Below are 62,029 nucleotides of genomic sequence, written 5' to 3' on the forward strand. Positions count from 1 at the left end.
TCCAAGTAGAATTCTGCAAAATATTACATCCAGAGGCTTCTGGGGGATGATTTGCTCCCTGCTGGGGAAGACCATGCTGTTGCCCAAAGTTTCTGTCCCACCAGGTCCCACATCCATTTAGTCCCAAATAAACACACAGAGGCATATATTAATTATAAACTGATTGGCCTATTAGCTCAGGCTTCTTATTAACTCATAACTTTTATTAGCCCATAATTCTTGTCTGTGTTAGCCACGTGGCTTGGTACCTTTTTCAGTGAGGCAGTCACATCTTGCTTGCTCTGTGTCTGGCTTCCTCCCTGTCTGGGTGAGAGCTGCAGACTGAAACTTCCCTCTTCCCAGAATTCTCATTGTCCCGCCTCTACTTCCTGCCTGTCTACTGGCCAATCAGCGTTTATTTAAAATACAAGTGGCCGGGTAAGGACCATTGTCCCACAGCACTGTGCCCCTGGCGTTATGGGTCCACCAGTAAAGGGAAGGGGCTCCAATCTACCCTGTACCATACCTGCCTACCCGACAGCCTCCAGAGCTGCAAGAAGCTAGGCAAAAACCATTGCATTCAGTGTGGTTACCAACAGAGTCCTCCTGGAGGGCACACCAATGCCTTCATAGTACCTGTGTGGTCGCAGCAATGAAATCCCATGACCATACAGGTTAGGGCCTGGTAGGAAGCCAAAATCATCTCTGGAGAATTGGTAGAACCTGGGGAGTCAAATTATACTTAAGTAGTCCAGATCCACCCCAAAATTGTCCAGGTCCAGGCAGCAATTTCCCCACCCAAAACAAACGTGCACTTAAAGAGATCCAGCCCATGGCCCAAACTGACCCCTTGGTACCCCTGTAATATGAGTGAGCGCTCTAAGAAGGCAACCCCCAAAACTCCAATTTCCCCAGGAATTCCTTTGGTAACCTCAAAGATAAAGGTCCAGGAGGCAGCGGAAGCCAGCCCCTCAGGGTTCAGGATGCTAGAGGGGTGTATATCCATTCTTTAACTGTTCTCTACCGACATAGGTCAGAACTACTGACTACGCCTGGACCCCAAGTCCGCATATTTTGTCAGAACTGGAAAGTTTCAGTCAAACAATAAGCTGAACTTCCAACCCTAACAGCTGTAAATGGGCCCAGCCTAAGCTCACCTTGGGGGACCTCCAGGGAAAGGATGCCTGTTTAATGTCACCAAAATACCCTCTAAACAGGTCCCCCTATGCAGGTTCCTATAGCTGTACACAGCAGGCTAATTCTAGGAGTGTTGCTCAAATGTATTTCCAGGCCTCAGAGACTTACCTGAGACTTTTTTTTGCACTAGTGACTTAACCAAGTGTGTGTTTTCTGAATCGTTTACACTGGAAGAGAAGCCATCCCTTTGTGTCCTCATCCACGTTATACCACAGGTGTTCATCTATAATAAAAAAGAGACCAGGGCCCACCTAAACCTAGTTCCAGACTTCCCTGTGAACAATGAGCTGTCCCTGCTCTCCTTCCCCTGTTGGTTGGGGCAGATATAATCGTGGGCTCCACTGCGGTTGGACCCAGTGCTCAAGTAGACATAGACCAGAGCCATCTAGAAAATCCTGCTTCCCATCTGGAAGCCCAGTTAGATTCTTTTTTTGTTTTTGTTTTGTTTTCGAACAGGGTTTCTCTGTAGTTTTGGAGCCTGTCCTGTAACTTGCTCTTGTACACCAGGCTGGCCTTGAACTCACAGAGATCCACCTGCCTCTGTCTCCTGAGTGCTGGGATTAAAGTCTGGGATAAAATTGCTGGGATTAATTGAGTGCGCCATCACCGCCTGGCCCCACTTAGATTTTTTAGCTGTGATGATTCTCTAGAATCGCACAGGGCTAGCCGGACCACTTCTTTATGAGACAAGGAGGTTTCTGTATGACACTAAGAAGCTCTTGCTTCTATGCCAATCAGTCAGGGATAATTGGAAAAACAATTTAGCCATAGTCAAAAATAACCTTCAAAAAATAATTTGAAAAATCTGACAACTAGTGTCAGCTCTCCTAGCTCCCCTTGGTTAACCACACTGCTTGTGCCGGACCATGGCTGGACCATTCATCCTTTTGATCCTAGCTCTCTCTATAGGACCCTGATTTTCTCAACTGCCTACTTATCTTCGGAAAATAGAGAATATATTCTGTTAAACTGTGAATGCTAAAAAGACAATATAACCCTTTGTCCCTAGATGAGTACGTGATTTGAGCCATGTCCACAGAACCAGCGGGGCCCGTAGCTGAGCCCCAGACCTTGGTAGAGTCACAGACCTTAGCACAACTGACTCCATGATGGAAGTACCATTCATGCCATGAAACCCAGCACGTAGACAGCACCACCTGACAAGATGAAAACAGAGACTTAATACATCAAAGTTCATAGTTCTGGAAACGTCTCTAAATGTACTGACCTTGCTTTTTGGCTTCTTTTTCCACTTCTGGTCAACTGTTTTTGCTAACTGAAATATGTCAATGCAGGATATAGTTTTTGTACTTAAAGCTCATGGCGAGAAAGTCTCGGGGCTACTGAGGGATCCCACATGCCCAGTGTAGTCACCAGCTGGATAATAAAGACTTTTCTAATGGCTTAAACCCAGGTCCAAGAAAGTCTTCTCTGGTGGACATCTCACAGCAAGAACTACTTCTAATCTCTCAGCAGCAACAGTAACTGCCAGGAAATGGGCAGTGAGCTATATATCCTGAAAGTAAAAATAGCCACCAACGAAGATCGCTACATCCAGCCAAGCTACCTTTGAAATTTGATGGAGAAGCAGACATTTCAAGACAAGAACAAACTAAGGCAACTCATGAATCAGTCATGCAGGAGATACACAAAGGAAGATGACACACACGGGAGGAGGAAAGATCCTTGTCTTGCCACATCAGGAAAGAAAAATCTCCTGAGAGGATAGAGGGACAAAGGAGAGCTAGCCAGGAACCAAAGTGTTCAACATAGAACACCAACAATCTCCTGCAAAACTACAGACATTAGTAGACTCTCTCAGTGATGACCGTAAATGTGAAATCTCTTAAACTCACCCATAAAGACATGGGGACTGATTGACTGATGTAGAACGGTGGGAGGATGCTGGCCTGGCACTCATGGAGCCCGGGCTTCAGTCTTCAGAACAAGGCATGAGCCGGGCACCTAACCCCGGTGGACCTCTGTGGGTTCACAGCCGGTCTGCTCTACCGAGCTGGTTTTAGGTTAGATGGAGCTGCATAGTAAGACTCTGTCACAAACAACAACGACAGGAACAACAGACAACAAAAGCCTGGATCCCCTGAGACCCTGTCTCAAACAAAGAACAATCACATGGAATTAATCCTGCAGAGTTGGTTACTTGGGAAATTAAACAAAGTTAACAATTCCCTAGCCAAATTAACCCCAGAACAGAGGGAAGACTTATATTAATAAAATTTAGAGGGGCTGGAGAGATGGCTCAGTGGTTAAGAGCACCGTCTACCATTCCAGGGGACTCAGGTTCAATTCCCAGCACCCACATGGCAGCTTATACCTGTCTATAACTCAGTTCCAATGTGCATAAAATAAAATGAAATAAATTATAAAAAATAAAATTAGAGCCTGGCAGTGGTGGCACATGCTTTTAATCCCAGTACTCAGGAGGCAGAGGCAGGCGGATCTCTGTGAGTTTGAGGCCAGCTTGGTCTATAAGAGCTAGTTTCAGGATAGGCCCCAAAGCTACAGAGAAACCCTGTCTCAAAAAAACCACACACACACACACACAAAAAAAAAGGAATAAAAGAGAGATTACTACAGATTCTAATAAAACAAAGAATTTTTAGTACTTTAAAAAACATATTCTAATAACCTGAAAACTTAGATGAAATAAATTTCTAGACACATGAGACATACCAAAATTAAATCGAGACAAGATTAAATAGGTTTCCATCCTTCTGAGGAATGGGGGGCTGCTGGCAGGTAGACCTCACCAGCACTCGGGGTCTCTCTCCTTTGATAAACAGAAAACCCCAGAAACCTCAGGCTACCCTTGTAGAATTGTCCATGAAGTAACTGAGGCAAAGGGATGTGTATTAGCCCAACTGCGCATAGCCACACACTCCAGGTGGCAGGGGCATGCTGACAAAGAGGACTTGGAAAGCTGACTAGGATGTGAATCACTTTGGTGAATTCTTAATCTAAAAGATGATTCTTACTTACTTGTTCCCAGAACAAGGTTCAACCATTGGATTTATGATTTGCTGGCTTCTGCCGTTCCCCCAGGGGCAGAAAGCTCAATAGCATAAGATGTGGTAGTGGGAAACCGTGTTTGACCTCTCACCCTAGAAAAAACAAAGCAGGATGTACTGACCCTGCAGCTCAGAGCTCCCCTCCCCACTGGCCCACACCCACCAGTAGAGCGTAATTCTTTTAACAAGTTGCTTTACTGCAGTACAGTGAAGATTAAGGTCAAGTCATGGACTCTGGCTGCTGCGGGTTAGAGCAAGGCCTGTAGTTACTCCAGAAGTCTAAGGCAGGAAGCATAGCCTTTAGTGAAACACCCTAAGGGAGGCAGGGTCACTAGAGAGTATGGGAGCCCGCCAGAGATGGCCACTCAGACAGTTTGTGGACAGTCAACAGTCTCTGTTCCAGCCAACTGGGACTACACTCGGTGTTCTGGATCCATGTGTAGCACCGAGCATTTAAAAGAAGAGGTTTTTGAAGACAAAACCCCATCCTGGTATCTCAGCGGTTACAGAGGGAGGTTCTGCGCAGCCAGCAGTTCACCAGAAGCTGAGTTAGCAGGAGGATCTTGATCTCAGGTTCCTAGAATAGAGTTGCTTAATTTTTCCTTGGGGCTTCCTATCAAGGAGAGCAAATTCTCCGGACAAACCTAAAAAGACTCAGCAAGAACAGAGGCTGGATGGGCCTCCACAGTGTCTTGTCCTGCACCAGGTACCTCAGCACTCAGCAGAACACGTGCCTAGCATGGGGCTGAATAGAGAATCAGCTGAAAAGGCTTTAATTGCTTGTGCAAAATCCACTCAAGCAAATGGCCTAAATCAGCATCTGAACAACTGAGACCCCCACTTTGCCAAGCAGGCGCACCAATCTTTTATTTCAAAATTATACAGATGAAGCCGGGCGATGGTGGCGCACGCCTTTAATCCCAGCACTCGGGAGGCAGAGGCAGGCGGATCTCTGTGAGTTCGAGACCAGCCTGGTCTACAGAGCTAGTTCCAGGACAGGCTCCAAAGCCACAGAGAAACCCTGTCTCGAAAAACCAAAAAAAAAAAAAAAAAAAAAAAAATTATACAGATGGTAGAAGATTCATGTCAGATTGTCTTCCCTGGCTAATAATTAGTTTATCATCATAAAAATTAGTAAAATTTCTATAAGAAATAGGATGGAGAATTAGAAAAGGGGGGATTATCTGTGGGAGAGGGGAACGGAAGGACAGTCAGAGGGGACAGAATGAACGAGGACAAAGTATAAGGACAGAAATGTATGAAAATGCCGCAATGCATGGTGGCGCACATCTTTAATCCCAGCACTTGGAGCCAGAGGCTGGCAAATCCCTGAGTCTTAGGTCAGCCTGGTCTACAGAGAGTTCCAGGACAGCCAGGGCTACCCAGAGAAACCGTTTTAAAAAAAGGAGGGGGATGGGCTGGAGAGATGGTTCAGAGGTTAAGAGCATTGCCTGCTCTTCCAAAGGTCCTGAGTTCAATTCCCAGCAACCACATGGTGGCTCACAACCATCTGTAATGAGGTCTGGTGCCGTCTTCTGGCCTTCAGACATACAGACAGAATATTGTATACATAATAAATCAATAAATATTTTTAAAAAAAAAGGAGGGGGAGGAGAGAAAGAAAATGACACAAACTAGTTGTTTTGTGTGCTCACCCTAAAAAAAGAAAAGCTGAAAAAGAAGAAACAGCAGCAGAGTCTGCATTTGTTGCCTCCATTTTGCTGCAAGCAAGAGTTGAGCATTTATTTCTAGAGGCTGGGCACTGTCTTCAGAATATCTGCCTGCTGTGTTTCTCGGCTGAGTTCTGCTGCTCTCTGGAAAAAGGCAAGCCTTGCTGCCTGGGTGTGTTCTAGTTGTTGGCTAATGTGCAGCTGACCCACACCTGCCCACCCCCTAGGTGACCTCCTCTGCAGTCATCCCCCTGCCTCACCTCTGGAGTGCATCTCCACACCCAGAGAGGAGTGACTGAGAAATAATTTCAAACTTAGTAATTGGAAGAAGAATCCAGAGCAGATTTACTATCTAAAAGGAACAAGTTCCTTGGGCTGGTTGCTCGGTGAGGAAGAGGCTGACGTTTGGAAGGAAAGTTATGACTTGAAAATAGAAATGACCAACTTTATGTCATGCAGATATCTGGCCAGAAGCTATGAACAGAAGGGCCTGCCTGGCAGCACCTCTGTTCTGTGGCATTTTTCTCTCAGCGCCGTAACAAGCTCAAGTCCGGTTGGTGACAGCAACGTCTTCCTGAATCCCGTTGGCCAACCTTTGCTCAATTTCTCTGTTTTGTAATCCCCTGCTTCTATCTAGCTTCACTAGCTTTCGCCAGCTTTCACATTTGTCTTATCGGTTTCTCTATAACTTTGTGTAATTTATAGTATGATATAACAATCACCTAGTTATCAATACAATATAAAATGTTATAGTTGACACGCAGATACTCACCATGTCACACACATAACAGTTTTTCTGATTTATTTATCTATTATGTATTCAGTGTTCTGTCTGCATGTATCCCTGCAGGCCAGAAGAGGGCGCCAGACCTCATTACAGATGGTTGTGACCCACCATGTGGGTGCTGGGAATTGAACTCAGGACCTCTGAAAGAGCAGCCAGTGCTCTTAACCACTGACAGTTGGACACATCTCTCAATGGTGAACCCCCTGAGCCATAAAACATACTTAACAATAGCAAAGACAATAAAATATACATTTTAAATTTTACTGTAAACATGCTCTTAGCTGAGTATAGCGTTTGTATTCCTAGCTACTCAAGAGGGTAAGGCAGGAAGATCACTTGAGTCTGAGAGTTTAGAAACTGCCTGGCCAACTAGAAGTTTAAAATACTCTTGAGAGTGCTGGAAAGATGGCCCAATGGTTAGGATCACTGGCTGGTCTCCTAGAGGACCCAAGTTCGATTCCCAGTACCCTCATTGCCATTCATAACTGTCTACAACTCCAGTCCCAGGAAATCCAGTGCCCTTATCTGTCCTCAGATACCAAGCTGCATATGGTGCACAGCCACACATGTAGACAAATCATTTACACACATCAAATAAAATGAATACTTTTTTTCCTCCGTGTGTATTCCTGACTGTCCTGTAACTCATTCTGTAGATCAGGCTGACCTCGTGAACCACCAACCCTGGCAGAATTATTTTTTAAAAAAAATGAGGAGATTGTCGGGCAGTGGTGACACACGTCTTTAATCCCAGCACTTGGGAGGCAGAGGCAGGCAGAACTCTGAATTCAAGGTCAGCCTGGTCTACAAGAGCTAGTTCCAGGACAGCTAGGACTATTACACAGAGAAACTCTGTCTCAAAAAAAGCAGGCAAGCAAGCAAACAAACAAAAACAAAACAAAAAACCAAGGTGATTTATATTAGAGAAGATACAAAGTTTTTATCAAGTAAGATAAAGCAAGAGGAAGATCTGTAGTGTTCATTATTCCTGGAATGATTTTACTTTTAGGGTTCTATGATATTTAAGAATATTGCTGCACTTGGCAGTGCTGATGCACGCCTTTAACCCCAGCACTCGGGAGGCAGAGGCAGGCGGATCTCTGTGAGTTTGAGGACAGCCTGGTCTACAGAGAGAGTTCCAGGACAGGCTCCAAAGCTACAGAGAAACCCTGTCTCGACAAAAAAATGTTGCTGATTGTACTGGTAAAGTCAGTGATATGCACACCCTTCCTTTCTAAAGAACTGAATTGAGCAATAGTCTCTGGAGTTGAAGATTTAGTCACAGAGATGAGGGATTATTTGAACTAAGAAATGTAAACACAGGCTGGACACGAGATTATGAAGACTGGCACTTTTTTTTTATAACTATTAGACTTCCTTCTGTAGGTGATAAATTCTCATAAACAAGCTTTCTAAAGGGAACTTAATTGTTTCTACACTAGTGAGTGCTTTCATGTGTGCACACCGGTGAGGGTGCCACACACCAGTGTGGAGGTCAGAGGACAAGCTGAGAATGTCTGCCCTTCCGAGGTCCCTGGATGGAACTCAGGCTTGGATGGAAGTATCTTTATTTACCATGCCGTCTCACTAGCCTGAGAGGTTTTGTTTTACTTGACTTTGTGTAGGAATGTTTTGCCTGTGTGTATGTTTGCTCACCATTTGTTTGCCTGGTGCCCGTGGAGACCAGAAGAGGTGTCAGCACCCCTAGAACTGGCATTATGGACAGTTGTGTGCCTTAGACACATTGTGCAGCCCAAGCTAACCTCAAACTTCTGATCCTCTTGCTTCAGCCTCCCAAGAAGCTCACATCATCCCAGGGCATCTTTTATTAGTTGAATCCTAATTTTTGTTACAGTAAACGTAAGACTATATTAGGTTGTGTATGATCCTGCCAAAAAGCAAGGAAGCGTGTCATTTGATATTGCTAAAGTGTTTTCCAATATATATTTAATTACTAAATATAAATATATAATACTTACTGAGTACAAGGTAAGTTTTAAAGAAAAGATTTTGGTCACTAGTGATCATGGAAGATTAGAAATTGTCACTCCGATCAAGAAGTTTATTTTTATCATGAGCGTGTGTGTGTTGACAAGGAGATCTAACGCGTGTGATCAAACCTGAGTAGCAAGCACCTTTACTGGCTGTATTTGTGCTTGTGGTTTCTGGGAAATATAAGTCCATTGTGGTGGGAGGCACGGCAACAGGAGCGGGAAAATGAGGGATCACACCTCAGCTGACAAGAATGAAGCAGAGAGCGTGAGCTGCAGGTGTGGCGAGACTAGGAACTCTCAAAAGCCCTCGCCCAATGAGAGCGTCCTCCTGCGAGGCTGCACCACCTCCCCAAACAGGGTCATCAACTGGAGACCAAGAGTTCAATACCTGAGCTGATGGAAGGCATTCCTTGTCCAAACCACCACATCCTAACAAATTGTTTTGACACTTGTGCATGTATATTATGAAGAATGTGTGTGTGTGTGTGTGTTTTATATGAGATTTTCACATGTAGGGAGAGCAATATATGAAAAATCTCAGAACAAGTATCCTATTGCTGAACTTAATCCTCAGCCTTTGTATCTCTGTGAGTGTGTATCTCTGCGAGCATGTATCTCCGTGAGCGTATGCCACATGTGTCTGTGTGCCTGAGACCACTAGAACAGGGCACCCAATCCCCTGGTGTTGGAGCTCACAGAAAATTGTGAGCCACCCAACATGAGTGCTGGGAATCAAACTTGTGTCCTCCAGATGGGGAAAAAAGGCTCTTAACCACTGCGTCATTTCCCCAGCCCCCACTGAGAGAAATCTCACTAAAGTAACCCAGACCAAAAAAAAAAAAAAAAACCCCAGTCCTCCAGCCTCTGCCTCCACAGTGTTAGGATTGTGGGCATGTGCCACCAAATCTGTGTTAGTCCCACTGGTAAGAATAAGCCCACCACCACAATTTTTGAACCACATTTAAAGCTAGCTTTAATTAAATACTGGCCAGGATGATGGATCAGGCTAGGTCCATTCCAGGGCTCCCAGAAAATGGCCAAGTTCTGAGAGACTTTCCGGTGAGGAACTTAGGGGGACTGACCAAGCAGAGTGTCCAACAGTCAATAAAACAGTGCCCACAGTCTGGGCAGGGCCTTGGCGGCAGGTGGGGCATGGGACAGCTTTTCTCAGTGGTTAGCATCACCCAGTCCAGGTGAAGTCATCATGTGCCATCCTGTCTTTGGGGACCCTGGGGTCACTGCTAGAAGCTGTGGTCTCGTCCGCCATAGCAATCTTTTTCCATTAAATATTTCCAGTGCCATATTCAGCAGATCTCAGGAGGCCTCCGGCGTAGACACTTGCTTTTCTCAGCACACGGTTCACTGATATCCCAGAAAACTGAAGGCAGCCTTGGAATCTCGAAAAGCCTGAAGGTATTTTGTCTCCCGAGTGCCCTCCCCACAGGCTGGGAGTTCTGGAGCGAAGGTCTGGCTTTAGAATTTGGGTGGGGGGGGGGGCTCCAGAAAATGCTAATCCCACTGGTTGAGAATAAGACCGCTACCACAATTTTCAAACCAAATTTAAAGCAAGATTTAATTAAATACTGACCAGGATGATGGACCCGGCCTTGGTCCATTCCAGGGCTCCCAGAAAATGGCCTACATTGGTCAGATGGCCAAGGCACAAGGCTCCAAATTTCCCATCTTTGACTAATGAGGGGCAAGCTTACCTCCTGATGTACTTCCTGCCTATGTACCGCCCACCTAAGTGTAGCTCAAGCACTTCCAGTGCAATTGAGTGTGAACCAAGCTTCTTTAGGGAAGTGAAAACAGGTAACTTGTTATCTTACACGAACAACAGCCTCCAGCATCTTGGGAAGTTATCTGTCAAGCAAGGGGCTTACAGGTTAGGGGCATTTTTGTTTTATGGATCTCTTATTCAAACCTAATTTTGGTTCTCACCCCTGCCGACTCTCAAGTATTTACCGCTTGCTGTTGGTCTTCCAACTGTTAACAAAAAAGTGCTTGATATATTTTAAAGGTTTCGTAGTTTTATTTTTAGTATTTGGTCTGAAAATTTTGGTTTCAGGATGGGATTCCCCTTTTTTCCCCAGCAGACGCACACAGTTCGTCCCGTGGTCCCAATCCTCTCCTCCATACTCACTTCCCATGGTGTTCTACCTGTTTTTCTGTTAAATTTGGATCCTTCTGAGAAGCATAGGACTTTAATTCTGGTCAGTGTCGTGAGTCAAGCCACCTATGGCCTATGTTTGAAAGAACATAGCAAGTGCCGCTTCACCATTTTCTCACGTCTGTACGAGAAGCAGTTAGGGGAAGTAGGCCTTTCTGTAACGGTTCTCACCTCAGTTGATTGCTGGGTGTTCGGGAGAAGGGAGGAGGGAGGTGACCGTCTTTGTTAATTTAGGCAGTGTCTATCTCCTTGGCTGGCTGGTTTCCTTAATTCTCCTTAATCCCATCCTTCCTACTCAAGTTTTCCTTGCCTTGAGGTTAGACCACACACTGTCCGCCCACTGCCTAAGGCACCCAGTCATCTCCCCAAGTCTACACACTGAGCGAGGAGGGAAATGGCGGGGACCGTTAACGGCTTGGGGGCGAAGGGATGCGGGGCAGAGAAAGGGACCTTCCTGAGAGGGCTCCTCGCCGGAGCAATCTCCTCTGCGCCCGCCAGAAGGCGCCGCGGCGCTCGCCTTCCCCGCGCAGAGCCGGAGCCTCTGCCGCATCCGCCCCGGGAGCGGCGCTGCGGTGTGCGAGCCGGGCGGGTGCCTGAGCCCTCCGCTGCCTGCGAGGACGACTCGGTGCCAGGGCTCCCCGGCTTTGTTGCTGGGGCTGGGGCGCGGCGGATCTACGATCCAGTTCTCCCAGGCAGGAAACGTCCCGAACCGCCCCCACGCCGCGGTCTACAAAGCCCCGGAGTCCGCAGGCGGGAGGAGTCGGATCCCCCACACTGTCAGGCTCCCGCCCAGCTCCCGCATCAGGCCTTCCCCGGCCTCATGAGGACCCCCCGGCCGGGGCGGAGAGCCGGGCGCCGCCCGGACCGCGATCTGGCCGCAGCCTTAGAGCGTTAGCCAGGTCAGTGCGCTGGCACGTCCGTCAGCGGGCAAGCTGTGGGCAGGAGCGGCGGCGTCCCCGTGGCGCACCGAGGCCACCCGAGGGTCACCGCGGCCGGGTACCCGCGGGCGCGAGCGCGATGCCGTGCTTCCCCTGACAGGCCAGGTGTAGACCCGTCCCTCCGCAGGACCCCAGCCCGTTTGATGCTCGTGGGGGTGGCGATGGGGTGGGGGGCGGGGGGTGGGCCCCCCCGAGGGCCATGTGCCCAAGGTGTGGCGGGTCCCGATGCCGGGGCCTCGGGTCTATGCGGAAACTCAGATGTGACAGAAAAGCGGGAAGAGAGGAGGCCAGGATACCCCAGCGTGGGGCATGAAGGAAGGGATGTGCTCCGTGCGGACCGGAGATGGGTGGCCTCGGAAACCTGCGTAGCCTTCCAAGGCAGAGAAATCAAGAGTCCCAGCCCTCACCTTCCCCCTGCCGCTGGTCACCACTCATCTTCCCCCACCTTAGGATGCGGCTAAGCCGCCGGGCTCTCTATGCGCTAGTTCTGCTGCTCGCCTGCGCCTCGCTGGGGCTCCTGTACGCCAGCACCAGAGACGCGCCCAGGCTTCCGAACCCTCTGGCGTTGTGGTCGCCCCCACAAGGTCCCCCGAAGCTCGATCTGCTAGACCTTGCCCCTGAGCCCCGCTACGCGCACATCCCGGTCAGGTTCAAGGAGCACATAGTGGGGTGAGTGCTGACCCGGGCGAGGTGGCGACAGAGCACAGCATGCCGGGGTTGGGGGGGGGGGTGCCTGGAGCTTTTGTTTCCTCCAGTGCTGGGCCCAGGGTCCTGCTGCTTTGCTCTGACTGGTGGGTGCAGTAAGCGGGAGGTGGAGAGGGTGACTGAGGCTTAAACTAGGGGGGAGGGGGGCAAGACGGCAAATCTCTCCTGAACCTTGTCACCGCCATTGGGGTGTGGGAGGAGGAGTGCAGGCAGCGGAGCACCCAGCGACAGCCGGCTTCTTGATTTAGACTTGAGATTACGGAAGGGTTCCTGAGTGGCGGCTAGGTAGACATTCCAGGAACTGGCCCTACTCCACACCTCTACAAAGCCCGGATACACGGGATGAGCTGGCTGGTCTGTGGTCCCCTCTTGGGGGCTATTTGAAGAGCAGTGCTTAAGGGGGAAAGATACCAGATGGGAAGAGTTGAGGGACCCAAGTGTGGGGCTGCTATGGGTTTTGTGAGGTCAGTGGAGCTGGGCGGTGGAACTCTGAAGACCCTTTCTCCTCGCTTCAGGCTGCTGACTCCGTATAACTGCAGTTGTGAACCCAGGGGAGGGAGCTTTGCCTTCCCGTTCCAGAGACAGGCTCGAGTCATTGACCTCGCTAAAGCCTTTACCGCTGAGGAGCTGCAGACTGTTTCTGTCGCCAGGGAGCTGGAATACCAGGCCTTCCTTGCAAGGTACCAGTGAGAAGCCTTCCCCAGGGTGGGGGCAGCGGTGGTCGTTAGTGACCCCTTGGGAAGAGATCTCTCTTTGTCTTTTGTCCCTCCCTCTCCACCGCAGAAGCCAGTCCCTGACTGACCAGCTACTCATAGCCCCAGCCAACTCCCCCTTACAGTATCCCCTGCAGGGCGTGGAGGTTCAGCCTCTCAGGAGCATCCTGGTGCCAGGTAAGGAAGGAAGGTCCGGGGGTGAGCCAGGTTAGAAGTCTGGATGAAGGAGAGTGAGGGAGGCAGGGGGTGAAAGGTGAAGATCCCTGAGAAGGGAGCTTAGGCAGGAGGTGTGGACAGAAGGGACTCTAGGGTTGCCGGGAATTTCAGGAAACCTGAGAAGTTTGTTGAGAGGAATCTCCTCTTTGATAGCTGAATAAGGGCTTGTGGGATAGGCAAGACCAGCCATGGAAGAAATGTCTCTTGGATGGGAAGGAGTTAAAAAAAAAAAAACAGTCCCTCTAGGGTATTTTGTACTAGGCCTCGGCAGGAGAGATGGCATGAAGCAGTGCATGGTGGGAAGAGGAGAAAAAATGAGAAAGAACGCAGGCCTGTCTGTGTGATCTTGACTCCTCATCCTCCCCCCAGGGCTAAGTCTGCAGGAAGCTGCTGCCCAGGAGGTGTATCAGGTGAGAGGAAACAGCAAAGAGGCCAGGTGGGCACGGAGGGGGACAGATCCACCCAGAGAGATGCGGGGATCGAAAGAGCAATAGGTGAAGTGGGGGTCTAACCCGGCTCTCTCTCCCGCTCTGCCAGGTGAACCTGATTGCTTCCCTAGGCACCTGGGATGTGGCAGGGGACGTGGAAGGCGTGACTCTCACTGGAGAGGGACAGCCGAATCTCACCCTTGCCAGCCCAGGCCTGGATAGACTCAACCGGCAGCTGCAACTGGTCACTTACAGCAGTCGAAGCCACCAGGCCAATACAGCAGACACAGGTACGAGGCCTGGGTGAGGCAGGGGCGGGCTGAAAGAACAGAAGGAACCCAATCTGAAGAAAGCCAATGATAGAGGGTGTGGGAGGGCCTTGGGCCAGTGGCTACAATGGTCGAGAATGTAGCAAGTGGGCCAGTGGTGCCAGGGATGAGAGAAGGAGCCTTTGTTTATCTGGGGCCAAAACAGGCCAGTGGGAAACCAGAGCCTTGGGCGTGTTCCCGCTTCGGTTCGCCAATCCAGCCCTGAGCCTCCAGGAAGTGACCTCTTCCTGGAGCCGGAGGACTGGGGCATCCCCTCCCGCACCTTTCAGAGAGGTGCACTGCCCACATAGGTTTCTAGCCCAACACTTACCTTGCCAGCCTCCTTTTCTCTTCCTACTTTTCTCCAAAGTTTGGTTTACTGCGTTTCCTCCTACCTTGGGGCCTTTTGCCATCCTCTCTGCCTAGAAGTTCTTCCCCGAGATTTTTACCCCCATTGGCTCCTTCTGGACGTTTGCTCAAATGACTCCACTTTCCTTAAGGCAGTTTTCCTGACCTCGATTTCTACTTAACGCCAGTACCGCCGCATTAGACTTTCTTGTTTACTTAACCTAAACCAGAATGGTTACATCCTCGAAGTCTTGCCCTTGCACAATACAGGCATTTTACTTTCGGTGCCTCTCATTTCCTGTACTAGAAATTTATGTAATGGCATTATCACATTGATTAAATGGCTTCCTCAATTTAGAACACACTTTCAATTATTTTGTTTTGTTTTTGAAGCCATCTCATTTCACATAGCTATGACTGGCCTCAAACTCATTATTCAGCCGACTTTGACTCCCGGTCCTGGAGCTTCTACCTCCCAAGTTCCAGGATTACAGGTGTGTGCCACCACACCAATTGACAGAAAGAATTTAAAGCTGTGTAGCACAGAGTGAAGTATAGTGGTCCATGCCCGTAGTCTTACTGCTTGGGAAGCTACGGTAGGAGGGTAGAGAGTTCAAGGATAGCCTAGGCTTCACACACCCACCTGCCCCCCGCCCCCACAATATATTGCGTGTAGAAAATTTTAGTAAAGATTAACTTTTAAACAGTTAGCTTTTGCTAGACATGGTAATGCTCACCTATAATGCCAGCCCTCTGGGATCTGAGGCAGGTAGGAGAATTGCCTCAGTGTTGAAGGCAGCCTGGGCTGTGCAGCAAGTACCGAGCTAGTCCGGGCTTCATAAGCAGGACCCAGCCCTTTCAAGAAGCCAAACGGGGAAAAAAAGGAAAAAGAAAAAACAGGAGGAAGGAAGGAAGGAAGGAAGGAAGGAAGGAAGGAAGGAAGGAAGGAAAGAAAGAAGAGAAGAGAAGTTCCATTGCCTTTGTTTCATCTCCTAAACTGTCCACTTCCGGCCAGATGTGTAGCTCAGTCTCATTGGGTAGTGTGCTTGTCTGGCATGCACAAGACTGTGGGGTCAGTCCCCAGCATGGTGCAGAACTCTAGGATGTCTCATTAGGAGACACTGTAGGTGATAACACCTGTAATCTTACTCAAGAGACAGAGGTCATCCCGTGGAAGAAAAATAGAGCTGGGGATATGAACTTGGTGGCAGAGTGCTTTGGAGCATGTGTTAGGCTCTAAATTCAATTCCCATCACCACAGAACAACAAAACACAGGTTCCACAGAAGTCAGAACTGTATGTTCGTGCCTACCAAGGTCTGGAAAGGCAGAACACAGAATAGGGATTTAAATATTGGTTTGCTGAAAAGAGAATGTTCTTCTAGCCTTAAGGGCCCAATTCCACGTCCTTTCTTCCCAGTCCGGTTCTCCACCAAGGGACATGAAGCTGCCTTCACCATCCGCATAAGATATCCTCCCCAACCCCGGCTGTACCCACCTTCATTTGTACGCGAGGGAGGTGAGGCTCGCGGGATTAGGGAAGTAAAGAAGGGTTAGCCCTGGGAGGGGCTGCTTTCCCGTTTCTCTCTCCCATTCCCCCCTCCCTTTCTGCACCCAACCCAGCATCTTGCTTTCAGCCCAGTACAACATCAGTGCTCTGGTTACCATCGCCACCAAGACCTTTCTTCGTTATGAGCGTCTACGGACACTCATTGCCAGCATCCGACGCTTTTACCCCACCGTCACCATAATCATTGCTGACGACAGCGACAAACCGGAGCGCATTAGCGACCCCCACGTGGAGCACTATTTCATGCCCTTCGGCAAGGTGCGCTGTCTGCAAAGCTGAACCCGGGCACCAGAGGACTCTGGGAAGGGGGCGTGCCCTCAGTCTGCGGCTTGCAGGGTAGTGATTGAGGACCACCTGCCTCAGACACAAGTGTGTGCCTATTGGAAGAGATCCCGGATCTGGAATTTTGGCTAGCTCATTCGTTCTGCATTCTTGAAATGGTGCTATTACCTATAATAATAGAATAAGTTGGTAGATGCACGCATGAAATTAAATGTATTTCAAGATCCTCCCCCAAAAGATTCAAGATCTTTAAAAAGAGTGGTGGGAACCTGCGGGCTAGTTTTTGTTGTTGTTGTTGTTGTTGTTATTCCTTTGCCGAACTACAGTTCCCAGCATTCTCCAGAATTTTAATATTTAACAACAGTTGTTGTTTTGTTTTGTTAAAAAAAAAACAATTTCCTCCAGTCATGCGTAAGCACTCAAAAGTCTAGAGAAGGGCACGGGCTGTTTCGAGGGTCAGGGGAGAGGAAGAAAGACGGAAGAGTTTCCCTGCTACAGACTCCCCAAGCATAATACAACTCTCCTAGGGCTGGTTCGCAGGTCGGAACCTGGCGGTATCCCAAGTAACCACCAAATACGTGCTGTGGGTGGACGACGACTTTGTCTTCACAGCGCGCACGCGGCTGGAGAAGCTTGTGAACGTGCTGGAGAGAACGCCCCTGGACCTGGTAGGGAGGGGCGCCGAACATGGGGTGGGAGCGCGGTGCGTCCTCGGGTGAAGCCAGTCTGGGGGACAATCCTGGGTCCTGTGGTGCTGACGCCTACAGGGCGAGGGCGGGGCGGGGCGGGGGCGCTGATAGGAAGCACCTTACTCTAGGGGACCTGGCTCTCACTGGAGCATCCTCTCACCCCCGGCAGGTTGGGGGCGCCGTGCGGGAGATCTCGGGTTTCTCTACCACGTACCGGCAGCTGCTGACTGTGGAGCCGGGCCCCCCAGGCCTTGGGGACTGCCTTCGGCATAAACGTGGTTTCCACCACGAGCTCCTTGGCTTCCCAAACTGCGTGGTCACCGACGGCGTGGTCAACTTCTTCCTGGCGCGCACAGACAAAGTGCGCGAGGTGGGCTTTGACCCGCGCTTCAACCGGGTGGCACATCTAGGTGAGTGGCGCCCCCTCCTGGCGAGGCCTGGGAAGGACCCTGTGCAGCTCTGGACCGGGCGCGCCAAGCTGCCACTCCGCAGCACCCACTCCCCTCCCCGCTCCCGGTGAATGCTAGAACAGTTTGGGCGGGGGGGGGGGGGGGCTGTGTTAACGGGGTCTGCACCTGAGCTTAAAAAAAAAACCTCGAAACTTCCTCCTCTGCCTGACATCCCTTGTACACCTTAGACAACACAGCAGCTGATGGGCCTTGAACTTCCTTTCCACTGCCAAGGTCACCCTTGTCGCTGGCTGCTTCCCTAGGTCCAGACCTACTCAGAGGAGTGAATCCAGTATTTATTAAAATGAACCCCACTTTATACATGAGTTAAAGAGACCGAAAGCCGCTAAAGCGTCCTTAGCAACCAAGTTTTCGCCCAGCCACCCTCTGAGCCATTGAATTCGGTTCTCCCTAGGAGCTGGCTTTTTACACCCTCCGGAGACTTAGAAGACTTAACCGTATGCTCTCCCCACCCTCACCCCAGAATTCTTCCTGGACGGACTTGGTTCCCTTCGTGTTGGCTCCTGCTCTGATATTGTCGTGGATCACGCCTCGAAGGTGAAACTGCCGTGGGTGTCAAAGGATACACAGGCAGACACTTATGCCCGCTACCGTTACCCGGGATCGCTGGACCAGAGTCAGGTGGCCAAACATCGTCTGCTCTTCTTCAAGCACAGGCTACAGTGCATGATTGCTGAGTGACAGCTGATTGGGCGTTCCCACTGTCAGGCTGGGCCTGCCTCCTGGTCCCTGCCAGGAATTCCCAACAACCCCTCCAACTCCTGACCCCTGACACCCCTGTCCATCAACCTGATCCCTAACAGGGGCTTGTCCTGGTGACAACCCTTCCTTTCTGTGAGTGACCAGAGGCCTGATGGAGCCATAACCTTTCCCACAGCCAGTGCCAAGTCCTCCCCCAACCCCATTCCAATGGGGCAGGAAATGGGGGGATTCACTTTCCAAGTGCCAAAGAGCCCAGAAGGACTCTGAGACCCTCAAGTGGAAACAACTCTCGCCTCCTGAGGGGGCAGGGAAACTCCCAATGTGCAACCCCAGGGACACGCATCCCCACCCCAGCTCTGGATCCAGCACCGTGTGTCCCAGCTTCAACATACCCCACAGGGAGCACTGTGACCGTTGTGTGGAGCTGGAGAACACATGGTAAACGCCATTTTCCTTGTGTCTGCAGTACTTTGGGTGGGGGGTGGGGGGTGGGAGGGGAACTGGAGAGTTGCACAGGCAGACACTTGATGGGCTGCAGACACTCTCGGCTTCATTTTATTGGTTGTATTGGGGTGGGGGCTCAGGGGCCGTGGCCTTCCTCACACACAGACTGTTGGGACCTCTCTCATACTCCAAGTGACCTTGGTTAGACCCACACTGTACAAATCTTTGGGCCAGTGGGCTTCTGGGGGAAGAAAAGAGACAGTTGAGAAATATTTGTTATAGCCGTCCATCTCTGAGACTTGGTGCGCTGGGAGCATCTCAGCCCTTTGGAGACCTTAGTCTTCACCATTGGTGAAGGGTGCCCACACTCCCTAACTTGCTTGTTTGTTTTTCAAGACAAAGTCTTTCTATGTATCCCTGGCTGTTCTAGAACTCCCTGTGTAGAGCAGGCTAGCCTCAAACTCATAGATATGCTCCTGCCTCGGTGTGCTGGGGGATTAAGGGTATGCCCCCCCTTTCAATGCTAGTCAGATTCTCCCTGCTTCCCTCTTGAGCTTCCTCCATCCCTTCTCCGCATCCCTCCTCCCAGGCTGTCATCATTCAGCCGGTCCTCCCTCCCCAGCCCAGCACCTCCTGGCTGCTGCCTCACCAGTCTCTCCAGCGCATGTGCGGCCGCATCCTGAACACTCACAAAGAGTTGTTCCGGGGTCATTCTCTCCAGGAGTCCTGCCCGGGTCAAGGTCTCCAGCACCAAGGCTGTGTGGGAAAGGTGTCAGGTGCTCAGGCCCCCAGTCCCTTCCACAAGTGTCCAGTCACAGTCCTCCCCCCCCATCCTTCACGTCACACACCATTGCACTGAGCCAAGAGGAGACAGATCCCAGCATCCTGGCATCGCCTGGTGAGCTGCAGGAACCAGACAGAGGGGTTAAACCCCAAATCAAGGGCATGCGTGGTTAAACCCCAAATCAAGGGAGCTTTTCCTTAGCTTCCCTGCTCCCTCACCTGTACCACTTCCCTGGCCCCTGCAGCATCCGCAAAGCTGATGCCGCTGAAGTCCAGGACCACCACTCTAATGGGCTCAACACCTAGGATGGAAGAAGGCAGGAACATCCAGACACCTGTGTGGCTCACGGCCAAAGCTCCCTCTTCTCATCCCATCTCACCTTTGTCAGGTAGACTACCCAGCTTTGGAGACTGCTATAAACAGAGAAAATCAACGTCACCACCTCCAAGTCACAGGCACCATCTTGCAATCTCAAGACATACTAGGCTCCCAACCCTAGAGGGTCCACACTCCCCCTTGACCGAAGTCCTTACCTTGCCTCTTTCTCCAAGCCCCAGACGCCACTCCAAGATGTGGCGGAACTGCCCGCGGGTTGCGAAGTAGAGTGGTGTTGGATAGCTCAGGATGCAGAGACCAGGAACCTGGAGGAGCTGAAGGGTAAGAGAGTCAGGAGCGTCCTGTGAATCAGTCCTGCCTTCTTTGGCTGCTACCTACCCACCTTATGGCTCTCTCTCAGTGGCCTGTAGAGCTCGGTCCCCTCAGCCAATCCAAGTGCCAGGCACTGCACCCTAGGGAAGAAGCTAGCGTCAGAGTCCCAGCCTCGCCTGGCTTGGCGGTAGTCACCCCCAGAGTACCTAGCTTCCTCCCCTCATTTCAACTCTACCCATCTCTACACTCACCTCTGAGTGCGGCAGACTACTGTCATCATAGAGACGACCACGCCCACAGCCAGGCCCAGGTCCACATTCAGGGTCACTACTGCCACCCATGTGACCATCCACACAGCCTGAAGGATATGGGTATGGGTGGACAAACATGAGGAAGGATGACTCAGGAGAACGGAGGCATGGCAGAGGGAGGGGCTTACTTAAGAAGGGCTTACACACCAAATAATGTCAGACCCTGCGTGAGTCAGGAGGTCTGGACTGGGGGCGCAGTACAGTGGTAGGGAGCTCTGCTAATATTCATGAGGTTCTGGGTCTAATCTTCAGAACCATCAAAAAAGTGCCCCAAACACTCGGGTCCTTTTCCTTTTCTCTAACATATGCATGAGGTCTGTGTGTTGGCGGGTGTATGGGCTAATCAGCTTTGGTCCCGGGCAGAAGCCGGGAATGCCGGGGTAATGCCATGTCTCACAAAGTCTACGCGGCTGATGTGCCACAGCTGTGGTAGCTCCTGCATCTGGAAGAACATCTGGCGCATGCTGGAGATATTGATGCAAGCCAGGACAGCCTTGAGACAGAGAAGAAGAGGCCTTTGTCCAAAGGCTCTGGAGCTCAGCCAGCTCCACTCAAGCACACGGTGTCTCTTTTCCTCCCTACCTTGGGCAGATAGTAGAAGAAGGGCCCCAGCCACAACAGCACTGCCAGGACAACTACACAGGAGAAGAGGCCGGCCAGCTGCAGGGAAAGAAAGCCGACAAGGGAGGAAAGGAAACCTCCATCCCCACATGTGTGGGAGCCGGTCTCCCTGCCCAGCCTGTCTCGCGTCCCTCAGAAGTCTCCCTCCTTCCAAACTTCCTCCCACACACAGGTCCTGCAAACCACCCTCTTGATGTTCTGCCAGTCACACTGAGCCCCTCCCCCCAGCTAAATGCCTGTCATTTGCCGATCGCTCCCAGATGTGTGCAGATTGGCCTCACACTATTGAAGTGCATCTCCATCTTAAAAGGTCCTCTTGGTGCTGATGACAAGCAGGCTAGTCATCTGCTTAGGAACCAACAAGTAATCACAGAAAACAAAAAAACTAGGGCCAGAATCACGTGGTGCAATATCTCTTTCTTTTTTAGGGGTCCTTATTGAAAATGTCAGAGTTTTATATCCTACATTTATAGGTGTGTGTGTGTGTGTGTGTGTGTGTGTGTGTGTGTGTGTGTGTAAGGACAACACACCTGTGTCCCGGTTCTTGTAGACAGCGACACTGGTGTCTTCCTCTGTAACTCCTCTGCCACACTGAGGCAGGGTCTCTCAGTTGAACCCAGAGCTCATTGATGCCCAGGGCACCCCACCCCCTGGCTGTCTTCAGGACGGGTCGCCATGCCCATGGAGCTGGGGATTTGAACTCCTGCCCTCATGCTTCTGTGGCGAGCACTTTATCCACTGAGCCATCTCCCCACCCAGCATAGTAGTTTCATTTTGAAAGTCTTGAACCCCAGGTCCTCCTGATTCAGTCAGCCTTCCTAGTTTCTAGAATTCTGGGTATGTAATACAACACACACATATATGTACACACATATACATAGGTTTTTTTAAAGCTGCATTTACTTATGTCTACAGTGTTCTCTCTGCATTGTATGCCACGGGCCAGAAGAGGGCACCAGATCTCATTACAGATGGTTGTGAGCCATCATGTGGTTGCTGAGAATTGAACTCACCCCATATATTGGGTTTTTTGAGACAGGGTTTCTCTGTGTAACAGCTCTGGACCAACCAGGCTGGCCTCGAACTCACAGAGATCCGCCTGCCTCTGCCTCCCGAGTGCTGGGATCAAATGCGTGCCCCTACCTTGAGGCATGTTTATGTTAATTAATCTGAGGAGCCATAGCGTTTGTCAGTGCTTACAGCCTGCAGAGGTCCTCGTGGAACTTCATTATTGTCTAATCCCCCTCCTTATAACCCCTTCTCTCACTCCCACCCTCTAATATATAGATGCTATTGGGGTGTCTGCCTGTTTCCCCACCTTCTGTGATCATCCCTACCTGAAAATCCCATCTTTTCCCCTCACCCAAGGGGTCCCTCTTACCTGTGTGTTCCCACCAGCATCCACTAATAAGCTGGTTGTAGCCAGTGTGGCCGAGTTGGGAAAGCAAGAGAAGAGAGAAGAAATGAGGTTGGAGACACCATGGGCGAAGAGCTCCTAGAAGGACGCCGTGAAGTCAGGAGGAGAAATGCATAGGCATGGAAGAATACGGCTAAGGGGTCGCTCCTGGAAAAGGCTGGCATCCAGAGTCACACCTGGTTGGGGTCAATTGTGTAGCTGTACTTGTCTGCATAGATGGAGGCCAGGGAGGTGGACACGGCAAAAGTAACCAAGGCAATGGGCAGCGAGTCGGCCAGTATCCTGGGCAGCTCGTCCAGGGCGGGGAAGAGCGGCTGGGGGAACCTAGAGAGGGAAGGAGCCATACTAAGGATGGGTTGGTTGTTACGGGGAAACTGAGTAGGAAAAGCAACTGGAATGGGGCAGGACAAGGGAGGGTGTCTGTGGGAGAGGTGGGGGGAGGAAGAGGTGTCTTTTCTCTCTCTTACCCTCCAGGCAATACTCCAACTACCTGGACGTTGTATCTTGTGTCCAGGGAAGAGGCAAAACACAGCACAGAGGCCAGAAGCACCTAAGGAAAACAGCACATTAGAGCCTAGAAAAAGACGGGGCCTTTGGCAGAGTCTAGAAGAACCTCAGCCTGAAAGAGAATCCCAGTGTGGGTCTGAGTGGTCTTAGCTGGTGAGGCCACAGAATGTTCGGAATGGATGCCTAACAACTCTATCTCGCCTACAGCGAAGGAAGGGGTGTAGTGTTTGCCTGGAGAGATAGGGAGACAAAGGAGCTAAGAGGAGGTCCTTTGGGAGAGATGGACACAAAAGATCCACTTGAGCCGTTCTAAGTCTATCTGAGTTACCTGTGGAGAACGATGACATTATTATGGGTGGGCAGTGAAAGGGAGATACAGCGGATCACAGCGAGAGGCCGGTAAGGAGAACAGAGAGAGTGCAATGGGAAGGAAGCAGACGTGCATAGAGGCCCGGAGCGAACTCGACCGGGGGAGAGGAACAGTACAGGCTAGCAGTTCTGGTGGGTCAATTAATTGGTCTAGAAAACTCTTGGAAAGTCTGTCAACAGAACGTCTTGCTTAGCCGGGCGATGGTGGCGCACGCCTTTAATCCCAGCACTCGGGAGGCAGAGGCAGGCGGATCTCTGTGAGTTCGAGACCAGCCTGGTCTACAGAGCTAGTTCCAGGACAGGCTCCAAAGCCACAGAGAAACCCTGTCTCGAAAAAACAAAAAAAAAAAAAAAAAAAGAACGTCTTGCTTGTGTAACTTCTGTGTATTCCACAAGGGGGCGGCAGCCTCTAGATCCTGCTGGCCGGGTAAGTGGGGACACAGCAGGGGGCAGGGACCTAGGATGGCCCTCACCATGACAACTTCTCCTGGGATCGGAGTGGGTAGCCTGTCCCGGAATCTCACGTTCAGTTCCTTGACCGGCACTAGCAACGCCAGACTGAGCGCTGAGATGGTCAGTTCTGCAGGATTGCTCCGGGCCAGGGCGGTGAGCACCGCAGCCAGCGTCTGCAGACAGGGACCACGAGCAGGACTGGGTACTAGTGTTAATCGGCTCTGCCGGATTTAACACCAACCCGCTATACCCGAGCAGCTCTTCTCCCCAGCGCCCTCGCAGCACTGTGGTTCCTGACACTCTTTTCCTGCTGAATGCCATTTTTCCACCCTCCACGCCTCCCCTTTCAAGTTGTCCCTTTCCCGTGACTCTTTCCACTCCCACCTTGAAGAGAGAAAAGCAGCCGATCTGGCGTGGGAGAGACAAACCCAAGAGGCTTGGTAGCTGGGACACCAGCACGTGTAGCGCGGCCCCGCTGGTTAGCGCCTTGACCACAGGCTCGGATAAAAAGGTAGACAGGACCCCAAGCTGTAGAGCGAACATCGCTAGCTGTGGAGAAGGTAGAGTGGGAGGGGAGTGGTGTGCGATCGCCAACAGACCAGCCAGCTTCCCCACTGCACATCCGCCACGCGGGACCTGAACCGGAGGCGTGTTCCTACTCTTTCCCTCATCCCCCACCCTCAGGCCCAATTGTTGTTTCTGGTTCTCTTCGGTGGATCCATCCTCTAGGGTCAGCATTGAGTCCTCCCTTACCATCAGCGCCCCACTCCCGAAGGCCACAGCCGCTGCCGCCCCAACTCTCCGAGCTTCCAATTGCTCCCTTTCAATTTCACTGAGGTTCCCCGCGAGGGGATCGGGCACCAGCCGCTCAACAACAGAGCCGGTCATGAGACTGAGGACTGCGAAGGTTCCTGCAGCCGTGGGGTCAGACGCAGAGGTTAGCAGCGGCGCAGCCTGGGGCAGAGCAGCAGCGCAGAGTCCCGCAGTTCTAGAGCCTAGGGTGCTGCTGTTTGATCCACTCTCTTAGAAGGTGAAGATCTTGGGGTCATGGGCTGGTACAGCAGCCGGGAACCAGTACGCAGGAAGGAAAAGAGTGTGCCCCTCGGCAAAAGTGCCCCCTCTGCAGGCTCTCAGCGGACTGTGCACTTCTTTTTCTTCAAGGCCAAATATAACCAAATTTCACAGGGACGAGGAGATTCGTGTAAACTCCCGCCTCTGTATCCACTCCAGCAAGCTTGGGATGGGGGGGGGAGTGGGAGTCACAGAGTTTGTGCAGAGGCTGGGAATGGGATGGGGATATCCAAAGAGGGATGGTGGCAAGTAGGTGAGGGAAGGTGGCGGGGGGAACAGCGTCCCAAAGCTTTCAAGTGGCAGTCTTGCCAAGGTATGTTTGGCTCACGCCTTTAATACCAACCAGAGGGAGGCAGAGGCAGGCAGATCTCTGAGTTCGAGATCACCTGGTCTCTAGGGAGCCTCAGACCAGCTAAGACTGTACAGTGAGACCCTGCCCTCCCCTCTCCCCCTGCAGCTTCAAACCTCTGACTATTTTCATCTTAAAGAGAAGTCATGTCTGGCCGCTCACCAGTGGACAGGTGTCTCCCAGTGCCCAGCAAACTGTAGATAAGGACCGGAAAGAAAGAAGTGTAGAGTCCAAACACGGGGGGCACAGAGGTCAGGAGGGCAAAAGCCATGCCTAAGGGGAAGAAGAAGAAAAAGTATGTGTAGCCGGCGGTGGGGGGGGGGCGCCTATAGCCTCCAGGTACTGCCCTTTCCCACACTCTTGGACTGGCCATCGGACACTATAAATCAGGACACCCGAGGGAACTGAGAGGTTAATGGCCCTCAGTGGGAGGTCGTGAGGCTAACAAGGTCACAGATCCTTGCCCACGTCCTGGGTGGCAGGCTTTGTGCCTCTCTCCAGTTCTCTGAGGCGGAACAGAGTCCAAGATGTCTCACAGGATTGCACAGATGAGGACGGGTAGGGGTGGGAATATGATGGAGTCCCACAGTTCTACTCTCAAATTCCCCCTCTGACCCGGCAGGGATACTAACCCACCACCTCACTGCTCAATTCTCAGCTCCCCATAGCTTGGAACCCCAATAGGCTGTGGTTGGGGCCTCTCACCCTGGGGCACGTGCACAACGCCCACGGTCACTCCAGCCACTGCATCTCCTAGCAGCCACGCTCGCCAGCGGTAATGGGGCAGCCAGCGCAGCGGAGGCAGCCGTGCCTGCAGCACGCGCCACGCCCCCGGCCCTGAACAGCAGCCAGCTCGCCTCCTCCACAACCCGCACAGCCAGGGTAAGCGGGGCTCGGCTGGTACTTCCGGCTCCTCTGCGCCCCCGTAAAGCTCCTGGAACCGAGCGTGGGTGAGAGGTTCCCTGAACCTAGAGCTCAGCGGAGACTTCAGGTCAGAAACCTCTTCCGGACCTGAGCAGGTCCCAGAGACAAGTGATCCACTCATTTTGTCCTTGGCCCCCTGCAGCATCTCCCGGTCTTAAATACCCTTCTGCGCCCCCACCCCACCCACGCTAGTCCTGAGCCCGCCTCCACAAAGCAGGGTCCAATCCGGACCTGTAGAGGGTACTTTCTGGAGTACCTCCTTGGGTCAGGCTTGGGTGGAAAAAGTCCCTATGTTAGGCGCCTCCTTAGCCGGATCTGACTGCCTGGAAGCCTGGGGGCCTGCCTTGAGGAACGGTAGAGAGATAAGAGACCCACAGCCACTTCCAGTGGTCCTCGCCTCTTCAGCAGGGCCCTTTCTACTCCAGCACTTTGAGCAAGGCTAGCTGGTTCCTTTGGGTCAACGGTCTTTCCTGAGCCCCTGCACACTCGCACGGCTGGAATACAATGTTCATCACCAGCTGGAATTCCACACCCAAATCCCTTTCCTCATATGGCAAACTGACCCTAAGGAACGGGTTTTACAACGAGAAAGCAGGTTTTATAAGCCAATATTCAGTGAGCAAGGACAGAGACGGAACCACCCAGCTCTCTGCTAGGGTGGCTGGACCTGGTTTAGGGGAAATAATGAACCAGTAAGAAATGTTTATGTTGTCTCTTAGGTGCAGCAAAGCCCTGAGATACCGTTCCTTACATCCAGGTTTATTGTCAAAGCAGGCATTCCACAGTACATGTTTAAATTAAGGGCATGGCATTTGCTGCTGGCATGGCTGTCCCCAGCTGCTTTGACTGCGCCATTGCAGCTGCCACTGGTGGGCCTGGCTGTCCCAGGAGCACAAAGGGGCCATGCACCCCTGTGCATGAAGAAACACAAAAGTTCTGAGCCCCAAATTCCTGCTGTTTTCTGTCATCCCTCCCCGATTCAAAGACATTTCAGCGTCCCCCATCAGTCTGACTCCCCCCAGTCCCTGACCCCAAAGCCCAGGGTGGGGTACAGAGAGGGTGGGCCTCTCCTCTTCAATTCCTCCTATTGTTCCCCAGAAATCTTATCTGGGCCTCGCGTCCTGTCCCCCCCTTATAGGTCCCTCCCCTCATTGTCAGCCAAAGGGGCCTGGGACCCATGGGGAGACTCCAGCATCTCCACACCCTCCCACCCCAGCAATCTATTGTCTGCTGAGGAAGCCCCAGCTCACGTGACTGAGCCCAGGGGACCGGTGGACACAGTGGACACAGATACATAGGGACCCAGAAGCCATCTGGGTCTCTGTACCCTTGGCTGTCTCTGTCCCAGAGGCTGTGCCAGGAGTTGGGAGGGGTGAAGACCTCTTCAGCACTCCACTCTTAGTGCTGGGCTTAAAGACTCCATTTCTATTCAGTGTGGACATACCTTTCCCCTTCCCCCAAAGAGGGAGGAGACTCCCAATCCTCTCCACCTTCCCAGTCTTCGCGGCAGGACATGGAAGCCTCAGACAAAGGTACCCTAAACAATTTATCTATCTATCTGTCTATCTATCTATCTATCTATCTATCTATCTATCTATCTATCATCTATTATTTATTTATTTTTACACTGGATATTTTATATACTAGTATTTAGATGTTGGGGGAGGGTAGTAGGAAGTGAGCCTTCTGGTAGAGTTTGAACGAAAGAATAAATCTAGAACCCAGAAGGACCAAATAAAGGAGAGAATAACTTCAGAGTTTTCCCTAAGCCTCAGGTGTGGACTGGGAGATGCTGTAACTAATTGCAGGTGGGAGACAAGGACAGAGGCTCTTGTGACCTCCTATCCTCTTGTTTCATTATTTATGTGTTTGAGACAGGGTCTCACTCTGTAGACCAGGCTGGCCTTGAACTCACAGAGATCTGCCTGCCTCTGCCTCCGAGTGCTGGGACTGAGGGTCCTGGCTCTGCCCTTCTTACAGACCTCCCCTTAGGGTACTTCACCAATCCGTTCCCACTGAGGCCTCTCTGTCACCCCACCACCAAGACCGCAGCCTAGCGATGTAACAAAACTTTTATTCACAGGAAACTGGAAAACAAAATCACAACGAAACCAATCATTTCTATCTGGTCCCAGCCCGAGCCCCCCCCTCCAAGCCCCTACATATCCTCCGTCTGAGGGATGCATGCGTGGAGCGCAGCTGACGGATCCTGCATTCCTTGTGCAGAGCAGAGGCCTCGCAGCTCTAGGCAGGCCCCTCCATGTTGAGCTCTCCCAGCTTTGCCCATGCCTCACACAGCAGGAAGAAAGGTCTCTGGCACATTGCCAGGATTGTCCTCCAGTTCCTCGAGGAACCAGTGGCTGAATCAGCACCATGCCCAAGGCCTTCATCACCTACAGCTCATCTTCATCCAGCTTTGCCAGCCTGGCCTGGCAGGGAGGGGTGCTCAGAGCCGGAAGGGCTGGAGGGTGGCGAGGAGTCTGGGGGGTGTCACTGAGAGCCTGCAGGAAGATTCAAGCCAGAGGATCAACAGAGGCCACCAGTCTACCCTCACCCCTCTTTCCAGGTAAAGCCCTAGCCAGGCCACCCTCCCCCTGCCCCAGAATTAAAGTAAAGAAGTTAAGGGTGGAAAGTAGCAAAGTCACATAAAAGGAAGGTGGCAGAAGGAAGGAGACGGTGGCAGAAGGAAGGAGACGGTGGGGGAACAAAGGCCCTCCCTTGTACCCTAGTAGTAAACTCTTCCTCATACCTGTATATCCAGGGGTAAGGGTGCTCTGGGCACCTCTCCTTTGGGCAAAAGCAGCAGGGAAGGGAGGGAGCCATTGATGGGTGTGTGCATGCTGACCTGGGCCAGGTCTCCAGGCCGTATCCTCCCAGGGCTCCCTACCCCAGGCCCTCCTGACCGCCCTAGGCTGTTGGTCTGGCTCTCCCGTCTCTGGTACTCAATGGGTGACTGCAAGGCTGGGCAAGGCAAAGAACAGAGATGTATTACAGGAGAGAGGGGTTAAGCCCCCTGCTTCTTCTCCCTTCCTCCCATTTGCCTGCCCTCCTAAGTTAGCCAATGTAAGATGCTTGGGACTTTTTAGAGGATGCTGGGTGGAAGAAGGAGGGAGAAGTGCCAGGCACAAAGAACCAAGGGTTGGGATTTGGCCGGGGGGGGGGGGGGGGTTCCGGAGGTCAAAAGGCTTTGTGAGCCTACTGCAAAGGAATGATGGGAGCTTCACCGTTGAGAAAGTCACGCTGGCTTTCCAGGATCTGGGCCACTTGCTTGATCCAGGCCTGACTGACTGCAGGGTCTGAAGCCTGCAGAATATAGCGCTGGATCCCACCTTCTGGCCCCCTAGAGGTCAGCGCAAACCGGCAAGGGTTGCCTTGGAGGTTGCCCTCCAGTCCTAGACAGCTCACCTGAAGTTGTGAACAGACACAGTCCTCAGATTCTGCAGGCCCCTCCACCAACCCATAGAGTCAGACATCGTGAGGCCTCCCTCACCCCGTCCCAGCCTGCTCCCTTCCTGATGGCCCTCCCCACCTTGATGCTGCTCTTGTACACATAGCCAGGCTGTGTGCCACCTCGACCTCCTCCTCCCAGTGCCTCACTGAAGATGACGATTTGCTCAAACAGGAAGACACGTCTCTCTCGACCCCGGGAAGAAAGCAGACCCCCAGACTCAGGCTCTGTCACCAAAAATGTGTCCTGGCCCAAGAGCTTCCCCTGAGCCGTCAGTTTTCCCTGGAACCAAAGGACATAGCCTCTGAGAAGGGTTTGAAAAGAGCATCAGCTTCTCCCTCCCCACCCCCACACTCCCAACTAACCCTGGTGGAGCCGCTCAGAAGGTAATTCCTTATAAGGATCCAGAGTTCTAAGACCTGAGCCCAAGAACTGCGGTTTCCAGCCCGGTTCCCATACCTCGAATCCCCGCAGTCTCCCCAGCGACATCATGTCGTCACAGCGCTTGGGCACGAAGCACATGACCTCCACAGCTTGCTGGGATACAGGGGAAGAGTGGAGTCATTACTGGCAAAGAGGTCTCTCCACACATCACCACCCCAGGGGCCTCTCCCTAAAAACCAGGCATCCCTGAGCCGCCCAGAGACTGAGGTACCCACAAGACTAAGAGGACAAGGTGGGCAGATGTCCTGGGAACCTCACCTCCAGCTCTTCAGTATCCATCCCAGCCCTGCCGTAATACTTCAGAAAATCCTAGGACATAAAGAGGAGGCGCTTAGGGAGGCTGTGAGCACGTCCACGGAAGTGCTTGTTTCGAACACCCAGGGTACGAGGGACAACTCTGTAGAGGATCCAGAACCCCGAAGACGACTGTCCCCAGGGAGAAGGTGGTCCTTCCCAGTGGGCAGTGTCCCTAGGGAGAAGGTGATCCTGCCCAGCCGGCTGTGTCCCCAGGGACTAGGGTGGTCGTGCCCATCCAGCTGTGTCCCCAGGGAGAAGGTGGTCCTGCCCAAACAACAGTGTCCCCAGGGAGAAGGTGGTCCTGCCCAGCCAGCCGGCCGTGTCCCCAGGGAGAAGGTTGTCCTTTCCAGTGGGCAGTGTCCCCGGGGAGAAGGTGGTCCTGCCCAGCCAGCCGGCTGTGTCCCCAGGGAGAAGGTGGTCCTGCCCAGCCAGCAGTGTCCCCAGGGAGAAGGTGGTCCTGCCCAGCCAGCAGTGTCCCCAGGGAGAAGGTGGTCCTTCCCAGTGGGCAGTGTCCCCAGGGAGAAGGTGGTCCTGCCCAGCCGGCCGCGTCCCCAGGGACTAGGGTGATCCTTTCCATCCAGCTGTGTCCCCAGGGAGAAGGTGGTCCTGCCCATCTGGCTGTGTCCCCAGGGAGAAGGTGGTCCTGCCCAGCCAGCAGTGTCCCCAGGGACCAGGGTGGTCATGCCCATCCAGCTGTGTCCCCAGGGAGAAGGGTGATCCTGCCCAGCCAGCAGTGTCCCCAGGGACTAGGTTGGTCGTGCCCATCCAGCTGTGTCCCCAGGGACTAGGGTGGTCCTGCCCAGCTGGCCGTGTCCCCAGGAAGAAGGGTGGTCCTGACCTTGAGCAACAGCTGGTATTTCATAATTCGCTGCACAGGTTTAATGAGGAGGTCATTGAGCTGCAGACGGTGTCCCAGCTGCTGCCTGATCTCCTGGAGACAAGGACAGGTCAGTTATGTAGCCTGAAAAGCCTGTTCGTGCTGATTTTATGCTTTGTGTCTCCCCCCCGCAAGACACCTCACCCACTGACCTCAAAGTAGCTGTCCCCAAATTCTGACACCACATGCTCCGACTTGGGCTTATTCTGACAGTAGACCACATACATATGCAGCCGGCGCTCCTAACAGGGATAACGAAGAAAGCAGAGTAAGTGATAACAAAAGAGGCCACATCTCCACTGAGCCCAGACCCATCACAAGCCCTTTCCCTACTAGGGCCCAGCCTCACATGTTTGATGAACAGCTGAGCCAGCCAATCAGGATCTTTCAGACACTGCTGCAGCTCCTGCAGGAAATAGCTGGAAGAGTTGGGAGACGGGCCACACATCAAACCCTCCTCGAACCCCTCTGCCTCCTTACACATCCCAAATCTCCAGTTACAAGCCCTGGTCACGCCCCCTACAGAATTCCAAAGGCTCCTTGAGTCCCAGTGGACCCATGGTTCTGATACAGAATCTAGGACAGAGAGATTACCAGATGAGGGCCCTTCCCCAGCACCCGGCTCAGGGCTCCAGCACTTACTCTCGGTGCCACTCATAGATCTGCTGAATGTTTCCAAACACAATCCTGTCACGACCTCGGAGACTCTCCGGGACCCCCTGAGTAGCCATGGTAGCCATGTAACCCTGTAGGAAGGATGAGATGGTACTATAAGCACGTGACCTCGGCTCCGGGTGGCCCTAACACAAAGTCCAGAAGTCCAGGGTGCCAGGAAGGTGGTACAGAGGAGTACCATCTCTTGAAAATAGCCCCAGACAGAGGGAAAGAGCAAGTGGGCCGTGGCTGGGAGGGAGAAGAGAGAACTACCTCTACAATCTGTCCCAAGTCATCCACATACATTTTTTCTGTTTCTACCAGCTCGCTCAGGACAAACCTAGGGGGTACAAGGCAATACGAGGATGCCGTCACTTAAGAATGGAGACCTTCTTAGTGTAGCCAGTTCTTCTTAGACTAAATGAGCCTTCATCACCACAGCCACCCTCCGAGGGCTGTAAATGTGAGGGCTCTATGGGCGTTCAGCAACTGGAGCGTGCTGTGGACTTACATACTCCTTTCCAGGGCTACCCTCTTCTGTTCTTCCTCATTCTGGGGGGCTTGAGACAAAGTCTCCTCTTCAGGTGCCTGGAAGGCAAAGGCATCCCAGGGCAAAAAGGAATACTTTCTCAGTGAGGAGAGCCTTCTCAGATCTATATTCATTCGTTGGGTTTTTGTTTGTTTTTTATTCTAAAGATTTGTGTTGGGGGCTGGAGAGATGGCTCAGAGGTTAAGAGCATTGCCTGCTCTTCCAAAGGTCCTGAGTTCAATTCCCAGCAACCACATGGTGGCTCACAACCATCTATAATGAGGTCCGGTGCCCTCTTCTGGCCTTCAGGCATACATACAGACAGAATATTGTATACATAATAAATAAATAAATTTAAAAAAAAGATTTGTGTTTCAAGACAGGGTCTCTCTAAGTAGCTCTGGCTGTCCTGGAACTCACTATATAAACCAGGTTGGCCTTGAACCTACAGAGATCCACCAGCTTCTGCCTCCTGAGAGCTGGGATTAAAGGTATGGGTTACCATACCTGGCTTAAGATATTATTTTTATTATTATTACATAGGTTTTGGGGGTATCACTGTGTGCTGGTACCCACAGAGACCAGAAGAGGGTGCTGTTTCCTTTGGGTTTGGAGATACAGGTCCTTGTGAGTCACGTGGGTGCTAGGCCCTAAACTTGGGTCTTCAGGAAGAGTAGTGTGCTTAACCACTGAGCCATGTCTCCAGCTGTTGTTTGATTGGCTTTGAAACATGATCTCAAGTAGCCCAGGAGGGCCCGGAACTTGAATGTAGCTGAAGTTGGCCCTGAACAGGTGCATGCCCAGTGCCCCATTCTATTTATTTCTTCATACCTGTGTATTGTCCCCAGGACCCTCCAACAACGTAGTCAACAAGGTTAGCTCTGGCAACCCTTCTCCTGTGGCTAGCGTTGGTTCCAGCATCCAGTTCTAAGGCCAGACAGAGTTCCTGAGGTCATGAACAGTAGGTGGGCTCCCCAGTGACCCCAACCTGCTGCCCTCTTTCCCAGGGTCATTCTTGATCACCCTGCTTCCGTGGCACTCCCTGCTCACCTCATATTGTCCCGTTTGACCACTGTCTGCCTCAGTTTCCACACTGAGACAATGTTTGGAATGATCCAACCATTTCCTCAGGCCGCTTACTGGCCCAGGGGGGACCGGAGAACAGGGGTGAGAGCTGAGGCCAGAGCTGGGGCCAGATGGGGCAGCTAGACCTGAGGCAGCGGATGCTGATCTGCTCCCCTCACTACCCGCAATGGAATAGGATTCTAGTGGGAGGAAAAAGACAGCAGCTGATGGACATCGCCCCAGCTCCAGACTTAGGGTGCCAGGGGAACTTCCAGACTGACCTCTGTGGTGTTCAGACCCTGCCTTCCAGGGTCCCCTCTTTTGACAACCCTCATTTGAATTGGCCAGGAGAGAAATCTTTGCAAGGCAGGCTGGGGTGGAAGGACAGTAAACACCTGGCTTCAGGGCCTGTACTCCCCCACTTCCATGTGGAGGTCCCCATACCCTGAGCAGAGCACAGATATGGGGGTGGGGGCAGCCATCTGGGCAGATACTGGAGACTGGGGGGGTAGCCATCTGCTTTCCTACAACACTCCCCCTTCCAATAGGTACAGACCATTCTCCCAGAGAGGGGTGAGGACAAAAGAGCTCAGCTGTCTGCCACCCCCAGGCCCCTCCTCCTCCAACTGAAGTGATTACTATATAATTTTTTTTTGAACAGCCCACCTTTCCAGCACACGCATACACGCAACAGAGGGGGCAGAGAGGATAGCACAGCAGGGTTATCTTTGGCCAACAACTTCGAAGAGCTGCAGCCCGAGTTCTTATAAAGCTTACAGTTACCCACCCACCCCCAGTTCGTCATTCCTCTGCTCTCTTTTCTGCGGACTTTTCAGCTAAGTGATTTGAGGGTAAATACTTGTTTCTGGACCTAAGAAGACCGTGAGAGAATGTTTTCCTCCTAGCCTGCTGATTATAGGAAAGAGATGAGTCCTCGGACCCTTCCTCAACTTGAATGAGTAGAAACCGAGTAGAAAGGGCCTTAGATAGTCTCTGTTAAATCACTTTCCTGGAAAACACACGTACAGGTTCCATTCCTAAATCCCTAGGGCCGGAGCAAGCAGATGCCCCAAACCCCAGCTCAAGTCACCCCCCCAACTCAACGCTGCCCCCCAAGACCTCGCACTCACCACGTCCCCCCCGGGCGAAGCAGCAGCCGCATTTTGCCAGCACTTTTCGAATCACACGGGGACAGGCACAGCGACCCCCTTTGTGACCCCCCCGCATGGCGCCCGGGCCCCCCCGCATCCCCCACCCGGGCCGGCCATGCAGGGGGAATCACGGGGGGCGGGGCGGGGACGGCGCAGGGCGCACACCCCCCTCCCTCCCACCGGGGGCCAGGCTTGGGGAGGGGGGGGAGGAAAGGGATGGGAAGCGGGGGTCCAGGAGTAGACGGAAGTCGGGGCAGGGGAGTCTGGAGGGAGGGCCGTGCGGGGCTGGGCCGCGGAGTTGGGCGGGGAGGGTTTCCGGAACCCGGGCGGTGCGGGGCCCAGGGTCCAGATGTCCAGCCAGAGGGAGGGACAGTGGGGGAGGCCCGGCCGGGATGCGACAGCAGCTCCAGCTCCGTCTCCGGCCCCGGCTTAGAGGTGGCTCTAGGCCCGGGCGGGGTGGTGCGGGGGCCGACTCCCGGAGCCACTGGAGGTGCGCGGGTCCGGGCAGAGCGGCGAGCGGAATAACAGGCCGGGCCGCGGTGCAGCCGCGGGGAGGGGCCTCTGGGCCCAGCTCCGCCTCCCCCGCGCTCCCCCAGCCCCCTCCCCCAGGCACCACCGAGCTCCCACTCCACGTCCCGAGACCTCCACCCCTCCTCCCTGCCTGGGCTCCCCCGCCCGCCCGCGATCCTGCTCCCTCTGGCACCCCAGTTGCGACTGCGGGGCGCTGGGTTAGGCGAGAAGCCTGGAGGTGGGGTCTGCCTCGGTCTCCCTTTGGCCTCTGAGATGAAGGATTCACTAGATGGGGCCTTGGCTTGTGTGAAACGTTCTGGGGTTCTGGCTGTCTCCCCCCGCCCCACGCAGGGCATGCGTGTTTGGGGAACACTTTGTGAGGAACACAAGCCAGGTGCCGCCCTCTCCCCCGACCCTTCTTTTCCTCCAGGCCCCAGAACTCCAAGCTAAAACTAATCACCAATTAAGGCGAAGTCCAGGCGCCTGAGCTGGCCGAGGGCCAGGGGTGGGGCGCGGGGACACTCCACTCCGCCTTCGGGGGCTTGGGACCCGCCGAAGTGAGGACACACATCGGGCTAGAAGGCGAAGAGAAGCGTGGTGTCTGCGATTAAATGGTCCCATGCACATTAGGAACAGACCTTTATGTTAATATGAACAGCATCTATTTGAAGTCACCACTTTGCGCAGGAGGGCAAACTGTGCCCCACCCAAGCCCAGCTTCTTACCCGGCTGCAAAGCCCAGGCGCGGACCTCAGGTTCGCGCTCCCCTCTTTGATCCTCCTCGGTACAATCACTCCCTGTCTTGGTACTCCCAGGCCCTAAGGAATCTCTCTTCGGGGGCTGCGGGGACAGAGTCACTGTAAGGAACCCCCTCCTAGGCTGCCTTGACCTCCCCCTTCCCCTCTCCCTCCTGTCAAACAGCACATTATTCTGAAAGGTTCAACATGAACCTGGCCTATGGCCTTTATAACCGAACTTATGGATCCCTGCGACTGCTCCATACAACTTTTGTATGCGGGTTTTAAACTGAGTCGTTGAGTGCAATTCTCCTAAAGTCCCCTAAAGACCCCCCCACCCCACCCGCGGTCCCTTCTTCTTACCCCCTCCTGCCCGGGTACGGCGCATGCGCGCAGCATGCCCCCCATGACCCCCAGTATCCGGTCAGTGCGGCCAGGGGTGGGGCGGTCCGGGGGCTTCATGCTGGACCCCTACCCTGCTTCAGGTTTCAGGGCCGAGGGGCTACGGAAGCTGGGGGGCTCTGAGGCCTGCGCGCGTCCGGGGAGTTGCTACTGCCGAATCCGCCCCCCTGCCCGGCTCCGCCCCCGCTCCCACCGCAGCCAAACTTCGCAAAAGGGGTAGGGATGTTCCTTTCTCCACAAACGGAGTTGAACAACAAACAAACCCCTCTTAGTCCCGATTCCATCCATCGAAGTGCGGCCTAGGGCTTTGCAGGGTTATTGCAGCGCCCAGCACTAGCTCCATCCTGTTCTCCAGGGTCCCCGGAGGTAAAGGGACTGTGTGGGCTCGCAAGGATTCCCCATTCCCCCATCTCTTCCTCAGTAGGTCCTGCTCCCCACCCCTATCCTGTCCAAGGAGCAGAGAACGGGTGTGGCATAGAGTTGCATATTTTACTTTATTTTTATTAAATTAAAAGCTACAGTCTGGCAGCAATTCCAGAACAGGGTGAGGAGGCTCCTTATAGGGGCAGGGAAGAGCGAGGGAAAGGCAGACTGACAGAGACAGACACAGGAGAGAAAGGATCCGTTAAGGTAGGACTACTGTTATCTTAACACACAGCTGGCTGGGGGAGGCAGCTAATATCAGTCCAATGAAACAGTACAGTACTGAGGGGCTGGAGCTCAAGAGACCTCCATCCTCCCTACCCAGGTCCTTTCTCAGCTTAGTCACTGGAGCACAGTACATACCAGGAGAAGCCTAGGACACTGGAGGAGCAGGGGCATAGAGTATGTATGTACACGGAGTGCAGGGAGGGGAGCCTTGGAAACCAGCCTCTGCCAGAGGGGAGTGGCTCAAAGGGCACAGAAGCACTCGGCCAATGGGGGGCAGGGGAAGGGGCTGTCCCTTTCCCCACTGAACTCCCACCCCAGTCAGACAAATCCCCTCGTGGGTGTGTGGGGGCAGAGAGAGAGGAGAAGAGAGGCTTCCATTGGATCCTAGTGAAGAGGACGGCAGGGGCCTTGGCAAGGGGGATGTCCTTCAGTCATCTGTGATACCCTTGGCTCTCAGTTCCTCTTGCACCCTGGTCAGGTAGGTGGGGTCTGGATACCCAAACCTGGGCAAAGAGAAACGAGGGTCAGAGTTAGCTGTTTGGACTAGCTCATTACTACCCACCCTCATTTCGAGAGACTCAGTAGAGGCCAAATTCAGACAGACCCGTCCCCACTTCTCCAGAACCAAGGTAAGCTAGAGTCTGCGGGGGTTTTGTGTTTTGTTTTGTTTGGTAAACTGAACACATGAGAACCAGGATGAAAACAGAATGAGGAAGTGGTGGGTAGTCTTCTCCAGTTAGGAGACTCCCAGAAGAGAGGATAGAGAACTCCCCAAAGTAGAAATGGAAAGAAGGGGAGGAGGCAGGGGGAGGGAAATGAGGAGGAGTCGCACAGCTGGGGTCCCCCTGTGCAGCTGGTCTTGTGGTGGATGTCGTTCCAAGTGATGACATTGGGTCTCCCTGTAGTCATGGATGTCCCGATAGTGAAGGTGAGACGCTGGTCAAACGCCTTTCGGAACAGGGTCAGCACCTTGTTGCCCTCGGGGCAGTCCGGGAGGTAGGCCACCCGTGTGGTACCAGGATACCGAACTCCTGGGTTCGGGTGTTCAGCCTGAGAAGAAGGGAGGCAGAGTGGGTGAAAAGCAGCTGGCGGGGGGGGGGGGGGGGTCTTAAAGGCATGGGTACCAGGCAAGGATGGCTTTGGGGCCTGGCCAGGAAGCCTGTTTCTGGACATGATTCTTACTATTAATCCCTCAGGTCTCAATTCAGGAGCAAATGGACTCTCAGAAGTGACAGAAATTACTTTCCAGATAACGCAGCAAAAATGTGACAAAAAAATTTATCTTTTGCCATTCCCTCCTCCTCTACCTAAAATACTAATGCTTCTGCCACTGTCTCATGTCTCCACTTCTGTTTCTTCCTTTCAGAGTCTCCGTCCCTCTGTGAACCAGCTGTACACGACTCTGTCCAGCAGGAAGACATTTACCTTCAACTGTCACCAAGCTTTTATTGTCTCATAATTCAGAACACAGTAGCACCCCAGCTGTTAGGATGGCCAGGTCCCCTTCCTATTGTGCCCGCCTGTACCTGGGTCACCAACTCCAGAGACGTTCCCTCGGTCAAGACTATGGGTCATATCCTCACAAGTCAGGTTACAAGTGTTCAAGCCTTTCTGTCATACCTGGTTTTCAGGGTTTTGTTTTATTTCCTTGTTTGATTTGGTTTTGTTAGGGGCAGGGATTGAACTCAGGGCTCCCCATATGCTAGACATGTGCGCTACCACTGAGTTACACTCTAGCCCTCATACTTAAGTTTTACATATGCCTTTGGGTCATGATGATAAAAAAGCTGGCCCTCAAGGAGACACCCCCTCCCCAGCTCCAGAGCACCAATTCCTAAGGCATGCTGGGGGATAGCAAGAGTTCGCCATGTCTAACAACCTACTTCCCACATCACCTATTTCTTCTTACCCCCTGGACACCGGGCGGGAAGACATACTGGATGACAATGGTGCCGTACTTCTCATAGCTGGGTAGCAGGAGGGTGGCATCCTTGGAGACCAGCATCCGCCCATTCTGGGGCTGGTTGCCCACCAGCTGCCCATAGAATCGGCCACACATGGGGCAGGCTTTTTTCACCTGCAGGGCCCGCGTGATGCAGCCCTCACAGAAAGAGTGCCGGCACTTCTCCAATGTCTTGGCATTCTGGATCTCCCCCAGGCAGATGGGGCAGGTGCTTTCCTGTTCTTCAGCCTCCTCCCGAAGACGAGGAGGAAGTGGAGGGGGCAGGGGAGGAGGAGGAGGGGGGAGCCCTCTTGCTCCTGGGGGCAGGAGTGGGGCTGCTCGAAGAGGAGGTGGACCTGGGCGGTGCAGCTCAGGGTGCTCCCCACCACCCCCCAAAGCCAGGCAGCCCATGAGCTCCCCCTGCCTCTGAGCTTTCTTGAGCTCTTTCTCAGCCTCTTTCAGTAGCCCCTTGAGAGCCTTCCGGGCCAGGTAGAGCCCATTGGGAGGGGCTGGGGGAGGACCCTGTGGGGAAAGCTGGAGCACGTAGATGTCAGAAGTCTCGCCATCTATGAGGATGGACACTCGGTGCTCCTCCCGAAGCCGGGCCAGCCGGGCTGGGGTCTCCTTGCTCAGGAAGTCCCACACAGGCTTGGAGACAGTCACTTTGTTCTTGCAGGTGCCTCCACAGGCTGCCATTCTGGACAGGACGAACGACACTGCCCCCAGGGTGAAAGGGACTCAGAGTGGGGAGTCCCCACATGACACATATAAGTGCCTCCTACTTCAGGCTCCTCCCAAACCCCACATTACCTCCTGCTTTCCTCAAAGGCAACCCCCAACACCTCCTGCAAACTGGTTTTCTACCTCCCCTACTCTCCCATAGTCCCAGCACCTGCTGGGGGACAAGCCTTTCCGTTGTCAGCATTATCTAAGCCAAGCACCAACCTTGCTTGCTCCTTTCACTTCTCCCCTGCCCGCAAAAACCTGTCCCTTCCCATTCCCCCTCAGCTCTTCAAACAGGGAGGGAGACTTCCCACCCTCCCTTTCTGCTCACTTTGATCCGGAAGAGCTTAGAATTGGCATGCAGGCACACTCCTTTTCCCTGCTACTTGGAGATTGTGTGGCCTAGAGGATGAGAAAGAAAAGGAAGAAACCATGTCTCTGACCCCCACAGGCCCCCACTCAGGAGCCCTTGAAACAGGCAAGAACCTGGAGTAGGGCTCCAAGGCATGGGATTCCTTGGAACATGGGAGGAACACAAACTGAGGTTCTCTTGGGGTGCAGGTACCTGAAAGGACCATGGAAGATGGTGGCAGAAGTTTCTCCACTTCCACTTTCAGCTGACCAGAGCTGGGGACCAGGAAGGTAAAGACTTAATGATAGTATTTCCTCAGTCAACCCAGAAACAAAACACTTCTGTGTCCTCGCCTCCCTGCAGAAGGCCATGCCGAGCCACTCAGAATCACTCAGGGGACTTCAGCAGGTTAACTCCTTTTTCCCCCAGAGCAGAGAGAGACATAGTCTAGGTGCAGATAATAGCCCTCGGGGTGAAGGTCGTAGTTGCCTCCTCCCTCAGATTACATTGACAGAAATATTTCCTACGCTCCTCGGCTCATTTCTTTACTCTGCATTCTCAAATAATTCAAGTCCCTGTTGTTGACGGGGACCTTTCCTTGAGAGCCGAAGTCTGTTAGCGGTGCCAGCAAAGTGATAGCGGTCCCTGCAATAACAAGTTCTCACTGTCACCTTTAAACCCAGTGCTGTTGTCAGCTCTTGGGTCTGCATTTAGGAGGGGCGGGTCTCAAGCAGGAGCTCAGCTAGAGGGACCCCACGCTTCCCCGAGTCCTGTCACATTCAGCTCCGGGGCTGTTCCCACAACACAAAGTGCAGCTCAATTAGGAAGAGGGGGCCATTAACGTGACCTCAATTCCTTGACTCATCCAAAGAAGAAGCCGCTGTCCGTTTGTGCCTCCATCCTAAGGCCCTTAAGAGGAAACCCCCGAATCCCAGCCCGCATGGTTGTGCACGGTGAAATGCCCCCACCCCAGCAGAGAGGACCCAGGATCTAGGTGTCCTAGCTCCAAAAGCCCTGCTGGCACAGCACAGGGAGGCGGGGCCACAGTTCAGTCTGGTCTAGCATTCCTCTGGGGCAAACCAGGCCGGACACGAGACCCGTCTCTCCTGCCAGACAGCGGCCACCAGCAGGGACGGCGAGGAAGGGCAAGGGTCCCCTGGGGGTGTCCACCGAGGCACCCCCGCCCTTCTCCCCCCAGGCCTACCCCCAGACCCATCCAACCCGAAACCGACTCCCGCATTCCTACTCGAGGAAGCCCCGAGTCCCCGCGCTGGGTGAGGGCGTGTGTCCACCCGACTGCGGCCCTCCGAACCCCCGAATGGAGGCCGGGGCTGGAGGTGCCGGCAGGACGATGGGCCCAGCCCCGGCGCCGCCAGCTCCCGGCGCCGCGCGCGCCCGGGGGGTCGAAGGCGGAGGAGGGGGCGGAGGGAAGCGGGGGGCTTGTGCGGCTGCGGGCCGGGCTTGGGGGGCACGCGGTGGGTGTGGGGGCGCCGGGCTCACCTACCTCCCGTCAGCGCCGCCATTGCGGGTCACATGACTGAGGCTGTTGCTGGGATGACGGTCCGGGCCTTAGCAACAAGGGGCGGGGGAAGACCCCGAGAGGGTGGAAGGGGATGCCGGGGTGCAGGCTGAGCGAGAGGAGGGAGGACAGCACCCTCTCCCCTCGGCGGGTGATAGTTACCGTTTCCTTTGACCCCTCCTGCCAGGGAGCCCCTGCCTCTCTGCCCCAGAACAAAAATGGAGGAGCAGATCCAGTCTTCGGAGGGAGGGGTGGCGTCATGTAACCGAGGGTAGGAGGTTAAATCCCTGAGAAACGCCACTCTTTTGGCGTCCCCCCTCCCGGAGGAGCCCTCTCCCCTTTCCTTTCCCAGTCAGCTGCGTGGCACCTCTGGGAACTGGTAGTGGATGGGTGCGTGAGCGGTGCCGGCGGGTGTATGGATTTGGAGGGGAGGGCGATCTGTAAGAGCTTTAGAGGAAAGATGTTGGATGGGAAGAGTTTTAGTAAAAAGAAAACATTGGTACTACACAATAAACCCTGTGACTAAACTATTTCCATCCCTCCCTCAACTCTGCCTCCTTCTAGAGCGTTACCTCCGGTGACCCCCCACAGCCTGTTGCCAGATGGGGACTGGTGACTAGTTTTCCACAAATAGAGACACAGGTTGGTACAAAATGCGAAGTGAACAGTTTCTTAATTAAAAAAAAAATGGCTTGGGGTGGTGTTGGTGTCAAGTACGTGGCTCAAATAGAGTTAAAAATTCCCAAAGAAAAAAACCTCTGCTCTGCTCCACTTCCCAGCAGAACAGTCTCCGCCTCCTGCAACTCGCTTCCCTGGGGCCACATCAAGCCAGGTTTTTCCACCAGCCAAAAGACCTCAGCCAAGACGTACTGAATCTCCCAGACCAGCAACAACCACGTCATCCACCCCTTTCCATCCCCTCCCCCATGAACTAGAGGACTGGTCACTCCTTCACTTTCCCAGGACCCTGCTGTACTCTCCCTGCCCTCTAAGTACACAGCTTTCCCAGGAAGCCTGGGTGAGCAGAGAATTGCTTCCCAAATAGCTGGTACGAAGTTAGGAGATGGAGTAATCAGAGCCCTGGGGAAGAGAGCCGCATCATCTCCATCCTAGACACCACTACTTCTCAATCACCACGAAGTTGAGTAATGTGTCCCACTCCCGTGTCTCCACTCCTCCACACCTCTAAATCCACAGCCACTTAGAAACCTCCCACAAACCCGGGAGCCCAATAACACCTTGAAGACCAATACTTTATTTTTTGGGTTTGTTTTTGTTTTTCAAGACAAGGTTTCTCTGTAGCTTTGGGGCCTGTCCTCTTGTAGACCAGGTTGGCCTCGAAATCACAGAGATCCACCTGCCTTCTGCCTCCTGAGTGCTGGGATTGGGTGTGTGCCACCAACCCATGGCCATTCCTCAGCGTTTTCAAAGGGAAAAAAATTTTCTGTGAATGATTAGGATTGAATAATTTATTTTATTGTGATATTGGGAGTAAATACAGATATTTTATTAATAAAATAAAAATGATGGAAAACAAGCAATAATTGAAGATGACCACACTGCCCATAATACACAACCTCAAGGTTAGAGAATCCAGTTCTAAAGAACGGCTGCTGGTGTCACAGGGCTTTATTGCATCGACAGGGGAAAGGGTGACTGTGGGCTGGAAGAGGTCCAGCAGGTAGGTCCCTCCCACCCGACTGGGCATTCCTTTTGCTGCCTACTTTGGTGTAAAGGAGAAAGGGGAGCTTCTCCCTGAGGACCTTCATGGCTTATGAGACTGACTGGTCAGGCCAGCTACACAGCACTGTCCACCCCTACCCCCACCCATAGAGTGTGGAGGTCTGTCTTGGTTCCGAAGGCTCTGGGCAGAGACAAAGACAATCTATCTCATCATCTTTTTCCCCAAGACAGTCTCCTGTATCCTTGGCTGGCCTCAGCCAAGCTATGCTGCTGGGGATGACCTTGAATACCTGATCCCCCTTGCCTTCACCTCCCAGGGCTAAGATTATAGGTGTGCACCACCACACCTGGTTTACAAGGCTGGGGATGGAACCCAGAGCTTTGTACATGCTAGGCAAGCACTCTACCAACTGAGTTATAATCTCCAGTGCTCAAACCCATATATATATATATTTTTTTAGTTTTCCTGAGACCATGTCTCACTCTGTAGCCCAGGCTGCCCACGCTAGCCTTGAACTCTCACTAACTCTGCCACAGCCTCCTGAGTGCTGGGTTGTACGGGCATGAGCTGCCATGCCAGAGCTCCTCTCCATTCTGAGGATATCACGCACTAACTCAGCTATCTTTGGAAGGGACTGGGTGATTGAGTTATGGCTCTGACTCCTCTCTGGGGGTGGGAAGTGAAGATGACAAAGAGGCCATCTGTCCCCTGGGAGACACATTAGCAGTGAAAGATGGGGCAGAAGGGAACAGAATAACAAATCCAACTAGAGAGAGTGTTTGAGAAGAGGGGACAAAGTGTGCTAGGTCCCTATGTCCAGGGACTGGGGATGCTCCCATACTCAAGATGTCTAACCTCTTGAAATTATGGAAATTCCTACATGGAGCTAGAAAGGGACCTTGGGAGTAACTGGACAGGAAGAAGGAAAACTTCAATAGGGAATGAACCTTGCACTCGGACCTGTCCGCCCAGCCTCCGATGCCCCCCCCCTCCGAAGGCTCCACCCCCAGAGAAGGTGCAAGGTTCCTGGAGGTGCAGCAGCAGAGGCCCCACACCTGCCCCTAGTTTTGGGCACTGCTGGCCACGTACATGGGTACAGGTCACAGTGGGGTGGGGTGGAGGAAGAAAATGAGCAGCAGTCGGTGATGACAGGGAACCGGCTCCATTCTCTGTATAGTCACAAAAGTCCACTTAGGTCCTGCCTCTGTGAGGTGCCAGCCTGCTGACCACTGCCCACCTCACCTCCAGGCCAGGTTGTCCATGTGTGAATGCCTGCACCCACATCTGAAGTTTCCTGAAAGCCCTCCATTCCGGGGCCTACAGGAAGGAAGCATGCCACAAAGAGCCCTATAAAGGTATCAGCAAAATCCTGACATTCAGTTTCTTCCACCCAGCAAAGTGCGTCCACGTAGTTGCTTGAGTCACGTCCACTGTCCAGTCAGGTCCCGAGGATGGCAAACAACCCCTACCCCCAGCTCCTCCTATTTCATAGAAACAAGATACTTTTCAAAGATCAAGGCACTTAGGAGAGTCACAACAACACTCTAATGAAGCAAGAGGACTTACTGGGAGCAGGGAGAGCGGGCAGGAAAGCAGATAAGGGAGAAAGGAGAGTGTATTTCTCGGGCAGGAAAAGCCTATCCGCCAAGATGGAATGATTTGGATGGAAGGAGCCTGCAGCCTGAATTTAGCAAAGAAGAGAAGGAGTAGTAGCCAAATTCAGCTCCCCCAAGACTCTCAGAACCCGCCACCTTCAACATAAAGCAGCAAATACCACGGAGTCAGGCAGGCTCTTAGGCAAAGATGTTGGCAATAAAATCCAGGAATCGCTTAGCATACTGCTCAGGATGGACAGTCGAGATCTCTGCCCCCGCCTGTGAGAAGAAATAAGAAACAATATGTGAGGTGCCCGCCACCTTCCCCACTTCCATCCTCCTTCAGCTGCTGCTCTGACACCAGAGGCTCTCTTTCCAGAGTCAGGCCAAGAAAGGAAAGGCTTAAGGGAACTCTCACCCCATGCTTGACAGTTTTGGCTGCATGAGCCGCTTTCTTCTTGGCATCATACTGTGTTAGAATGTCAATGAGACCCATGAAATACACCTCCTTCTGGGGGGCCCCTGGGGAGAGAGAAGCAATGAAGACAGGGGTCAATGAGACCCATGAAATACACCTCCTTCTGGGGGGCCCCGGGGAGAGAGAAGCAATGAAGACAGGGGTCAATGAGACCTATGAAATACACCTCCTTCTGGGGGCCCCAGGGAGAGAGAAAGCAATGAGGACAGGGCACAGACAGTCCAATTCCTTTCCCCCTGGAGCCAGTTTTGTTGTGAAAAGCTAATTAGCTTCTCCATCCACCACCCTGGTCTCTGTCCCCCAAGGACTCCCACCATCCCCTTAACATTTCCAGGGTCTCTCTCACCCTCAGCACTCCGGATGGCATAGACATCGATGAAGGACTCAAACTCTCCTGGGCCCAGGGGCCGGTGGGAATGGATGTAGCCTCCAATGCCCTCAGGGGAGGTGCCATAGGAGCCCACCAGAGCAGGAGGTCCAGCCAGGTTACAGTCTCCATCCCACTCTGACTCGTCCTCCCGTGCGGGCCCCTCCTCCTCTGGCTCAGAGCCCCGGATGATGTCGTGGATGCCCAGCAGAAGGCTGTAGTCCATGATCTTCAGCTGCACTAGAAACTGAGACCCACGAACCGATCAGAAACCCCAGATTTCCCACCCAGCTCCAGCTACCACCCACATGTGTCCTTCCTTGGATCTTTGGGCCCCCCTGGGAAAGGAGCGTACAAAGTGAGGTCAGGGAACACCACCACGAATTCGTGCCCCATCCCACTCACTGCCCCACCACTAGGGATTTTTCCTATTTCATCCGCAACCTTCCATTCAGAGAACCCAAAAATAAAGTCAAGAAAAACCTTGTACTATGAATGGAAGACAAAAACAATAGGCATTTCTTCTTCTTCTACTAAGTAAGGCACTTGGAAGCACCCCAATCCTTACCTCCACATCGCGCTTCAGCTTCTCCAGAAATACTTTCTTCTCTTCTTCACCAATATACACTTTCTGGTTCTTGTTGAGGAAGTCCATATCCTTAAGAGTAGGCAGTTCTTTAACCTAGAAGAGAGAATATACCTCTTACCCAAGGTCTCAGAGAACCCTGCCCCACCCAGGCCTCTCTCGCTCAGAGGCTTAGCCTGGACTCCGCCATCACGCCCACCACTATCTGCTCGTGGACTGCAGTCAATACCCTCCAGACTGACTTTTCTTCCTCCTTCTTCAGTAAAGACAGCTACTTGAGCACAAGAGCTCAGAGTGAGAGAGGGAGATTTTGCCCTTCACACCTGGTACCCCCATCCCCGAACCTTCAACACAGAATAGGCAATGTTAGCTGTGAGCCACCCCTGCTGCTCCCCAGATCAGTAGTTCAGTATCTCTTTTCCTTCCAGCAGTTTAAGGTAAGGTAAGAACAAACAGCTGGCGACCTGTATTCATCAGGACAACTGCCTCTTTATCTGACCCACCCCTATCCAGTGTCACCTACACAGAATATTACCTTTTCCTTATCGCTGGCTTCCCTGGACACTAGCGAGCCCTGAGGAGAGAGAGACCACAGACTTAGAAGTCCCTAAGGTGAGCAGTCAAACCTACGTCACTCCTTTAGCAGCAGTCACCAGTGCCCTCCCAACTCTTCCCGCATCCTCAGGCCAAGAGTAGCCTTTCCTTTAGCCCAGGTTATCCTGTTCTTACCTTGAGGTCATACTTCCTGTGCACAGGAAGACGATGACTAAACATATTTCGCATGACAAGCATGTAGCTGTCCTCATTTTCTACACTGACTCGGTACATGCCCAGGAACTGGGGCAGAAGCGTGTTGCCATGACACTTCACTATGTACTAGGGAAGAAAACGAGAGGAAGGAATAAGGACAGATGCTAGGACACACAAACAGCTCAGGGACAGGAATCTAAGCACGGCAACTCCCTAAAAATGGTCCTGGTCACCCAGCCTCTGAAGCCCTGCCTGATTTCTTCTATTTACAATTCTCTCGTAGTTTTAAAGCACATTTCACCTCTGCTGTTGGACATGAGTCTCAGGCTGGGGTGGGTCTGTCTCCAGCTTCTGAGCATTATGATTATAGGAATGAGCCGCTTTGCCTGGTTACATTTATCGTTTTTCAAGAGGAAGGTAGACATTGTTACTCTTTTTTTTTCTCAAGATTTACCACTTTTGGGAGATTCTTTTTTAATAACTCATTTAAATTTATTTTATGTGCCTTGGTGTGAAGGTGTCAGATCTCCTGGAGCTGGAGTTACAGACAGTTGTAAGCTGCCATGTGGGTGCTGGGAATTGAACCACTGTCCTCTAGGAGAACAGCTAAGTGCTCCTGACTGCTGAGCTGTCTCTCCAGCCCCCCAGGTATTGTTATTCTTATTTTATTTATTTTTTTATTTTTTTTATTTTTTTTTTTTTTAGTTTTTTGAGACAGGGTTTCTCAGTGGCTTTGGAGCCTGTCCTGGAACTAGCTCTGTAGACCAGGCTGGTCTCGAACTCACAGAGATCCGCCTGCCTCTGCCTCCCGAGTGCTGGGATTAAAGGCGTGCGCCACCATCACCCGGCTGTTATTCTTATTTTAGACACTGTGTAAGTGTCACAGAACCAGAATTAAACTTAGATTATAGATGAAATGATTTTATTTAAACCAATGCTTCTTGGTGGGCTAGGTTCCTATAACATGTCTACAAGGAGACTTGCAATTAATTCTGATTTTTTTTTTAAAAAATAAACACTTCTTTTTTTTTTTTGGTTTTTTGAAATATGGTTTCAATACTCTGGCTGTTTTGGAACTCGCTGTGTAGATCAAGCTGGCCTCAAACTCACAGATCTGTTTTGAACTCAAAGATGCTGAGATTAGCTGGGCGGTGGTGGCACACTCAGGAGCAGAGGCAGGCGGATCTCTTTGAGTTCGAGGCCAGCCTGGCCTACAAGAACTAGTTCCAGGAAAGGCTCCAAAGCTACAGAGAAACCTTGTCTTGAAAAACCAAAAAGAAAAATAAAAGATGCTGAGATTTAAGGCACGCGCCATCACATGCTTTACTTTTCTATTTCTGTGTCTGCATGAATGCCCCAGGAGGCCAAGAAACCCCTTGGAACTAGAGTTACAGACAGCTGTGAGCCACTTGCCATAACCAGAGTTCAGATGCGCTGGGGGAACAGGAAGTGCTCTTCCCCAGTGAGCCATCTCTCCAGAACATTTTTGTTTTGTTTCCTAAGTCAAGTCAGATGTCACCAGGCTGGCCTCAAGTAAGCTGACCTTAAACACTTGAGGTGAAGAGATGGATCTTCAAGAGGACCAGGGTTCAATTCCCAGCACCCACATGGTGGTTCACAACCACCTGTAAGACCCCTATAAGGTTCCAGGGGATCAAAAGGTCTTTTATGGCCTCTTTAGGCATCAGGTATATATTTGGTACACAAATACACATGGAAGCAAAACACCCATACACATAAGATACAACAATAAATTATTAGTAATTGTTAAATTACTAAACTGAAATAAGCACTTGGTCCTCCCCTCTCTGGTGTGGGAAGTCCTTTTGTGTATGTGTTGCTTTTATTGGTTAATAAAGAAGCTGCTTTCGGCCAATGGCTTAACAGAATATAGCCAGGCTGGAAGAGATACACAGAGAGTAGGCAGAGTCAGAGAGAAGCCATGTAGCTCTGGACAGAACTTTACCTGTACCACAGCCACATGGTGATATACAGATTAATAGAAGTGGATTAATTTATAAGAGCTAGTTAGCAATATGCTTAAGTGACTGACAAGCAGTGATTTAAATAATATAGTTTCTGTGTGATTATTTTGAGTCAGGGAAGTTGGGAAACTAACAAGCAGCCTCTCCATCCTCTAAGGCTGGTATTATAGGAACCAGGTTTGCAATTTGAATTCTTTGATTTTCTTTCTGACACAGGATCTCAGGTAGCCCAGGCTGGTCTCAAACTTACTATATAGTCAAGGATAACCTTGAAATTCTGAACCTCCCGCCTCCACCTCCTGAATGCCAGGATGACAGGCATGCGCCACTCTGCCTGGTTTATATGGTGCTGGTTTTTGTGCACACCAGGCAAATGCTACACCAGATAAACTACATTTAAAGCCCACAGTTTAAATTCGTCATCTGGGTTTGGTGCTACATGCCTGCAATTCCAGAATGTGGGGGGTTGAGGAGAGAGGGGTATAAATTTAAGGCCATCCTGAAAACCCATCTCAATAGAAGAGAAGCTGTACTTCAGGGCCAGAAGTATAGCTGAGTGGTACAGTACCTGGTTCTGTGTTTGTCCCCTAGTTAAAGCACACTTCTTGGGCTGGAGCTAGAGCTCAGCCAGCAGAGGGCTGGTGTGGTGCTCACATCCTACAGTTCCAGCAATGGAGGTGGAATCCAGAGGATCAGTGTCATCCTCAGCTACACGGTTCAGAGCCACCCTGGGGAACACGGGACCCTGTCCCAAACTAAACAAAACCTCTCTCTGCCTTAAAAGATAACCTTGGAAAAGCAACCAACAGAGAGCTGCAGGGGTGGCTCAGCAATGAGGAGCACTGGCTGTTCTTCCGGAGGACCCAGGTTCGATTCCCAGAACCCGCACGGTCAGAACTCCAGTTCCAGGGGATCTGATATGATCTATTCTTCTGGCCTCCAAGGGCAGCAGGCACGCATGTGGTATATAGACATATAAGCAGGCAAAACACCCGTACACAAAATTTGTTTGTTTGGTTTTGGTTTTTCAAGACAGGGTTTCTCTGTAGCTTTGGAGCCTGTCCTGGAACTAGCTCTTGTAGACCAGGCTGGTCTCGAACTCACAGAGATCCACGTGTCTCTGCCTCCCGAGTGCTGGGGTTAAAGGCGTGCGCCACCACCGCCTGTGTCACAAAAATTTTTTATTTAAAAAAATCAGAAGCAATAAATAAGCCCTTACTCATGGAAATACCCTAAATTGCTGAAATCCAATTCAACCCTCAACTCTTTAGCTGTCTGCTCCGGCGGGGATTATTCCAGCTGTGGACCCGATCCTCAGCCTCTCCTTTACCCTCTCTCCTCTGGAGGCCTCCTGTCCTTAAATCCTTTCTGGTTGTACTCGGGGCATTAATAACCAACACTGCCCACCCACACTTTAAATCCACAGTGCCCACCCCCACTTAGTCTCCTTCATGGGCACTTTACTTGTCCCTTAAAATTTGTATTTTATTTTATATTTATGTATTTTTGGTTTCTATTTATTTATTTGTTGTTTGTTTGTTTTGTGTACAGTAGTCTCAGAATTTTGTCTGCATGTATGCCTGCAGGCCATAAGAGGGTACCATATCTCATTACATATGGTTGTGAGCCACCATGTGGTTGATGGGAATTGAACTCAGGACCTTTGGAAGAGCAGGCAGTGCTCTTAACCACTGAGCCATCTCTCCAGCCCGTATTTTTGTTTTTTTTTTTTTGAGACAGGATTTCTCTGTGTAAAAGCTCTGGCTGGAACTCACTCTGTACACCAGGCTGGCTTCGAACTCTCAGAGATCCGCCTGCCTCTGCTTCCTGAGTGCTGGGATCAAAGGTGTGTGCCACCTCACCTGGAGAAAATTTGTATTTTTAAGAAAGATTTTATTTTTATTTATTTGTGTGTGTATTCTTCCCTTCAAAACCACAATGATATTAAGTGGTGATGAATGGTTTTAATGAGCACTTACTTACGTAGAACCCCTAAAATGACACCTCTAGTCTATTCTCAACTCACAGCCTAGTCATCTCATGGACATCTGAAATCAGGATGAACTGCATAAGCCACATCCAAACCCACACTATCTTCCCCAGAAGCCTGCTCCTTTCTCTGTTTCCCATTGTTGACAACAGGTGGTGCTGAGCACGGAGGCTCCTTTGCCTTGAGTCCACAGCGTCCTCAGGTGTCTCCCATGCCCCTGCATTCTCCTGCAGACGCTCCTCACTCTCTTCTCACACTAAAATCAACACCTCCACTCTCAGTGCCTCCCAGTCTCCCCTTATATGTTGTCAGAGGGACATTCTAGACGTCTTCTCTCTCTCTCTCTTCTTCTGTCTACGGTACTGAGGACAGAACGTAGGCCTCACATATTCTAGGTGTGAGCTGCACACCCAGCCCTTCATTTCTAAACACTAGACATCCCAGTTCCCAGAAAACTACCTTCAGCTAAAGCCCGAATTTCTCTGTGACTTACAGGGCCTTCCATAGTTTGGCTCTAGTTTAATTTTCCTAACATCACACATGGCCGCCGCACTAGGATTCCCGCAGTTTCCTAGCGCTGAACACTTCCACGGTTCTGTGCTTTAACAAATATACCCCCTTGCCTAGAGTGCCCTCTGCCACCTTGTCCAGTAGCTAACCTCTACTTCTAGTCACTCAAACCGGCGCTGAGGTTGGCACCACGGCTCTGCAGCTACAAGTGCTTTTGCCTAAGCCTGCCAGCTTGAACTCAATCCCTGGAGCCCAGATAATAAACGAAGAAAGCCAACTCCCTGAGCTATCTGACCTCCATAAGCACACTGTGGCATGTGTGCAGCCCCAGTAAATAATCAAATGTAAAACACACATATATTTTTATCCAGACAGGGTTTCTCTGTAGCCCTGGCTGTCCTGGAACTCACTCCATAGACCAGGATGGCCTTGAACTCAAAGATCCACCTACCTCTACCTCCTAAGTGCTGGGATTAAGGGTGTGTGCCACCACAGGTTAAAAATAAAAAGTTTAATTAAAAAAGTATCAGGGACTAGAGCAATGGCTCAGCAGTTAAGGGCACTGGCTGCTCTTGCAGAGGACCTGGGCTGATTCTGAGCACCTAAATGAGTTCCAGGAGATCTGACACTCTCTTCAGGCCTCTGAGGGCACCAGGCACACACACACACATACATGCAGGCAAAACACCCATAAGCATAAAATAATAATAAACTGAAAAAAGAATCAATCCCTGGGGGCCAGTGAGGTGGCTCCGTGGGTACAAACATGATAGCGTGGGTTTGGTCTCTGGAGCCCACATGGTGGAAGGGAGGATGGCCAACTCTACAAAGTTGTCCTCTGACCTCCAAGCTCATGTACAAAAAATAAACAAAGAAACGGTGGCTTCCGATGATGGGCGCCAAATGGGAAGGGGCACATCACGTTTTCTACTAAATCAAACACAAGCAGGCAGGAAGAGGCCCTATTAGTATTTCTGCAACTCTTAAGTTTTCACAAAGAAGATCCAGTGCTTCTGGGGGAGATGCACAGCTTGCAGGGAGGAGGAGGAAGGGGGGGGGAGGCTGACCTGGTGGTAGTTGGACAGGTTGCTGTGCATGTCCGCGATGTCCTCGCTGGACACTTCTTTGATGACTAGCGTGCGGTCATAGGAGATCAGAAATCGACCATCACTGCCTTCGCTTTCACTCGGGGGGCTGCGAGTAAGGGACACCTAGAGACAAAGAATGGCTGTAAGCACGTGCACTTCCCGCTTTCTAGAAGACAGGAGGATAATGGTCAAACAACTGCTTCTCAGAGTGGGATGAAACTCTGCAGAGGCGCCTGCCGTGATGGCTCCCAAGCCTGACGCCCACAAGGTGGAAGAACACAACCACTTCCAGAAAGGTTTTCTCCGATTCCCACAAACACACATTCACTAAAGCCACCTGTACCCACAATAAATAACTAAAATGCAGGAAATCCAGGAGAAGAGATTCAGCAGGCATTCTTAACTGTGTTACCACACATGACTGAATGAAGCTGAATGTAAAATTCTAAATGTATATATATATCTCCTGTCTCCCCAGGACAGCTCGATCCGTCTCATTACATTTTGAAAGATGCCCACGACCCCCACCCCCACGATGGTATTAACCAAGACTCTTGGTTCTCTAAACATAACTGTCCAAAAGACTCTCTAGTTGCTGGGAACTACCCTCACCCCACAACAGACTCTCTGGTTGCTAGGGACAACCCTCACCCCACAACAGGCTCTCACCAAGTAGTCCTGATCATCAATGCCAAATCGGTCGCGGAGGTTCCTGAAGACCTGGGGACAATATTCCTTGAACTTGAAATGACTGGGCAGATTTTCTCTGAAATGCAGGTGTTCAAAGTAAGAAAAAAGAATCACTCTACACTCATTGAAACTTGGCTGTTTATAAAATATTACTTTATAAACAATCGTTACAACCATCACGCTACTGCCTGATTTAATTCTCACAAAACCCTGTTACATATTTACTTAGTTAGCTATTGTCTTTATTTGGGTGGAGCGTGTGCTCAAGCGTGTGTGTGTGGGTGCACATACCTGTGTGCTCAGGTATGGAGGCCAGAGGATGATGCCCAGTGCCCTCCTCTATTGCCCCTCCCCATCTTATTGCTTTGAGATTGAACCCAAAGCCCAGCATTTCTTATAGGCTGGGCGGCCAGCAAGTTCCCAGGATCTGCTTCCCTCTGCCTTCTCCAATGCTGGGAAAATGGAAACACACAGCTACGCCCAGTTTTAAGTGAGTAACAGGGTCTCAATGCCTGCTACACAGGTGCTCTTTGCTGCTGAGCTGTCTCCCCAGCCCCAACTTTATTTATTGTCTTAGTTTTTTTGAGACAGGGTTAACCGAAATGTTATGCAACAGAGGCTGTCCTTGAATCCTAATGCTCCTGCCTCGTCTTCTCACCATCACTGGCTCCATAAGCACTTTACAGGACACACTGTTAACAATCTATAGAAAGGAAGACTGTCTCAGAGTGCCCAAGTGACCTGCCTAAGACAGGTCGTGCAGCTGATAAATAGTTTAAGAACAGGGGCTTATTGTGCATTCAAACAGTAGCATTTCTTAATGCTACTTGGTAGGAATATCCTAAAATTGGCAGTGTCTACTGATATTTCGAATGGTCATCTTGTACTAAAGGGGGATTAGAGGTCTCAATTATTTTTCACAGAATCCCTACCAGAAGGGAACGATAAAGGCAACTGAATCCGAATGTGTTTATCTGACGGAACGACCAGAAGATAAAAGGTGCACATATAAGAACGTAGGTAACTCTGGAAATATTTACATTTCAAATTTTTAAATTAATTTATTTATTTATAGGTTATTTTTAAGGCAGGTTCTCTTAGGAGTCCTTGCTGTCCTGTAGTTTGGTAGGTAGACCAGGCTGGCCTGGAACTCATAGAGATCTGCCTGCCTCTGCCTCCTGAGTGTTGGGATTAATGTACCACATGGATCTATTTATTTATTTATATGTGCTCACGTGTACGCACATGTGTGTGTGTGTTCTAGGAACTGAATTCAGGTTGTCGGGCTTGGTTAGCTACAGCCCTTACTACTTAGCTATCTGTTGGCCTTTAGATGTTTTTGTTTATTTGTTTGTTCCTCACAAAACAGAACTTTTACTTTAGAATGGATGTGAGACTATAAAACTTGCAAAAACTGTAAACTTGTAAAAATTTGACTTCTACACCTAAAATCTTCAACTCACTTAACATTTTAAAACTATTGCCTGTTCTCTCTGTGTGTGTGTGTGTGTGTGTGTGTGTGTGTGTGTGTGTGTGTGTGTGTGTGTTTGAGGAAGAGTCTCACTGTGTCACAGAGCTCTGCCTGCCTCTTTTTCCTGAGTGCTGAAATCAAAGGCGTACTCCACCAGGCCTGGGTCCTGTCTAGTTTGTGTGAGTGTGGGTACATGTGTGCCACAAAGCTCATGACGTCAGCGGGCAGCCTGTGCGTCACTTCTCTCCTCCCACCAGGTGGGTTCCAGATGCTGAACTCTTTTTTTTTTAATTTATTTCTTTATTATGTATACAGTATTCTCAGTCTGCATGTATGCCTGCAGGCCAGAAGAGGGCACCAGATCTCATTACAGATGGTTGTGAGCCATCATGCAGTTGCTGGGAATTGAACTCAGGACCTTTGGAAGAGCAAGCAGTGCTCTTGACCACTGAGCCATCTCTCCAGGATATTGAATTCTTCTCCCAGGGCTTGGCAGCAGGCACCTTACCAGCTGAGCCATCCCATTGACCCCCTGCCATTCTAAATTTCCCCGAGAAGGGTGAAGACCACTGACCTGTGGAAGAGGTGATTGTTGACCTTGATCTTGGAGCTAGCCTTAAAGTCATCTGGCAATAACATCACCGGAGGAGGCACCTGGCTGAGCTCATTGATCTGAGGAGCCAAAGCACAAGGAGGGAGGCGGTGAGACGCTGGGCCTAGGCCAGAGTCAAGAGCGAGCAGCTCAGACCTCATTCCTAACAGCCTAGACGTCGGCTGCCCGAGTACAGACACCAGCCACCCTCACCGGGCTCCTCACACCCCCACCCCCAAGGAACTTCATGCTCACAACAACCACTTTATATCCTGCAAGCCCTGCAAGCAATCAGGACTATTTTTAAAGCTGTGAGAAATTCTAGAAAAAAATTCAGGGAAGAAACAAACCAAAAAAAAAACCAAGACAGTTACATGCTTTGTTAGGGGAAAGAAAAGGCGTTTAAGTGCAGAGAGTTCGTGGGACTCGGGGGGTCTCAATGGCAGGACTGAATACCTGACTATATAAAGTCCCTATACCCTGACTAACTCCTTAGAAGAAGGACATTCCAGATAGCTCTGACCCAGATCTCGGTAGTACGTGCCCACCGGCCTAGGCAGAACGTCAAGGAAGAGCTAGCTGATCTCTGAGGAGGTGAACACTGTCACAGTATACACACTCGTTAGGGGTCTGTCCCCTAAGTGGAAGTCAACCAACAAGAGGAAGGACAAAGGCAGCATCTGTCCTCAGTCCCCAGGACTTGCGGCCCGTGAATTCAGGGTAGAAACCTAGTCATTCTTTCTCCTTGGGGTTACTATGCCCCCCCCACCTGCCTCTAATAGTTCATCTGTGATGGGACTCTAATCCCCAGCTTACGTAAGTCCCTCCTCCTAGCTTTGAGCTCTTCAAGGGCAAGGGCCCATCCTAACGACCCGACTTTTAGATGCTTAGCACAGTGTCTGGCACACGAACTGTTTATGAAACAGATAGATGAACGTCTTCTCTGCCCTTCCGTGATCACTATTTAACAAAGCTAACGGTCTAACCTAAATCCCACATGCCAGAGAGCGTGCGACCGCTCTGGTCCCCGGGAGAAAGGAGGACAGGACATGTTTCTCCAGGGAAAAACGGAACAAAAAAAAGCCACTTGAGATTCCCAGCTTAAAGTCAGCGACCGCTCTTCCTGCCCCCTCCTCGCCACCTGCTAAGCAGGCTGAATCATCGCGAAGGCATATGTTCGCTCTACACACTTGAGGTACGTGTGTGCAGGCTGGGAAGTGGGGTGCTGAAGTTAAAGTATTTTACCTCAAGAGCATGAGGCGACTTACCAAAGGAAAGCCCTCCCCTGTGTGTGTTCCACAGGGATGGGAAGTCACCTGGAAGGGACCTCGAGGGAAGCAGCCCTGCTCCCATTAGCCTTACCCACAAGACATCACTGCTGAGAGAGCAGCAGAGGCAAAAGGGAGCCAACTGACCACGGGTCATGTTCTGGTTACAAATTGGCGCACGCCTTTAATCCCAGCACTCGGGAGGCAGAGGCAGGTGGATCTCTGTGAGTTCGAGGCCAGCCTGGTCTACAGAGCTAGTTCCAGGACAGGCTCCAAAAACCACAGAGAAACCCTGTCTCGAAAAAACAAAAACAAAAAACAAAAAAAACAAACAAACAAAAAAAAGAACGCGACAGTCTTGCGCACCCCCTTACACCTCCACATCCGTATCATGACTACCACTCATGATAACCAAAATAGTCGTCGTCGAGCTGAAGCCCACCACGGCCTCCTACTCCCCAGCTGAGAAAGGAGAACACCAGCTACGCTTCACTAGGAAGATACTGGACTCATCGGCCTCCTCCCCAAGCTGCATCCTTCCGAGTCCTTTTCGGGGTTCCAAAGCTCACAAATAGGACCCTAGGATCACCGCTCCTCAGCTTTTCCCTTGGTGACAATTTACTTCATCTACACCAAATATCATCATTCCATCCAACAGTGGGATACAGCTAAGACCAAATGTATATATGCGTTACGTCCTGAGTTGAGTGCATCCCCTTAGGGTCAGGGCTGGGCGGTTTCTCTGCAAAGGGCAAGCAGGGTTAGAAGATCCAAAAAAGCTCAGAGCTATCCCCAGACAAAGCCAAGGCTCGAAAGTCAAGCACTGGGGGCTAGAAAGCAAGGTGGAGAGGAAATCCAACTACTTCCTTCGCCAGGCAGTAGTACCCGACACACTTCACGCACTCTCACACCCGGACCTCACCAACAACCCTTTAGAGCCACTCCCCTTAATGTCCCTCTGGCTGGAGCCGGATTCTGGCCAGTCCCTGTAGCCTGAGGGTGAACCCGGCAGGAAGGAGTCCAAGGAACAGAGCTGGATTTCAGGTGGAGAAGATGGAACTCTAGGGGAGGAGTAAAGGACAGAGGGAGAGACAAGGGTCTACAACCAGAAGACAGCCTGAGGGACCCCGGGGGATGGTGCGCTGGGAACCGGGGCAGGGGAGAGGTGGCAGCGCGAGGAGCTTAGGACGCCGGACCCAGGTGACCCAGGTCGAGGGGCAGGAGCTGGGGTCCCGGGCCGGTTCTTACCGAGTGGGCGACGCCCCACAGGAACACGCCCACCAGCGGGTCGGCGGCCCGGAACACCTTCACTTTCTGCTGCACGAAATGCTTCTTCTTGGTTTTGGAGGCAAAGCCGAATCCTGGGCCGGGGCCTCCAGCAGCCGCGGGTGCGGTGGCGGGAGGGACGGAGGAGGACGCCATAGTCTCCCGCGCACCCGAGCGAGTGGAAGCGGGAGCCGGCCGCGACTCCGAAGCCCGACCCGGAAGCGCTGCTCACCTGCGCAGCCGTCACGTGACCGGAGGCCCGCCCCCCGGGCGCGCGGACGGGGCGGGGCGGGGCCAGAGAGGCTGGCTCCGCCCCTCGGCCGCGCGGCTGTCACCTGGCGCGAGTGCTCGCAGGGATGCGGGGTCGGCCCTCCTCGGCGCTGTGCAGACCGCGCTTCTTTCCAGTTCTGTCCAGTTTTTACTGAGTAACGTCTGCCCTGAGACGAACGCCAAAGGCGGGTCTCCTTGCTGAATCCAAGCTGGCTTCAAACTTGCTATCCCCCTGTCTCATCCTCATACCAAGGGTGGGTATCATGGAGGTGTGGGTTGATCCTCCATGAAGTTGGGGTTGCGAAAGAACAGACATGGCAAACTTAAATATATATTTTTTTAAATTATTTTCTATATATAGGTGTTTGACAGGCGATGTAAGTGCAGTGCCCGCAGAGGCCAGAGGAGGGCGTCGGATCCCCTAGAACTGGAGTTGTGGGTGGTTGCGTTCCACATGGATACTGGGAATTGAACCTGGTCCTCTGGAAGAGCATCCAGTGCTCTTAACTGCTGATTCATTTCTTCATCTGGAAATCTGAAGTTTTTCCTCATGACCCAATGTCTTTTGAATTTGTTCGTTAATTCGTCTATTCAACAAGTATTTGTTGAGGATGTAACTTGAACCCACTATCACTCTTCAGGCTGATTCTCCGCTGACTGAAGCAGAGGAAAATTCCCACGCTAGAGGAATTAAAAGTTTAAAGACACTGACTAGCCAGGAGAAGGTTGCAATATAGGGACTGTGCTAAAACTGTGTGCCGGGCAGTGCTAACCACAGAGAAGGGACCTTCCAAGAGGATCTGCCCATAGAAAACTAAGTCCAGCTGGGCAGTGGTGGCACACTCCCTTAATTCAAACACTTGGGAGCCAGAAGCAGGAAGTTTTTTGAGTTCAAGGCCAGCCTGGTCTACTGTGTGAGTTTCAGGACAGCCAGGGCTACACAGAGAAACCTTGTTTTAGAAAAACAGAGCGGGGGGCATTAAAAGCCTTCTCAGCCGAGAGCAGCACACCAGAAGCGATGCAGTTTGCTGTGTTGTCAATAGTAAAGTGACTGTCACTTCAGAACAAGTTGGGCAGACGCAGACATAAGGTTAGAGATGGGAGGTGGGCACTGGTGACACTTGGTGGTTTACGTTGCTTTGTGTTTTTTAGGATGACTCAGACATTCCAGCAGATGATGAATGCTGTAAAAATTTGTGTACTGCCAGGCGGTGGTGGCACACACCTTTAATCCCAACACTCGGGAGGAAGAGGCAGGCAGATCTCTGTGAGTTGGAGGCCAGCCTGGTCTACAAGAGCTAGTTCCAGGACAGGCTCCAAACTACAAGAACCGCTGTCTCAAAAAAAAACAAAAACAAACAAACAAAAAAGGCAAAACAAAAAAAATGTGTACTGATTATAAACTAAAGCAGTAAGGAGGGAACTGCATTTGCAGATGCACAGTTTGAGGCTGGAAGTGTCTCTCAGTGATACAGTGTTTGCCTAGCATGTGCGAGAAGTGTCTCTCAGTGATACAGTGTTTGCCTAGCATGTGCGAGACCTGGGTTCAGTCCCCAGCTCCACCATAAAGAGGCACAGGAATAAATAAATATAGCTCAAGGTTAATTTGGAAAACTCCCGGAGAATGTGAGATCTGAGGGAAAGGAGGGTGTTTGGAGTGAGTCCCCAGCTGCGGGAGGAAGCTGCAGCTGCTAACTGTTGCCCACAATGGTCAGTAAGTCCTAAACACTTGTTCTTAGACCAAAGCAAGGCTTTGTCATGCTTCTGAGCCTCACCCAGGCAAGGTTTCACCATTCCCAGGAGCCCGAGGCACTGGAGATCCTGGCGTGGTTGTGCCTGTGTCAACAACACATGTTTACTCAGAACTTTACTGTTCCCCACAGGATCCGAGGCCTTCTTACGCCTTCCTCAGGCACTAGGCACACGTGTAGTACACATACATGCAAGTAGGCTAACGCCCATGCACATGAAAGAAAGAAATCAAGAGGAAAAGGGAGAAGCTGGTGTGGCTAGGAATGGTAACAGACACTTGTAATCGCAGCGCTTGGGAGGCAGAGGCAGGAGGATCTCAACCTCAAGGTCAGTCTGAGCTACACAACAAAGCAAAAAAAAAAAAAACCGTGGCTAGGGGGACTGCAGAGCTGACCATTGGTCAAGAACACAGACTGCTCTCCCAGAGGACCCAAGTGTGTTTGGTGGCACCAAGTCAAGTATTGCACAATCACCTGTTACTCCAGCCCCAGAAGGAGCTAATGCCTCTGGCCCCTGTGGGCACCTGCATTCATGCACACACACATACACACACGTGCCCGCATGCACACACGTGCACACGCAAAGACAAATCTAAAAAAGAAATTAAAAACATGTCAGTGAAGATCATAAGGGTTGGGCAGAGGTGAGGAGGCCATGGGCAGAGACCTGGGGAGTAGAACTTTTTGGGGGGTGGTTTCGAGACAGGGTTTCTCTTTGTAGCCCTGGCTGTCCCGGAACTCACTGTGTAGATCAGGCTGGCCTCAAACTCACAGAGATCTGCCTGCCTGCTTCTGCCTCCCAAGTGCTGAGATTAGAGGTGTGCGCCACCACCACCCAGCCGGTGTTTTAACAGGAATGAGTGAAGAACTTAGCCAGGTAAGGTAGGACCAGAGCAGAGAAACACCTGTTTCACTTGGTAAACTTTAGCCTTTGGGGGGGAAATGATTTAAGCAAGGAAAGACCAGATTAGTGTGGACTGAGGAATGAACAGGAAGTGAAGAAGTAGGGACAGAAGCCAAAAACCATTAATCCCAGCGTCTGGGAGGCAGAGGCATGAAAATCGTGAGTTTTATGACACCCTGTCCCAGGAGACAGAAAGTCAGAGAGACAGAGACAGAGAGACGGGGGAGGGAAAGAGAGAGGGGAAGTACGGGAGGAAAATGGCTTGCTTCTGGAGAGGCGGCTGTAAGAAAGTAAGTTCAGCTGTATGTGTGGAACACACACCTTCAATCCCAGCACTCAGGAAGCAAAGGTAGGCGGATCTCTGAGTTCAAGTCCAGCCTGTCTACATAGTGAGTTCCAGGCCAACCAGGGATCCACAGTAAGACCCTGTCTCAAAAACCAAAGAAGGGGATCCATCATTTGTCAGAAAGGAGAAGAAAACATGTCTTGTTGTGTGACTTTCTGGGGACCCGTAAACAACAGACCGCAGGAGCAAGAGCAAGGAGTTACAGAAGTATAAATGACCCAAAGCAGCCCATGACGCCAAAAGGCCCATCGTACATCAACAGTCACTTGTTCTCAAAGCTTGATCTATTATGACTCTGGGTAGCCATTGGGGGAGGGGCAGTTTCCCCTCGGAGAATGCAGAAAACTGTAGCCCAGATCCCTGCCAGGCTCACAGTACCACAACGTAGTTCCCTCCCACAAGAAAGCACTTAGTTGCATCCATAACAACTATGCCACTATTGTACCAGTAGGCTTATCTCCCATGGCATGTTGGGAATAGAGAACACGGGATCTATAACCGAGCAGGACTGTGGTAAGAATTATACCCTCAGAGATTGCACAGTGCCTTTTGGCACTATAAATCCCTGCAGTCAGAGAAGAAGCTTCCTGGGCAGTCCCAGCTGGATTTCCCTATGTCTATAGCCAAAGCATGCAATGTCTTCAACAATAGGATCTTACTGGTCTAATCCTGGCATGCAACCAACAACAGGTAATAGCCTTTAAGTTTGGGGGCCTTGCCGGGCAGTGATGGCGCACATCTTTAATCCCAGCACTCGGGAGGCAGAAACAGGCGGATCTCTGTGAGTTTAAGGCCAGCCTGGTCTGCAAGAGCTAGATCCAGGACAGGCACCAAAAACTCCAAAGAAACCCTGTCTCAAAAATTAAAAAAAAAAAGTTTGGGGGCCTCAATTTATAGGGAGGTATCCCATTTCTATCACTGGGATATTATTTAATAACCTTATTGTTTCTGGGAATGTCCTTTTCTACCCATAGTGGCTTGCTTTATGTCCATTTGACACACGCTCAGAGGAGGGAACCTCAGTGGAGAAAATTACTCCATAAGA

The 62,029-nt window shown here is 51.7% G+C and overlaps 5 protein-coding genes and 1 long non-coding RNA gene across 25 annotated transcripts; 2 read left to right on the forward strand and 4 right to left on the reverse strand.

Annotated features, from left to right (window-relative positions):
• The first annotated feature begins 9,964 nt into the window (after positions 1-9,964).
• Positions 9,965-18,651, forward strand: B4galnt1 (beta-1,4-N-acetyl-galactosaminyltransferase 1). 10 transcript variants are annotated; one of them, XM_075954927.1, is made up of 12 exons: positions 9,965-10,069; positions 10,278-10,468; positions 12,215-12,433; positions 12,985-13,149; positions 13,253-13,359; positions 13,768-13,808; positions 13,936-14,116; positions 15,902-16,000; positions 16,119-16,309; positions 16,861-17,001; positions 17,192-17,432; positions 17,956-18,651. In XM_075954927.1, the coding sequence occupies exons 3-12, from the start codon at positions 12,216-12,218 to the stop codon at positions 18,171-18,173; spliced, it is 1,602 nt and encodes a 533-aa protein (XP_075811042.1). In that variant the 5' UTR covers positions 9,965-10,069; positions 10,278-10,468; position 12,215; the 3' UTR covers positions 18,174-18,651. The 10 variants fall into 10 exon arrangements, 8 of the variants coding, with proteins under 8 accessions (XP_075811042.1, XP_075811041.1, XP_075811045.1 ...); XM_075954926.1 differs by lacking the exon at positions 10,278-10,468; XM_075954930.1 differs by lacking the exons at positions 9,965-10,069; positions 10,278-10,468 and adding an exon at positions 11,347-11,725 and having other exon boundaries at positions 17,887-18,651.
• An 88-nt stretch (positions 18,652-18,739) lies between these two features.
• LOC142839054 (solute carrier family 26 member 10) lies at positions 18,740-26,237 on the reverse strand. The gene is made up of 18 exons (XM_075954921.1): positions 25,874-26,237; positions 25,331-25,441; positions 24,502-24,659; positions 24,133-24,297; positions 23,769-23,921; positions 22,887-22,969; positions 22,596-22,743; positions 22,384-22,497; positions 20,964-21,041; positions 20,779-20,874; positions 20,322-20,428; positions 20,141-20,210; positions 19,956-20,072; positions 19,802-19,835; positions 19,641-19,723; positions 19,487-19,541; positions 19,288-19,394; positions 18,740-18,879 (listed from the first exon to the last, which is right to left on the reverse strand). Exons 1-18 carry the CDS (start codon positions 26,235-26,237, stop codon positions 18,841-18,843), a joined length of 2,082 nt encoding a protein of 693 aa, XP_075811036.1. The 3' UTR covers positions 18,740-18,840.
• Positions 26,238-28,146: 1,909 nt separating this feature from the next.
• On the reverse strand, positions 28,147-36,385 carry Arhgef25 (Rho guanine nucleotide exchange factor 25). 3 transcript variants are annotated; one of them, XM_075954177.1, is made up of 16 exons: positions 36,168-36,385; positions 35,793-35,907; positions 33,392-33,606; positions 33,173-33,268; positions 32,324-32,400; positions 32,086-32,152; positions 31,801-31,904; positions 31,508-31,577; positions 31,311-31,400; positions 31,120-31,212; positions 30,243-30,293; positions 30,000-30,077; positions 29,622-29,822; positions 29,317-29,497; positions 28,842-29,053; positions 28,147-28,593 (listed from the first exon to the last, which is right to left on the reverse strand). In XM_075954177.1, exons 1-16 carry the CDS (start codon positions 36,264-36,266, stop codon positions 28,486-28,488), a joined length of 1,857 nt encoding a protein of 618 aa, XP_075810292.1. In that variant the 5' UTR covers positions 36,267-36,385; the 3' UTR covers positions 28,147-28,485. The 3 variants fall into 3 exon arrangements, with proteins under 3 accessions (XP_075810292.1, XP_075810293.1, XP_075810294.1); XM_075954179.1 differs by having other exon boundaries at positions 28,343-28,593; positions 29,317-29,395; XM_075954178.1 differs by lacking the exons at positions 35,793-35,907; positions 36,168-36,385 and adding an exon at positions 34,537-34,806.
• Positions 36,386-36,681: 296 nt separating this feature from the next.
• Dtx3 (deltex E3 ubiquitin ligase 3) lies at positions 36,682-41,840 on the reverse strand. Of its 4 annotated transcripts, none has more exons than XM_075954185.1 (6): positions 41,379-41,840; positions 40,088-40,149; positions 39,854-39,924; positions 38,767-39,496; positions 37,690-37,907; positions 36,682-37,360 (listed from the first exon to the last, which is right to left on the reverse strand). In XM_075954185.1, the coding sequence occupies exons 3-6, from the start codon at positions 39,880-39,882 to the stop codon at positions 37,285-37,287; spliced, it is 1,053 nt and encodes a 350-aa protein (XP_075810300.1). In that variant the 5' UTR covers positions 39,883-39,924; positions 40,088-40,149; positions 41,379-41,840; the 3' UTR covers positions 36,682-37,284. The 4 variants fall into 4 exon arrangements, with proteins under 4 accessions (XP_075810300.1, XP_075810302.1, XP_075810303.1 ...); XM_075954187.1 differs by having other exon boundaries at positions 38,767-39,515; XM_075954188.1 differs by lacking the exon at positions 41,379-41,840 and adding an exon at positions 41,121-41,267 and having other exon boundaries at positions 38,767-39,515.
• On the forward strand, positions 40,961-42,923 carry LOC142838640 (uncharacterized). 2 transcript variants are annotated; one of them, XR_012908605.1, is made up of 3 exons: positions 40,961-41,148; positions 41,958-42,035; positions 42,173-42,923. It is a non-coding gene; the product is annotated as an uncharacterized LOC142838640 (long non-coding RNA). The 2 variants fall into 2 exon arrangements; XR_012908604.1 differs by having other exon boundaries at positions 41,017-41,148; positions 42,176-42,307.
• On the reverse strand, positions 42,848-57,955 carry Pip4k2c (phosphatidylinositol-5-phosphate 4-kinase type 2 gamma). 5 transcript variants are annotated; one of them, XR_012908603.1, is made up of 11 exons: positions 57,696-57,955; positions 55,162-55,259; positions 53,096-53,192; positions 52,406-52,549; positions 46,833-46,979; positions 46,639-46,677; positions 46,086-46,199; positions 45,497-45,764; positions 45,091-45,194; positions 44,644-44,951; positions 42,848-44,558 (listed from the first exon to the last, which is right to left on the reverse strand). XR_012908603.1 is itself a non-coding variant. In XM_075954181.1 (11 exons), the coding sequence occupies exons 1-10, from the start codon at positions 57,867-57,869 to the stop codon at positions 44,871-44,873; spliced, it is 1,266 nt and encodes a 421-aa protein (XP_075810296.1). In that variant the 5' UTR covers positions 57,870-57,955; the 3' UTR covers positions 42,848-44,558; positions 44,852-44,870. The 5 variants fall into 5 exon arrangements, 4 of the variants coding, with proteins under 4 accessions (XP_075810296.1, XP_075810299.1, XP_075810295.1 ...); XM_075954181.1 differs by having other exon boundaries at positions 44,852-44,951; XM_075954184.1 differs by adding an exon at positions 57,370-57,508 and having other exon boundaries at positions 42,848-44,951; positions 57,696-57,930.
• Positions 57,956-62,029: the final 4,074 nt, after the last annotated feature.

This window comes from Microtus pennsylvanicus, chromosome 20 (assembly GCF_037038515.1).
Source record: "Microtus pennsylvanicus isolate mMicPen1 chromosome 20, mMicPen1.hap1, whole genome shotgun sequence".
Taxonomy (NCBI): domain Eukaryota; kingdom Metazoa; phylum Chordata; class Mammalia; order Rodentia; family Cricetidae; genus Microtus; species Microtus pennsylvanicus.

What these genes read in the sequence shown, in the direction of transcription:
- B4galnt1 (XM_075954923.1), top strand. Translation starts at nt 12,108, where the DNA reads ATGGGTGGCCTCGGAAACCTGCGTAGCCTTCCAAGGCAGAGAAATCAA. An exon ending in CTGCCCAGGAGGTGTATCAG is followed by an intron (nt 13,809 to 13,935) that starts GTGAGAGGAAAC and finishes CCGCTCTGCCAG; the next exon opens with GTGAACCTGATTGCTTCCCT. An exon ending in ATTTCATGCCCTTCGGCAAG is followed by an intron (nt 16,310 to 16,860) that starts GTGCGCTGTCTG and finishes CAACTCTCCTAG; the next exon opens with GGCTGGTTCGCAGGTCGGAA.
- LOC142839054 (XM_075954921.1), bottom strand. Translation starts at nt 26,237, where the DNA reads ATGCTGCAGGGGGCCAAGGACAAAATGAGTGGATCACTTGTCTCTGGG. An exon ending in GTTGGAGTATTGCCTGGAGG is followed by an intron (nt 22,744 to 22,886) that starts GTAAGAGAGAGA and finishes TTCCCTCTCTAG; the next exon opens with GTTCCCCCAGCCGCTCTTCC. An exon ending in GGGTAGTCTACCTGACAAAG is followed by an intron (nt 19,724 to 19,801) that starts GTGAGATGGGAT and finishes CTTCCATCCTAG; the next exon opens with GTGTTGAGCCCATTAGAGTG.
- Arhgef25 (XM_075954177.1), bottom strand. Translation starts at nt 36,266, where the DNA reads ATGAAGCCCCCGGACCGCCCCACCCCTGGCCGCACTGACCGGATACTG. An exon ending in AATACCAGCTGTTGCTCAAG is followed by an intron (nt 30,294 to 31,119) that starts GTCAGGACCACC and finishes TTTATGTCCTAG; the next exon opens with GATTTTCTGAAGTATTACGG. An exon ending in GGAGACTGCGGGGATTCGAG is followed by an intron (nt 29,823 to 29,999) that starts GTATGGGAACCG and finishes CTTTGGTTCCAG; the next exon opens with GGAAAACTGACGGCTCAGGG.
- Dtx3 (XM_075954185.1), bottom strand. Translation starts at nt 39,882, where the DNA reads ATGCCAATTCTAAGCTCTTCCGGATCAAA. An exon ending in CTAAGCTCTTCCGGATCAAA is followed by an intron (nt 39,497 to 39,853) that starts GTGAGCAGAAAG and finishes CGTCCTGTCCAG; the next exon opens with AATGGCAGCCTGTGGAGGCA. An exon ending in TGCACAGGGGGACCCCAGCT is followed by an intron (nt 37,361 to 37,689) that starts GTGCGACTCCTC and finishes CTCTTTGCCCAG; the next exon opens with GTTTGGGTATCCAGACCCCA.
- Pip4k2c (XM_075954181.1), bottom strand. Translation starts at nt 57,869, where the DNA reads ATGGCGTCCTCCTCCGTCCCTCCCGCCACCGCACCCGCGGCTGCTGGA. An exon ending in TGTGGGGCGTCGCCCACTCG is followed by an intron (nt 55,260 to 57,695) that starts GTAAGAACCGGC and finishes TTGGCTCCTCAG; the next exon opens with ATCAATGAGCTCAGCCAGGT. An exon ending in CCAAAACTGTCAAGCATGGG is followed by an intron (nt 44,952 to 45,090) that starts GTGAGAGTTCCC and finishes TTCTTCTCACAG; the next exon opens with GCGGGGGCAGAGATCTCGAC.